Source organism: Alosa pseudoharengus, unplaced genomic scaffold (genome assembly GCF_046254945.1).
Source record: "Alosa pseudoharengus isolate Yale_2024_CS ecotype anadromous, Long Island Sound unplaced genomic scaffold, YU_APseudo_1.1 YU_APseudo_1.1_scf_9, whole genome shotgun sequence".
Taxonomy (NCBI): Eukaryota; Metazoa; Chordata; class Actinopteri; order Clupeiformes; family Clupeidae; genus Alosa; species Alosa pseudoharengus.
This window is the reverse complement of record NW_027468881.1, coordinates 32,999,546-33,071,634: the sequence shown is the minus strand read 5'-3', so window position 1 is coordinate 33,071,634 and position 72,089 is coordinate 32,999,546. Positions and strand designations below refer to the sequence as shown.

Here is a 72,089-nt window from a genome sequence, read left to right as displayed (position 1 = left end):
ATTCAGCAGGCAACATTTTGAGCAGTGCTGCTGGATATTGAGGTTCTGCCTGGCACATTGACATCACACAACATTTCTTTCCGGAGTACTTAAATCATCAACAGCCAATTTGTCATGACCATCCAATCAGAACACATGGAACCATTTGTGTGGTTGCCCAGCAACATTGCTCAAAGGTTGTCTCGTGTATCATCACCTTTACTAGTCTAGACATTTTCTGGTAATTAGAAATGTATTTTGGACTTTGCAAGTTTCACATAGAAACATAATGTTTACCGTATGCCTCTCTCTATCACAAATACAGATTTAAAGGTGAAGAGCATCAAACCACTTGAGTCTTTAATATAATAAATGATAGATGCTAACTGATCATTGGTAAACTGTGTTTTTGTGTTATTTTTTTCAGTAGATGTTGTCAGCACATGTGTTCTGTGTATCTGGAATGCATTTATTGACAGCCTACCCAACCCACTGAGGATTTGAGGGGGGGGGGGGGGGGGTGTCATTTTTCACATTTTTCTGACAAAAAATAAAGGGTACATACACTAAAACTTTTTCGTGATATTTCTGGCAGAGGAGACCCTCCAATTATTGGCTCTTGGGGTCAAAGTTAACAGAAAAAACACAAATAAAAAGTATGGCAGACTGAGTAAACGTGTCAGCAGATGTTAGATCAGCAGATTAATTTAGCCTATAGTTATTATTATGACCGCCGCGCAGCGAAGCGGCGGTCATATAGGTTTAGTCAGATTTTTTTTTTCTTTTTTTTTTTTCGCATGCCCAAATTTCCGTCAATGAGTCCCGGGACACTGAAAGACCGGGGTACACGAAACTTGGTGGGCATGTAACCCCACATGGATAGCATGGAACCGTCGTTTTTCGTTTTGATCTGTAGCCCCCCCGCTGGACTGGACCCCCCGAAAGGAGGGTAGGGCAGACACAGTTTTCTGGGAATATCTCGAAAACCGTAGGGTTTAGGAGGACCGTTTTTTTTTTGTATGTTGATCTCAAGGGGTCATGTTAACCCATTTCATGTGCACACATGTGCACAAACAGATACACACACACACACACACACAGTAATCATACGTATGACACATACTCACACAGTAGACATATGTACGCTTCCATGCACAGACACATACGCAGGCACACACACAAGCACGCACACACACACACACCCACACACATAACATAAACATAACACAAACAATCAAGAATTTCTCAGAACTATGAACAGGCAAGATGGAGGTGGGGTTGTATAAAATTAATTTTACATGTGAAAATCTATGAACTAATCATGTTTTGGTACTTGTTGTCTAGCAGATACCAGTGAGAATTGAGTGTGGATAATGCAATTTAGTGAGACAGTTAGAATCATATAGGCCTTTCAGCGTGATTTCTTTTTGTGGAAAAAATGTGCTGGACTGGGCGGCGGTCATATTTTGTACCGCTCTGCGGTACATCTATTTAAGTTAGTTTTAGTTAGACTTAAGACTCAGCCCATCATTTAAATTAGGGCCCATAGTGTTCAAATATTAATTGTTAATGTTTGGTGGAAAACATTTGACACTATTGTCTTCAAATCATACATAAGTTTCAAAACTTTTCTAAACTTTTCCTTTGACTTTCAATTTTCAATTTCAATTTAATATCACTTACAGAGAACCAAAACATTGCACATGTCTCATGGCGCTTTACAGAGTGTTAAACAATCAGAGAAGGCCCATGAGAAACAGGGGCGAGGAAAAACTCCCTAGAATTGGAGATACATGTAGGAAGAAACCTCGAGCAGATCCACAACTCAAGGGCCTGACCCATCTGCCTAGGGTCAGTACAGAACAGTAAGGTCTGTTTACTGTACATGATAAATGAATAAGTAGTTAGACTTTTGTGAGTCCACATTTACCAAATGGATGTTCTGGCAAAAAATCTTGTCCAACATGCCACCAAATCAAAAGGGACCCTGTTTAAATACACTCCACACTGTTTAAGTACACTGAAGTAATTTATGCAACTGGCAATTTATTCAACAGCTCCTTGGTGTCTGTCTATCTGTCCATAGGCTGTTTTCTCCCTCAAGACATTCTAGCCAATCAACAACATTGCTTCAGGAGTACAGAAGGGTGGGATGCATTTGATAGGCTGAAGCAAATAACAACCTTTTGCCAGGATCACAGACTGCACCTTTCATTCCTATAAAATCTCTCAGTTCATATTGGGGGGAATTCTCCCATCCCAGTGGGCATTTGATGTCAATTCAACATCAATATGACATCAAACATCGACGTCAAAATTACGTCTAGAAACAGGTCTAGAATGAAAGTTGTATCGACGTCAATGTACTGATGTCAAGTAGGTACAAGGAATACTGATGAAGGGCTAGACCCGAAACGTTTACCCCTTGTTTATGTGGCCTGTAACTGTTTTTTCGGCTTTTTAAATAATACACTGTTGAAACTACTCAGCCCCTGTGTGCGATCTCCCTTTTCTTCACTTGAGTATTACGTTTTTTGGAGACTATACGCACCGGGCGACACCTCAACACTAGACGAAAGGCGCAGACGCCACACTTCACCTTCGCCAATGTAGTAACAAGTAATGGAATGTTGGAGAACATTGAGAACATTGAGAGATCCAGTTGAATGGAGAGAGACAGAAAAGGTTTCTTTTAACAGGGTTCCTACACATTTTCTATTTTAAAATCCCATACTTTTTCCATCCTTTAATTTACAAACTTTTTGGTAGATTTTTCTGACCATTCTCGACAATGCTACTCCAAAACCAAACGTTTGTCTCAGCATCCAGGAATCGTTGAGCACCTACATTTGTGCTTTAACATTGATGGTGTGCCACTTTTTAAATCCTCCAACTTCCAAATGTGGCCCATACTCTGCAACTTTCACAACTTTGCTCCTTTCATTGTGGCCATCTACTGTGGAGTTGGTAAACCAAATTCAGAGGAAGAGTACTTAAGTGACTTTCTCCAGGAGTTGCAGCAGTTACATCAAGATGGCATTGCTCATGGAGGCAAAGCACTTCAACTGTCTGTGAAAGTATTCATATGTGATGCTCCTGCCAGGGCATTCTTTAAGTGCATTCTTGTTACCATTCTTGTGAGTGATGCACTATCAGAGGCACCTATGACGGGAAGGTTTGTTCTTGGGGCCAAAGAGCCAGGTGCGGTTCCAAAGGCTGAAGACTGTTTTGTTTAGGCCAGCTCTACCGCCACTCTGCCTCCACCGTACTGCTGCCACTCTGCCTCCACCGCACTGCTGCCACCTGTGGACAAGGAGGAGTGCGAGTTATACAACAAAATTAGTTATTAGTTGTTAGTGGCAGCACTAGTATAAAACCTCTAGAATCTCTAAAAACAATCACAAATAGGGCAGTTCATCACAGTTCAACAATTGTGGTTTGGAACTAGGCCTGCTGCAACTGGATTGATAAAAAGTAATGTAGTTGCAAACATCTCACCTGGCTACTTGTATTTGGGAAGAGCAAAAGCTATCAGCCATCAGCATGATCATGTTATTAGGTTGTTGTTGTAGAACAAGGAAAGGAATATCCAGTGTTTCCTCTACATTTATTTAAGCATGGCGGTCCGTCACAGTTTAAATCCTATCCCTCTCAAGCCCTCTGAAGTCACATTAAATCGGATAGGATTCAGGAACTAATTAATTTAAACCTCACTGACCAGAAAATGTAATGTCTCTGTTTCATAGCAGAGTTATTGCTAATCAGACATGATGTTGAGCAACTAGAATTGTTTTTAAAATCCCGGGAGTGACACCCCCAAGTTTTTTTTTCTTTTTCCGGGGGGCGGATGGCACACACCATACAATCGGCCTGACATTTTGAGTGAACTTAAATGAACTACCTAGCAACAATTCCAACACTCACAAGTTAAGGATGTCTTCAGAGAGTTACACTTGATAAGCATGATAGGTCTACTTTTGGCGCATCAACAATTGAAATGGAGGGGCAGCGTGACTATTTCGGTAAAGGCTACAATCTTTGATAGGTGTAATCTCAAAAGAAAGTTCACTTTCTCCATCATCGAACTCTTGAATACAGTGATGGTACAAACCAATATCTGTAATGCAGTGGGTAAATTAACATTACGTTAGCAGTAGTTTTTACGTTTTATGCAAAAAATATATGGTTTATGTAACAAACCCTTCAAATTTGAGAGAGACTGAACAAAAATATGAGTTTATTGTAAAGTTTTTGATGGGGAATTCAGAGGAACCCATGTAAAAAAAAAAAAAAAAACGAAAAACTGATGCATTTAGTCCAAATTAACTGTGCTAAAAAAGTAAAGTGAATGGGTGTTCAACTCTTGAAATAGCATGCATCTCCTTCCATGCAATCCCCGCCCCACCCCCACCTCCACCTCCACTTTTTCCCCACGCTTAACGGTAGTGTTATATGTAGATAAATTACAATACTTACAGTATTTGAAGTAGCTGCACAACCATGCTAAATAGTATAGTTTTGGCACACAGTACACAAAGACACTTCTGCCATCATACCGGAATGTAAACTATACTCTAACTAACTATACAAAATAACATTGTGTGTGTGTGTGTGTCTTTACCTGGTGAGTGAACTCTCTTGCGAGCTTGGACGTGGCACACATTTGGAATATTCCAGAATGCATTCAGTGTTCTTACTGCAGCAATCCTCACAACACACCACCTGCAAACAGAGGGAGACTAAAGGTGATGATACACGGGGCAACTTTTAAGGCAATGTTGACGAGAAATACTTTCTCATTGAGGTTGGGCAACTATTTTGTATCTGAACACTTTGGATACTTTTGAGATCATCCAAACAGAATGCTGGCAATGAGTCACATGAGCATCTGTGAGCGTCTGAAATTTCCAACAAAGATGGCGGCGTCTCAGCGACAGTGGAGCGACGAAAAAGAGAGGCAGCTGATATCTTTTTACAGCGGTAAGTTGACATGTTGAAACCAAAACTAGACATTTTACCTCATTAAAATACTTAACAAAGCAACTAACATCAATTTTTATGTGCCGAGGTTGTTAAGAAGACATCGTTTTTTCCCTAGTAAACTGCTAGCTAGTAGCTACCATTGCGCCATTGAGATTGAATGGGATTTGGCTAACTGGCTAGCCTTCGTTTTGCTAACAAAGTTATTGCAGGGATAACTTTATCTTCTAGCTGTTGTATGTTATTTTTATTTATTTAATGACTTGCAATCGATAGTCTGACTTATTGTATGAATTGATTCACACCAGAACATGAGTACTTGTGGAACCCAAGGGCGAAACAGTACAAGGACCGAGACGTTAAGAAAAACGCCTACAAGGAGCTCTGTCAGCAGCTCACTGATGAGCAGCAAGTGATAAATGGTGAGTCGACTTTTAACGTTATGCGTTTCAGTTGTATGTTTACGGCAACTCATGTAACGTTAACCTAACGTTATTGTAAGGTAGGCATCAGTATTTATTATTATGATTCTTATAACTAGTTTGGCCTACATTAACAGATTAACATCCAGCTTGACTCAACTTCACTGACCCCAACTAGATCGGCACGTAACTTGGGCGTTGTAATTGATGACCGACTTAACTTCTCTGAGCATGTAGCTTTTATTGCAAAATCTGCTGCCCTGTTTACCGGCAATGCTACAGCGGACTTAAACTGTCACCTCGTGGCGATAAGTTGTAATACATTTCACACAGCAAGCGCGAATGAATTGGCCATTTCTAAATGGGACCCACTGTAGGCTATGTGGCAACACAGCCAATATATTTTTTCAAATGTGCTTCATAAACATACAATACTGCACTAAAAAAAACGCAAACCCAAAAAATTATGCGTTTCCCCTTATTTTCATTGCTTATTTTATTAGGCTATTGATTGAATTGATATTGTTGTTTATTATTACTATTCTCCTTATTACTGCACTTTTTAACGCCTGATGGCCTACATTTGATAATAATCCTGGGTTTTTTTTTTCTTCTCAGAGGAAGATGTGAAGAAGAAGTTCAAGAATCTTAGGACTGTATTCATACGGGAGCACAGCTTGGTGCTTAAGAGCAACAAGTCTGGGGCTGGAGCTGACGATGTCTATGTCCCGAAGTGGAAATATTATCAGGTCTTGTCCTTTCTCCGTGATACCTGCAACCCTGATGAAAGTTCAGACAATTTAAATTCCTTTAGGTCGTCAGAGTTGATTGTTCCAACAACCTCCCAGACCCCAGAGAACACGGCAGAGAACACGGCACCTCTTACTCCAATGTCATCTCGCCCTGATGATCACAAGGCAGTGTCTGACTCTAAAAGCAAAAAAACAGATAAAAAACTAAAACTAGACAAGGCTTCTGAGGCCATGGACTATGCCATTGGTGTGCTCAAAAGGCCTCCTCATCACATGCAGGGTTTTTGCATTACTTAGAGAATGTGCTGGATGACATGCCAGAGAGCAAAGCAAAAAAGCTGAAAAGGCAAGTAATTGAATTGGCTCACACTGTATTGGATGAAGAGTAATTTTACAGTATTTTTTTGTGTTCAATTATATTTAACTGTGTCAATGTACATTTGCCAGACTGGCTGAGAATAAAATAAACAACATGTATTTGATTTGTATCGTTCAATTTATTATCAAGTAGTAACCATTCCTGAGTAGTGGCAGCATGGAAAAAGAATGCTAAACTAAGAAATTGCATTCTCTTGCCAGCTTACTGCTCCATTTGTGTTGAAGTAGCTGCAGAACTCTCTCACTTGTTTTGCTTGTAAAGATGGGTTTCTGTCTGAGGAGGCTGCAATAGGACTCAAACACTCTGGTTCCTGCCTCCACGCCCCACGAATTATCTGACCTGTTTCTGTGTCTTCTTGATCCACCAGACTGGGCGGGGTATAGGTGTAACGGGTAAGGGATCAAGTTCGCAGGTAATTGTGGAGAACACACGCCGCTTTAGTTATGGTTACAACTTTGGAAGGTTCCAGTGGAATTGATTGACGAAAAACTCTAAATCTATTGGCTAAAACTCCAAAAACATGCTCAACACACCGACGTGCACGAGAGAGCCTATAGTTGAAAATTTGCTTGCTGTTATCAAGTTGTGTTCTTGGGTATGGTCTCATTATCCATGGCTTCAAACCAAAGGCTTCATCTGCCACAACCGCATAAGGCACAGGGAGTTGACGCCCAGGCAGTCCTTTTGGTGGTGGTATGCTTAGTGTGTTGTCTTCCAGTGCCTGACTCAGCCCACACTTGGCCCAAACCCCCCCGTCACTAATCCGGCCATTTGTTCCCACATCTATGTAAATAAATTTCAGGTCTGCATCTGCTAGGGCCATCAATACTATGGAATTAAAGCCTTTGTAATTATAGTAGTGGGATCCTGAATTTGGAGGAGGCTGTATGCTGATATGTTTCCCATCTAAGGCACCGATGCAATGGGGGAAGTTCCATCTTTCCTCAAATCTTTTGGCGATCCGTTTCCATTCTTCCTCTGTGGATGGTATTCTGAGGTAATTGGGTTGCAATGCTTTATAAAGAGCTTCACAGGTCTCAATGACAATTTTGGAGATGCTGTGTCTACTAGCCCGGAATACGTACTCCAGTGAGGAGAAGTTATGCCCTGTGGCCAGGTATCACAGTGTTATAGCCAGTCTCTCCCCTGCTGGTATCGCCTCCCTCATTACTGTGTCTTCTCTACTTAATGATGGTTCCACTAGGCTGAGCAGGATGTTAAAGGTGTGCTGATCCATTCTTAACCAGTTTTTGTAACTAGGAGGATATTCATCTGCCAGCTCCCTTAGTAACTGGCTGTAACACCCTAGTTTCCTTCTCAGCATCCATCTCCTTGTCCATGTTCTTTTTTTGTTGTTGCTGAAATGGATAGAAATAATGTTGATGTTTTTGCCAGTCATCATTATTGGCCTATATAGCTGTCAACCCTCCCGTTTCACACATACATTTGCTTTTTTAAACGGTCTTCCCATTGTAATATATTCCCGTCAATATCCTATATTTTAATACTCTCATAACATTAGCCCTACCATTCAACCTATTACTACCGCTGGTATAGTCTGTGATACGCAGGACTATGCAGTATACCCACTTAAAAAGCATCACCATCTCAGTATACCCACTTAAAATAGGCAAGGATACATATTAACATTTGGGGTTGATAACAGTATACTCACTATAGCTAACTAATACATCACAGTATACCCACTACAGCTGACTAAAATACACCACTGATTACTACTACAATTATTATTATTATTACTAAAAAACGGTCTCTGGCTAAAATATAATGTGTATTTTTAGCTAAAAACATCTGCTAATACATTTTAACTTATACTTACTTGAGAGAAATAAATGCTGAAGCCAAGACAAGAGTGACAGCTGCAAATGTCTCAGTGTCCATGTCTGCTGTGTCTGTCTCCTTGGCGACAGATTTCTCTCATCTGATTGGTTGTTGCCAGTTGTGTGTTGCCTTGATTAGTTGCTGTGTGTCTCACCTGGTTGCCTGTGGCCGGCAACATTTCCCGGCAATATTGCCCTAAAAGTTGCCCCGTGTATCATCACCTTAAGATTAATATGTTGCAAAACACACAGAACATTAAAAAAGACCATCACTGAAGCACTACTACACTCACATGCATCTTAACACATGCCTCAGAGCAAGTCAGGTACATCAAACAAGGGGCAAATAAGGGCTATGAAATGAAGAACATGTAGCCTAACACTACCCTTCACAAACTAAAGATCCCTTTACTTGTAGGCATGATATTGAGGTGCCACCCACCCATCACATCCATTAAATGACAGGTCTGTTAATAAACATGGCTATATTAAACTGCAGTTCCTTAAATCAGTGGGTAGATAACTGATATATATATATATATATATATTACTTAATTCATACAGGACCTCTTTGCAGTTATAGCAACACTATATTATGTATCAACACTAGCACTACATGTATTAAGTTTAAATACAGTGACCTAACGTTACCTATGTCCCATGGAAGTTCGCAAGGTAGAGCTAACGTTAGCTGCTAACCGTTATTAATTCTAACGTAACGTTAACAACTTTCATCTGTGTCTGCTAGCCTGGGGTGCGTTTCCCGTACAACTACGGAGGTTAGCTTTTTACTAACGTGGTACGATCAGGGCCTGAAGTTAACTTTTTTGGCCACCAGCCACTGTGGCAGGTGAATTTTGAAATCCACCTGCCACAGTGGTTTTTTACCAGCCAAAATTATTTTGTGCCCAAAATAAAGGTGAACGGCTCAGAAAATGCATAAGAATCTTGAACTTGTACATAATACACATTACAGTATTCAAGTAAAAGTAAAAAAGTACTTTGTTAATAAATTACTCAAGTAGGCCTAACAAGTTACTTTTTTGTAGGCCTACATTTTTATATTTTTGATGGACCTTTAAAGGGATACAAAAGTATCCTTTATGCCTATTTGCTTTTCTCCTCCTCTGTAGGCTAATCATATAGTCAAACATAGCCCAATTCAAATATATTTTATTTAATATACTTTGTAACCTAAAAACAATGGCTATATTATGGGTAGACCTATATTTAGGCTATAATAGCCTAGGCATATCCACTCGGGTAGAGCGACAGAGCAGGCTATCTGTTTTCTCAGCCGACCGTCTCATGTCATGTCCTGCAACATTGAGGCTACATAAATGAATGCTAGGCTTTTTCTAACTTGTATGCTCGATTTGCAGTGCATTTGCTTTGCTTGTAAATTAAGTTGTAGGCCTACTTTCCTTGTCCAATGTGACTGTTGAACGATGTTGGCCAGAAATGAATATATGTGGAAGTTTCCGTGTCATGCCATACCTCTAGTCTCGTTGGCACTCTGGCAGCCTCACCAGAAGATGCAGCAACTGGCAGGACGTCATTGCGTTAACTGAGTTGTTAGCTATATAGAACATCTACTTCTGTGTAGTAGGCTACATAGGCCAGCCATCACTTTTATAATCGCGGGGAAACGTAGCAATGCTTTCTGAAGCCCTGTTTATTTTCTCCCACGCCGTTGTGTACCGGGGGAGAGGTGCTCTTTTCTCCCTTGAGATAGCCTACTTTCTCCAATAATAAACTTGTTCTCGTAACGAAAGGCAATTGAAAATGTAGCGGAGTAAAGAGTACATTTCCTACAGCAATCCAGACAGTGCATCTCCTTGCTCAGTGTTGTCTTATTGGCTACCCGCCAACGTGGCAGGTAGATTGACAGTTTTACCCGCCAAACACAAAAGTTACCCGCATTTGGCGTGCGGGCGGGTGCCAATTTCATGCCCTGGGTACGATGCATCGTTCAACTAACTAACATGTAAGTTACGACTGTTCCCCAAAGCCGCCGTACTTACATAGTACTTTGTTAGCTTGAACCATGTTGGTTTCAACCAACATAGTTCAGACTACAATGGTTGCAGATGTGTTCGGAGAATGTCGGGCTCTGTCGGTTAGAGCCGAACGCATGAAGTCACGCAAAATGAATGAAATTTGACATTGCATGACGTTTCCTGGGCCCAGCAGTTATAATATCATTAATAATAATAATAATGATAATACTTATTACAACAATAGGCAGTAATTTCAATAGGCCCTAGGCTATGTATGCTTTAAAAAATATATATATTAGGCTATTAAAAATAATAGGCATAATAATGATAATTTTAATAATAACGTCACAGTCTATTGAACGTAGCCTACTAATGAGCCTAATCAGTGAAGCATAAATCGCCAACCGAGCACATGTGAACAAATAAGTTACACATTTAATGAAACACACCGAATAGCCTATAGGCTACTGGCCAATATTTTTATTTGTTGTAGCGTGACAAGGTGGCGTGAAAGGATAGACCTCTGCATTTCGGATCTTGTTAGTCGTAGGTTCGAGCCTAGATAATGATAAATTAATAATGATGTTGGAATCTTGGATAGGCTCAGTCACTAAATATTCCTATGATCGTTTTGAACCTGTAGTCCTAGTTTTAACTACTGATTGGAGACCATATGCTTACTAGCCTAGGTTTAGGATAAATGTATATTATGTTCTATGCAAATTGGCATGGTTAGATTAGATTCAACTTTATTGTCATTGTGCAGAGCACAAGTACAAATACAACCAAATACAGTTTGCATCTAACCAGAAGTGCCAAAAAGGCAGAAAAGTGCAATGTGATATATAAAGTATAGACAGGTGGTGCATAGACAGGACAATAAATATAGTGCAGTGTAGACAGTAGTATACAGTTGGTTTGCAGAAGGTGGTTTAGAGTGATATAAATGAAATATAAATATGTGCAGTATCTTATCAGTTACCTTACAGTAAGAGCAGAATAAATATGGATATGTAATATGAACAATGTTGAACATGTTGTTATGTAAGTGCTTTGGGTTTCACTCTGTTCTAAAAGCGCTATATAAATGAATACTTTACTTTATGATTGCCCTTCATTTCACTGGAAGTTTTTCATGCCTTTATGCAGCATTTTTCCAATGTTGCCCTTGTTATGTGTTTTCACTGTGACACTGAAAATGGAATACTGTTACCACACACAAGTATTTCATGATATTTTAAATGCACAGATACAGTTTTTTTACCATTACTTTTCATCCATTGTAGTTATGAAGTTGTGTGTTGAATCACAACCACAAAATGACAGTTCACATAGCACAAATGTTTCAATGCTCAAATGGTTGAAGGATCTGCGCCAGCTGTACCAACACACACACACACACACACACACACACACACACACACACACACACACACACACACACATACACACTCACATACACACACACACACAGTGTTACTGTAGGTGCTGCTGAGACAGTAGCAAAGTATATACTGTTCAAATGCATGTCTATATTCCCTGAGTGCACTGACATTTCAAGACCTACTTTATTCCATCAACCCCCTATGATAATACAAGCATGTCAACTGCTCCATCTAGGAGCCCAACAGCGAGGCAGAGGCACGGTACAACAACGCCCATAGCCGGACCCACGTTGTTGTGGAGAGGGCCCTGGGCATGTGGAAAGGTGTGTGAGCAAATCCGCTGGTGGCCTGAAGCTCCATCCTGCAAAGGCGTGCAGTGTAGTTTTGGTGGCGGCGCTTCTGCAACATGGCCCTTCAGGATCACATCCCACTGCCGGCTGATGAGGAGCTGTTAGTGGAGGAGGTGGAAGAGGTCATTCCAGTGGCTGCTTCACACCTTCCTGCTGGCCTGGAAGCACACTGGGAATTAGTTGCACATATGTTTGGCCCCTAAACACCCAAACCCCACAATTCCCTGCCACATTACCTGTTTTTTCCCCTTTTGTTTATGTTTCTTTACATTTATTTTAGTTTGGTGGGGGTGAGGGGGTAAATGTACTTAACTTTCCCACCATCACTTTCTCCCCATGATCCCTCCCACACACACACACACACACACACACACACACACACATGTTCCCTATGAGCCATGACATCAAAATACATACACAGATTGAAAGGTCACAAAGCAAAGGCAACTTACCATTTTTCCGCCTCCCATGACAGGCCTACCCATACCTGGGCCATGAATGACAAGTTAAATCAGTGAAAATCATGTCACATTTTGACACTGACCACAGCACTCTGCATGCTCACTTAAGTCCCAGAGGTCTTAAAGTTCTCCAAGCGAGAGGCTACTCAACAGCAGCATTCTCCAATGTCATTGTACCAACATAATTCAGCTATGTGTTCAAATATCAAGATCATATAATAACTGAGAGTAGTCTAACGTATACACCCGCTAAACATAGCTTGTGATCAGACAAGATACAACACAAACCCCACTCCACAGGCATAGGCTACTCACCTCACACCCATCGACTCAGTCTTGAACCCCTGACCTCTCTCATGTAAAGCACACACGCTACAGTCTCTGCCACAGCACAGTCACTTCACCACATCATAATGGGCTGTAGAGTCCATATACCGTTAGCTATGTGTATGATTAGCAGATGCTTCATCCAAACACACTTAACATACGACTACAATGTAACGTTATCCTTTTATAACAATTACAATGCTAGCCTCACATAACAATACCGTTGGCATTCAAAAGCTTTATCACCAGATAACTTAACGGGTGTTCGAAAGAATCTGTGCTGACACATTAGCATTAGGCTACATGTAAATTCACGAATAATAACAACACAGATGATTGCGGTCATCATAGCACTTCACCACAGGCCGCTCTGTTGTAGGCTAACTCCACAACACTTCACTTTCCACTGTACCACATAACGTTGTCCAGTAATGTGTAATTGTAGCCTCCAGCAATGCTATGGTATGGTATCCCACAGCAATGTTATGGGATCGTTTAATGGCTACCTCTCATCCATCTGTCCTCTGCGTGTTCCGTCATCAGGGTTGGTTACGTCGTCTACTATGGTTCTTACTACTTACTACAGGTCGAGAGGTGTAGTTGTAACTACACAACTTTACGATAGTGGTTGCGAACGTTAGTTGCTACTATGGTTTTGGGAAACACTGACGCAGTGTCACGATGCATCGTACTATGTAAGTTCCATAGACATATACACTAGATGTCGCCTTGACTACTGCTGTTCATTGGAACGAATGCGTCAATCGAGACGCCATCTTGCTTCAGTGATCCACTCCTCTATAATGCATTAGCGTCAATCTGGGCAAAGATCTAGCGAAAATAAAATCACCATAAATCGTCAAAATCTCAAGCAATTATCTAGTTTTTTGGGTTGTTCCAACTGACAGGCATGTATTTATGGTTGAGGTAGAGAAAACTAAGCTTAAGACGATAATAAAGATACATTTTATCCGTCTAGCCCCATAGACTCCCATTCATTCTGCACTAGCTAGCGGCGGCCCCTAGAGGAACAATGAGTAAACTGCAACCAGGTTCGATACAATGAAAGTAAACAGGCTCTTCTAGACAGGCTCTGGTTGAGGCCACATACCCCTCGTCTCGTTTACTCATGTAAGTTGTAATCTCACCAGAAGTTGCTGTAGATCTGTAGAACATTTACCTCTGCTACTACATAGGCTACGCCAGTCGTTACTTTTATAATCATGGGTCAGTGCCATGGGCAAACGAGATGTAGCTGAATTCATAAATGACAAAGCCATGAGAAAGGTGATTTTCTTACGTTTCAACAACAAAGAAGCCGATCTGCCATCATTGTGAGAAGTTCCCAAATTTGTCGCTAATCGCTAAAAAGGTTTTCTATCGCTGGGGATGGCCAAACGTCGCTAAATAGGTAACGCTGACAATACAGGAGAACTAGTTTAGCGCTTCAGATCCCTGTACAAAGATGGCGGCGGTGTTGACGCATGCTGAGAAGCAGAAGGCGACATCTAGTGTATATATCTATGTGTAAGTTCCACCACTATAGTTCACACTATCATTTTGGGGAACAGTTGTGTCGTACTTACATAGTTGCAACCATGTTAGTTGCTACCGTAGTTAGCAACGATGCTTTTGGGAAACGCACTCCTGCATGGTAACAGCCATTTTAAATGTAGCTAACGTTACTTTAAATGTATAGCTAACTTACTTGCGCCTGATATTTCATTCTAAAACTAACAAACAGGCAAACAAACAGATATTCCACATAATAGTGAAGTTAGTCTGCTACTGGAAAAGTTAACATTAACAGCTAATATCGCTAGCGTTAGCTCACTAGCTAATTCTAAACATGGCTAACGGCTTTGATTAACATTCCATTATGAAAACAATATATTTCGAATAAATTCACGTTTTCAATTGGCATACAAAAGTACTGTAATTCTTACCTGGGATATGATGACGGCAGAGTTTGTACAGCTTTACACATTCAGTCAGAGGCATGACAGAAAAGTGACGGTTGTTTGTTGAAGTCACTGGTGACTGCAGTTGAAAAGGAGCAAACTCAGCGAAGTCATTCTAGCTTTGTCATTTCACCTTTCAGTTCTTCTATAGACCTCATAGTCTAGGTCAATTTTGAAAATAAATTAACCCTGAAGGCAAATCATGTTAATTTTTGGCATACAACATTTTTAGGGGTTTTGAAGGGTGCTGAATTCAAATCTTCTGTATGCCAGGCTCAAAAATGTCCCATAATGCCTCAAAACGGAGAAATCCAATATGGCCGCAGCCGCCAGGTCAAAATCTAATTAATCACTTATCTTTAGGACTGTACAAGGTAAAAACCTGAATGTAATGTGCTTTTATAGGTTTTCACATATAGAGAATTCAATGCCATGCTCAGATTTAAGATCAAGACTAGAGAAAATGCTTGAAATGAATGTACATGGTTAAAATTGTTGTCTCGGATAATTAATAATTCATGAAAAAAGAGGACCATGAAACAGGTTGATGGCTTTCTGAAGAATTTACTTGAAACATGTTTTTTATTTTTATATTTTTATATTTTAACTATCTATTTATAATATGTATCTGTATTTTAACTATTTATTTAGTATTTGAAGAAAATGCTTGAAACTCTTAAGCTATTACTACTAGATTTGCCTACTATTGAAATATTGTACCTGAGCCTATTGTTTTGATGTCAGTGTGCTATGATGACATGTTTGCCCATCCCACCCCTGCCCGTACCCCTACACACACAAATACCCATATGTAACCCTGAATGAGGCCACACCCTCTACCTATACACTGAGGAGGCACTTTTTAGCAATTATGTCGCTCCTCTCACATGATGCTCAGCAGTAACAGGTAAACTATAACATAATATCACAACAATTTGTTTAGGACCATGTAATACATCTATAATAGCATGTGAATATTGTTATGTGAGGATTATGTATAGGCTAACTGAATAATTAATATATCGTAAGAAACTAAAAAAACGTTAGCTAGTTAGCCTTTGTGAATAGGAAGAAGCTAACTAGAGCCTCGACTCTCCGGGATGTGGGCCCCCTCTTGACAAGATGTTGGCCGCAGCATACAAGGCCCCCGGCACATGAACTGCTCTGAGAGAGCTGAACAGGGGATGAGCCCAGAGCCACAGGTCTGTCGACAGGCTGCAAAGACCTGGAGACCCCAAGCCCCCCTGTCTGTTGATGTAGGCCGCAGTCACCATGCTGTCGGTCCTCACCATCACATCTTCGCCACGGCAGATAGTGTCGGAGGGCAAGGAGAGCAGCCCTCAGCTCCAGGACATTGATGTGCTGGGATAGCCAAGGGTCCGTCCAGAGACCATTGATAACCTGACCATCGAGAACGGCGCCCCAGCCTACTGGGGATGCGTCTGTAAATACGACCCAGTCACGAATCTCTGGTTCCATGGCACTCTCCTTCTCGGTATTGGCGGGATCTCTCCACCAGTGTAGGGCCCTGTGAAGCCTGCGGGACACAGTCACCTTGGCCTGGGAGGGCCTTTGGGGGCACAGACCAAGGCTCAACAGGCACCTCTGGACTGGGCGCATGTGAAGGGCCATAAAGCCCAAGAGGCGAAGGCAGAGTTTCCACTCCACCTGGGCGTGCAACGTGAAGCAACTGAGACATTGAGACGGTTGCCCTCCTGGAGTCCAGGACCATGCCCAGGAAGGTGGTGACCTGGGAAGGCTGGAGCCTGCTTTACTTGGGATTGGGGCGCAAGCCCAAGTCCTGAATGTGCTTCAACAACAAGGCCACGTGTAGGCGGCATTGCACTTCTGAGGTTGCACAGATGAGCCAGTCTTCTAGATAGTTTAATATCCTGAGCCCCCTCTGCCTCCATGCACCTGGTGAAGGTTCGGGGTGCCAGAGAGATTCCAAATGGGGGGACTTAGAACTCGAAGACCTGACCCTCGAACGCAAACCTCAGGAACTGCCAATGCCCTGGCCATGGGTATCTGAAAATAAGCATCCTGTAGGTCGATGGAAGCAAACCAGTCCCCTGCATTGATGGCCTGCCGCACCCTCGGAACTGTGATGAACCTGCACCTCAGAGACCGGTGTACGTTGAGAGCCCTGAGGTCTAAAATAGGACGAAGGTCCTCTGTGTGCTTGGGTACAGGAAAATAACGGGAGAAGAACCCCGCTTGGGGGTCTGAACTCCTCACTTCCCTTATCGCCCTTTTGTCCAGGAGGGTGGACAGCTCTGCACGTAAGGTCTGAGCGTGGGTCATGGCCTAGCGCCCCTGGTACGCCTGCCAAGAGACCCTCTCACCTCTTCTGCACAGGGCCAGCTGTCACGCGCCTGCTGTGGGCCGAACATGGACCCAGGCTCCACCGGCACTCTCAAAAGACGCTCTCTGTCTGCCTGCTGGAGCTGAGATTAAGACAGCCAGAGATGGCGTCTAGCTACTTAGAACTGAGCCAAGGAGCGGCCCGATGCCACTGCCTGCTCCTTAGACACTGCAGTGAGGTACACAGAGACACATTAGAACAGAATGGATTAATTACTAAATAAATAGGTAAATATGCATTATTAAATAAATAGTTAAAATACAGATAAATAGATAAATACAGATAAATAATATAAATATATAATTGAAATATGGTAATCAACCTTGCTTCTAAACATGTTTCAAGTAAATTCTTCAGAAAGCCATCAACCTGTTTCATGGTCCTCTTTTTTCATGAATTATTCATTATCCGAGCAGTGTTCGAATTACCATAGGGCCCGGTAGTGCCTAGCCCCCTTAGTTCTGGCCAGGGCACTACTAGTTCTGCTAGAAATCACTGTCAGAGGGGGCCCACTCATTCATTGTCAAGTTGCCAACCCGTAAATGATAATCTACATTTTCCCCGTTGGTTGCAATGTGTATTTCCCCCACAGACTGCAGGGGCACTGCTCCGCATAATAGCCCCCTGTCCTGTCCGATCTCACCCTCCTCTGAATCGAGTTGTTATTAATTTTGCTAGAGCATTGTTAGCGATTGAGCAATTAGCAGCAGTGGAAAAAGTTAAAAGGAATGTATGTCGAGGAGTATCGGGACTTTAAAATGCAAGGGGCAAGGGAAGGGTCCTGCCTGAAGAAACTCGTCATCGCAGGCAACACGTTTTTACCTAGCCTACTTCGGCAGAATGCGAGAGAGGATTCTCTGCGCTTAATGACATTGATGACAAAGCCAGAAATCGTTTAAGGGAGCGCAGCTTAAATGCGCTTCTTTTTCTGAGCATCAATGCGCCTCCCCTGGTCCAGTTCAACCCTAGCCATTCATGAAATCATGGCTCACTGGGCATCTTCCATCAACTGCGTGGAAAGCGGGGAAAAATGCCCAGAAAGACACCAATAGGCCACTTTGGGACTATCTCCAGTAGGCTTAGACGAGATGTGATAAAGACAGCTGTTTTGTGTTAACTTTCAGTTTTTTCAGTTGTGCGATGTTCAGTTGTGCACGTAAAATATTTGACAATTAGCTCTGCTCAGATTCATTTTTGGCAATAGCCTTTGTTATTAGGCTGAATTTCATAATGTCATATATTTCATTTTAATAAACTGGCTACCCTGCTTATTATAATCTATTGGATGTTGAATCGACAGTAGCCTTTGTTATTAGGCTGAATTACATAATGTCATAGATTTCTATGGGAAATAACATGGCGTTTTGAAAGATCGTACCTGTCAAACTCTGTAGGTGACAAAGTAGAAAAAGCTGCTGGGCAGATTGGCCTACACACTTCTGCTATCTAGTTTCCACTGGATTTTTTGATTTTCGGGGCCGTTTAAGTAGTATAGTCTATAGTATACTACTTAAACGGCACCGACAATCAAAAAATCCAGTGGAAACTATATGGCAGAAGTGTGTAGGCCAATCTGCCCACCAGCTTTTTCAACTTCGCTACCTACAGATGTTTTACCGGTATAATATTTCGAAACGCCATGTTATTTCTCATAGACAATCCACGCCCGGAAGTTGGATGGATACGGAAGTTACGGAGGCGGGACTTATTCTGGAGAGGTCAATAGGCCTTTATCACGGCAGCTGAAGCAGGGCTGTTAACTTTCCTGTTAGCAGGCAAACCACAGGTGTTCCTAAAGACATTAACGAGGCCTTTGGTTGAAGTAACTGTGGCCGAATCTGACACTTAATTAGAAACACCTGTGCTCAAACAGAAGCAGGGCTGTTCACTTCCTGCTTCGGCTGCTGTGATAAAGGCCTATTGATGTTTCCAGTTTCGTAAGGCATAATTTGGTCTGATTATGTCCTTCCCAGTTTTTGATTTAATTCCAAATTATCATTCTTCTCTTTCGAAGCATCTTGTTTAGTCGCAGGTCTATTTCTTGAAGATGTTGCCATTGTCAATTCGTGATGAAATGCCGAGTTTTAAGAAGTTTGTTAGGTTATTTAGTATTTGGTTGGACGGAGCTCAACTTTTAGGTTGCTGCTTAAAGCATGTCGTCACCGGAAGTCCCTTGTGCATTTGATTGATTGTAAAAACCAATTGATTTGAATCTGGATCCAGCAGAGTGGAATGCATTAATTCTATCAGAAAGACTCAGGAAAGGTACAATGAAAGATAACACACGTTTTAATTAGGGCTGTCAATCGATTAAAAAAATTAATCTAATTAATTACATACTCTGTGATTAATTAATCTAAATTAATCGCATATATGATTTTTGCTGTGAAAGTATTTTAAATATTTAAATTCAAATGAATCATTGAATAATCAGCATTAGTGACATTAAAGTTAGAAAACTCTTTTATTATTATTTTAATAATGGCCATAATAATCTATGATATGACCTAATATGCTGAGGAAATAAATTAAAAAGTGCTTCGGGAAGAAGTTTTTTTTATCACATACATTGCAGAGGACTTTATTTTAATCAACATTTTATTTTTATCAACACCATCAAGCCGTTTTTGAAAAGTAAATGTTCCAATCAATGATCTAAGCAGCACATTTTCTTCTCTCTCCTTCATGTTACAGTCTAATGGTTACTGACTACAATGGCTCGGGGTCAACGGTCATATGAATCGATTAATCTGCGTTATTTTTTTTAATCAGTTATTTTTCTCAAATTAATTAATCAAAATGAATCAGTTATTTTGACAGCCCTAGTTTTAATCCATCAAAGGATATACAAAAGGCATAAGCAACAATAAGACAGTCTTTGGCATAGGCCCCATCCTCGGTCCAGGTCACCGAGTGTGCAGACCCTTGCAGATCCTGCCGAAGGCCAAACTGGTGGTGGTTAGGGAGGGATGGTGGGAACATCGAAAATCGGCACCTGAAAGCAACAGGCAGGTGCAAAGTAAAGTGATTATAAAGGCTGATGCAGACTGGTGATTGGTCGGAAGTAATGAATGAATGAGTGACGTAGCATTGAGTCTTCCTGACAGAATTTAACGCTAACGCTTCCATTTCTGTTTATTCTGGTTATTTTCTACACTGTCAATTTGGTTTTGGATCATTATGATCATGTTCTCTCCCAGTTGTTTGGCTGTGGTGTGACTTGTTTTCCCCATTGAATCAAACACGTATAGCATGAGCATTTTGATCATTGGGATGATCTTTGATCCAGAGACTCTCTTCTCCTCAGTTCTACTCTGGTAGAAGGGGGCAAGCAATTTCACACATGCAGAGATGGTGTCATGGTCCTCTGAGGACAGAAGTCTCACCTCAGTCCTAATTGCAAGAGCTGCTCCCACTGATTGTCTCTCCTTAAAAAAGGCATTGAAGCATCTGAAAAGTGCCATTCCAACGTGTGTCCACCTCCTGAATAAGCTTCATGACTGGACGCTGCATTTGCTCCTGCACTTCTCTTAGCTTCTCCTTGGCTGTTGTGCTGGTCTTAAAATATGTCACCACCTTCCTTGTCCTTGATCGTATGTCTGCTAGGCCAGGTGTTGCATCCAGGCTCTTTTTAACCACTAAATTAAGAGCATGTGCAAAGCAAACAACGTGGTGAAGATTTAAATTTCTCACAGAGGCAACCATATTGGCTCCCGCATCAGTCACAGTGGAAGTGACTTTAGTTTCAATGCCCCATTCCTCCATGAGCGACCTCTGTGAAGTTGAGATGTTATCTGCTATATGAGCCACAGGGAAAGGCATCACTCCCAAAAGAACTGTGGTCAGCTTTGATGAGTCATCCACATAATGGCAGGTGACTGCTAGATATGCGTCCATATTAATGGAGGTCCACATATCAGTAGTCAGGCTAACAACTTCTACCTTATGCATGACAGCCCTCACCTTGATCTTCTCCTCCTCATACTTATGGACCACCATGTTCTTCAGAGCCTTTCTAGATGGCAGAGCCACAAGATCCTTGAAACCACTGTTGTCCATGATGGAAAAAGGCTGCAAGCCTTTCACAATCATATTCACAACAGCCTCATCCAGCTCTTGCTTTTGGTCAACTAAAACAAACAAATAACTAAAGGCATAAAAATAGAATTAACAAAATAAATGATAGATTTATGTAAAATTACAAGCTCTATAGGAGTCATGGAATAACATAATATCATATTGAGATAGAGTAATCAGCAGTGTGGCTAATAATAAAATATATATACAAATACTGTACCTTACATGACTTGTGTTCCCCTGATTCACAACAGCTCTATGCTTTGCGGTGAAGTGCCTATTCATGGATGAAGTATTCCCATGGTACTTCAGTTGAGCAGAACACACAAGCACCTCACTTTCAGAGATATTTTTATCATTATTGGTAAATAAATAATATTTACATATATTTATTTATTTAAATAATAAATAAACCCATACTTATTGACTTATTGTCATGATTTTCAAGAATCAGAATAACTAATTTTATTGCAGGTTTTTAAGGCTTCCCAAACTAATACAGTGTTTGTGGACGTGGATCGGATTTGATCCAAACATCCGTGCGAAACTTGCGATTCGGTGTAGTGTAGCTGTAGCCTTAGTTAAAAGGAATAGAATGTGGGGTCTCTCAAACAGTTAATTAACTATCAGGGGCGTTATTTTTATGATTTAATTTCCATTCATTCTCTCTTACGAAACCGGAATATGCAAAAATGCTAATCGGCTGCATACAAAAATGACTTACCTCCACACTCTATAGACCTCTGAAGTTTGCCTACAAAAAAATCTGCCATCTTGCTGCCATTCTGGTGGCTATAAGCCCATATTGGGGCCCACCAGTCTCAACATATATTATAGAGGAAGACACAAAAGTGCTATTAGCAGACTTGAAGGTGAAATGTCAAAAACAACAAAAGACCATGCCTCTTTAGTGAGTGGCACTGGACCCATTCTGCCATGCAGGGGTTGGTTAACAGCTTCAGCTGAACTGGACATTCATAGAGTGTAACAGGGGAAGGAAAGCTGACATTGGAGCAGGTGCTTGTGTGTCATGAGTACATATTTAAAGATGAGTTGGAAACCTTAAAGGGAGTTAAAACCATTAACATCACACCGGGCATGCACCCAGGTACTTCCGCCCAAGATAGATCGATCCCTTTTGCCATGTGCCCTAAAGTTAGCCTAGAAATCTAGACGCACCCTAGCGGCAGCAAATTACATTTGCTGCCAGGGCTAGTCTAGCAACTCTCCGTAGGCTTGTGAGCTCGAAAAATTAAACTTCTATCAGGCCAATCAAATCGTGTATAGTCGTTAGGCAGGCTTAACATAATGATTGATGGCAGAGTTGCAACGGTTTGGCTTGAATTCCCTGCTACTTGAAAACAAATAAGATGGATGTTGCTGTTGGCGAACAGTGTGACACGAGTTAAGCTTTTATTAAGTTGGCAAAAGTTTGAACTATAGCCAACTAGCTGGTGGGAAACGCATGGGACTCATAGCGCTGTCATATTGCGTGCAGAGGGAATTTGAAAGACGTGGCTGTATGAGCCACAGGGAAAGTCATCACTCCTAAAAGAACTGTGGTCAGCTTTGATGAGTCATCCACATAGATCCCTTTTGCCATGTGCCCTAAGGTGGAAGCAGAGATAAGAATAGGCTACAGGATTGCATACTCTTTGAAGATAACACACATCTCTCAATAATGTGTTTGGAATAACCATAATCGTAAGGGAGCCATTATCAACTAGATGTACCGCAAAACGGTACACAATATGGCTGCAGCTTAGTCCTGCACATTCTCTCCGCAAAAATAAATCATGCTTGACAATTTGTCTCCATCTCCTACTCTTGTGTACTCTCAACTTTTGTGTATGTAAATGAGTGTGTGCATGTGTGTGTTTGCTTTTGTGTACTGTATATATGTGCGCTTGTGAGTGTGTGTGGGGGTAATGGTGTGTGTGCGTGCGTGTGCCTGCTTGCCTGCATGTGTGTGTTTTTATGTGAGTGCATGTGTATGTGTGTGTGTGTGCATGTGTGTGTGTGTGTGCGTGCGTGAGAGTGTGCGTACATGCCTGTGAGTGTGCATGCATGTGTACTATGTGTGGGCATGTGTCTTTATTTGTGTGTGTGCATGTGTGTTTATGTGTGTGTGTGCAGGCGTGCGTGTTTGTGTGAGTGTGTGCGTACCTCTTAATGTGTGTGTGTGTGTGTGTGTGTGTGTGTTTATGTGTGTGTGTGTGCCTGCATGTATGTGCGTGTCTTTATGTGTGTGTGTGCATGTGTTTATGCGTGCGTGGTGTACAGTCACTAAATTTACACATACATTAATTTATTGTATGGCCCCCCCATAAACGGAATTCCACAAATCTTGGCATGCATTCAGAGGGTGTCATAATGATCCTACACTTCAAATTGCGTGCAGTTTTGAACATGTCAGCCAAAGATACATGTGATTACAACGCCTCGTTTTTGCTTTTTCGATTTTTAACTAAGTGGCGCTATATCTCAAATGAGTGGATATGGGATGGGTTGACATCGCCCTTGGAGGCCAACATACAAAAAAATTTGGTCATCCTAGGCCCTACGATTCGAAAATCAATGGTTCCGTGTCATCCTTGAGGGGCTACATACCCACCAAGTTTCGTGCACCCTGGTCTTTCAGTGTCCCAGGAATCGTTGACACAAAATTACTGAAGAAAAAAATAAAATAAAATAAAACAAATCCGGAAGAAAAAAAATCTGACTTAACCTATATGACCGCCGCTTTGCTAGCATGATGGTCATAATAAGCCAATAGTAATGTAGAGACTCCTGTTACTTTCAGGAGGAGAGATTGGATGTCTGTGAATCAGTCTTTAAAAATGGCAGTCATTGCAAAAGATTTGAGTGACTTCGCTCACTTCATCATCACAACTGTTTCTCTATTTCATTCCTGTAAAGAATGTACAATCAGAGATGGTTGATGTTATAAAGAATCTCACAGTCCACGTACAGTCACGCAGTCAGATTCACTTAGTATACGCTGCTGATTTAGCCTACTGAACACAGGGACTGTCACATGTCGGGCAAAATACTCAAAATAGGGCGTATGCATAAGAATTTAAAACCTGTTATGCAGCACATGTTCCAGTACCGGGTCATTTACCCCCCTCCCCCACCTCCCCCCAACATTCTAAATCAATTGTATGCACCATATTACTATGTAGCATAGTAATGTTATACACCATTTCAAAGCTTTGACTCTTGGGAATCCAAAAATGACAACTTTTTTTTATGTACAATCTGTATAGTGCTTTACATTCTCAGATTAATCTTATTATGTCTCAATTAAATTTGATCCAAAATGCCCCCACCCCCCCTCCGCTTTTGGTGCTACCCTGACCTCTGGCTGCAGTGTAGCTGCAGCACAATAAGTAGATGCAACATATTGGGTACTGAAATATTCACAAGAATCCATAGAAATTGAATCTTCATGTTGTATTATCCAATATTAGTTGTACAGATGTATAGTATATCTTATACACACTCATTGAACCAACCAATAAATGCAAAAATAGAGACTTTTTTGTAATTATTCCATATTTTGTGTAGTCAGTCTATATCAGAACACCTGACATACAATCTAAATAGTACACAAGAAACCTCAAAGTGTTACCTTTCATTTGAGACCAGGATTATGCTTCTACACAAAGGGGTTCATGTGATGTAAGCACTTGATTGTCAGTATGCATTTTGGATAACCAAAAGTCCCATGGGGAGTTTCCATAGGGCATTTTACAAAACGCATGAGCATACCTTGGCAAATAATGGTCTAATTTTCATTCTATATTTATCTACTTTTGCACTCAGCTTCACAAGACCTGATGCTGGAGTTGTGTTTCTAAGTCATCTCAAGTGACCTATTCCTAGAGGGCTGAAATGTGGTCAGTTCAGAGATGCTTGTTATTCCGGCAGAATGAGAAAATAATATTCTAATAATAATATTCCAAACAGGTCAGGCATTTGATTATAGGCCAAAGTATGTAGGAGCAATGATCTCCTAAGTAGATGATGTACAATGTCGGGCAAAATACTCAAAATAGGGCGTATGCATAAGAATTTAAATGTAATTATTGTTTAAAAGTAAAGTTTAATGACTGTTAATCTGACTGTTATTAACTTTTAATATAACGGCATGCTCATTCAACTTCACTTTCATGGCGTTAATGTTGGATGAAACCTATCAAATCATATTCTAACTTATGTTCAGTGTTCAGTGTTCACTGAAGAGGAACAATAATTACATTTAAAGACTAATGATGTTTGATCAAAAATAAAATATAATGGAATTTTGAATAAAATATTTCTTAAATAAAAACAACCACATTAAAACTAGCCTAGATCAGGTATGCTTTAAGTCATAGTCGATGGACTTGACTCAATTCCTGGCCATAGAGTTGTGAATACAAATTAATGTTTTTAATCTGTATTTGAAAACAGGAACACAAAGGTAGTTATGTTAATGTAGTCTATGTCTGTCTCAAATACATTCTACTTTCCTGCCTTATATCATATCATATCATATGTAACATCTTTCATTAAACGTTCTGTACACAGACAATACCTTTAACTTGTGCGCACAATATGACTTTCCCCCTCCAGATGGCACTACAGGTCCATTTAAACTTCTTTCCTTCTAAGATTACTCAACTCAACACCCCTGCTATAGCCTTGTGTGAAGGAAAAGGCATATGGACCTAATTGTGTTGTCTAGCTGTTACAGTGCCTGCATGTCTTTCCCCCCCCACTGGACTGAGCTATCTTCTACCAAAGAGATTGTTGTTGACTTCCCGAGAGGTCACACCCAACACCTGCCACTGACCATCGACGGTGCTGTGGTGGAGAGAGCGAGCAGCACCAAATTCCTGGGGGTGCACATCAGTGAAGACCTCTCCTGGACCACCAACACAGCATCACTGGCGAAGAGAGCTCAGCGCCGCCTGTACTTCCTGCGGAAACTCAGGCGAGCAAGTGCTCCACCAGCCATCATGACCACATTCTACCGAGGCACCATTGAGAGCATCCTCTCCAGCTGTATCGCTGTGTGGGGCGGAAGCTGCACTGAATACAACAGGAAAGCCCTGCAGCGCATAGTGAACACAGCTGGAAGGATTATTGGTGCTTCACTCCCCTCCCTGAAGGACATTTACACCACCCACCTCACCCGCAAGGCGACCAAAATTGTGAGTGATGCAAGTCACCCCGCTCACAATCTGTTTGATCTACTGCCCTCTGGGAAGAGGTACAGAAGCCTGCGCTCCCGCACTACCAGACTCACCAACAGCTTCATACACCAAGCTGTTAGGATGCTGAACTCTCTCCCTCCTCTCCCCCCTCCACCCTCAGCTACATAACATCCTGGACATTGGACCCACAAATGGCCGCCTGCACCACTCCACTTGCACACTTGTACACTTTGCAACTTGTTGTTGTTGTCCTGGAAACACAACACTTCTGCTGCTCTTACATAACTTGCACCACTATGCCACTTTATTTCTTACTTAGGTCAAACAGAACTACCTCAGCCTCTTATTGGCCTGACTTTGCACTAGTATTTTATTTTATTGACTGTCTATGCACAATTTCAACCAAATTTTGCTGCTCTTATTTTTTCATTATATGTGCCCTCTTATTTACTTATTTACTTACTTTTTTGTTTACTTGAATGTTATGTTTGTCTGTGGACTTAAAATTGTTAAAATATGTCTTGTCTCCACCGTGGGATAGTGAGAAACGTAATTTCGATCTCTTTGTATGTCTGGAACATGTGAAGAAATTGACAATAAAGCTGACTTTGACTTTGACTTTGACTTCTTGCCATACCAAACAATTACCATCAAGAATGTTTCCTGGTAATAAAAGTATCCTTCTTCTAACACAAAATGTTGTATATCAACATCAAAGTTGGAGTTAATTACATTAACAATAATAAGATGAGATTAATATTTACATGTTGTAGCTATTTAAACTATTTGTAGCCTACACAAACCGACTGTTGTGCCTACCACACTTTGTGACGTAGGTGGAAAACCGAAGAAGAACAGAAGAATGTCACAATCCGGCCCAGAATCTTTTGATCCTGGCCATATGTTCCGTTGTGTTTCTGTTCCACTGTTATCCACACCGTGTTTTGGCCTGGTCCTGCACTTCCTGGTTTTCTGCTGATCAAGTTTTGTCCTGCACACACCTATCCCCACTCACCCGATCATCCTCACTTTTTTAAACCCTGTCCTGTGTCTCTGTCCTTGCTTGATTCTCATCAGAGTATTTGTAGCCAACCCCTATGTGTTCATGTCCTTGTTTAAAGGGATCAAATTGTCCACTGTTCAAGTTCTGAGCTTTGATCAAGTGCTCATGCCTTGTGTATTTTCTGTTTTTGGATGGATGTTTTTGCCTGAACCTTGGCCTGCCTGAACTACATGTACTGTATGAGTTCAAGTTCCTGTGGCCCAACTATTTGTTTTTTTCTGACTACTGTCCCGTCCCTAGATTATGATATGTTGCCTGCTGTATTCCTATTTAGACTGATTCATTGTCGAATGACCCCTGGACTGGTTTTGACCACTGAGCCTTCCAAACAGGTGAGTTACTTATTCAACTTATTCACTCCTCTCCTGTGTCTGCCCACCGTGACAAAGAAATGCATAAAAGAGAATGTCCTTGGAAAAGAGTGTATGTCTGCATTTATCAACAACATTTATTCATTAAAGAATCTTGAACCAAACATGTATGGAATACAAACTATAGGACCTTAAGTTCAAAGGGAAGGCCAAGTGCAAAGTCTCAACCAGAAGAGTCCTTGTGCATGAATTATAGCAATTGTGTTGCATGTGGGAGAAACTGACCAGCTCCTTGGTCTCTTTGTCTGTCCGTCCATATTTCCTCCTTCACGGCATTCTAGTCAATCAACAATGTTGCTTCAGGAGTACGGGAGAGTGGGATGCATTTGATGATGCAACAGCTTTTTGCCATGGTCATGAGATCAATGACCTTTAATCTCACTATTCAGCTCTGTTCATATTGTCTTCGCCAAGTCTTTACTCCAAGAGAAAGTTGATCTGATGTCCTGCAGTTCATCTGCCCCACCCTCCTCCTTAGTCCGGGCTTGGGACCGGCTAGGCATTGTCTTACCAGGCGGAGTTAAGGGACAAAGTATGATGATTGATGGATGGATGGATGATGCCATTGCAAGCCACAAGCCTTAAAAAGTTACCACTTTTGTTATGTCCTGTCATATGGAGTAAGAAAATATTTGCCCCACCTATTAGGCTATGTTTTGGTTTTTGGTTCGTCATATATGCATTCCACCGAGTCTAATGGAATAGTGGAATTTAGGTGGTTTGATACTGAATTAAAATTCAGGTTACCAACTACAAAGTGTAAAGACAGAGTTAGGAAGGAGGCAGATTAGTGTTTGTCACACCCCGTCTCACCCGCACCTCATGAAGAAGTGGCTCCATGAGTTTATTCTAGAGTCCAGAATAAAGACCTCATTGAGTTCATTTGCTTGGTCCATCAACCAGTTCATCATCTTATGACACCGATGAAGGCATTCTTCTCTGTGGTGAAAGTCCTTCCATACTCCTATCTTCATCTTCTACTCTACAAAAGAGATTGAACATGTCTTGGGAAATATTTCAAGACTCAAAACAAGTATCGTCCACATTCTGAAAATGATTGAATTACTTAACACTCACTACTACATTTCACATTCACTACCCTATCTTCTTATGGGTGGTCTGTATCAAAAGTCTAAAAACATAATGTAGCACTTCAGGTTAATAGCATTGATATTTTGCTCACTGCATCAGGTAATGTGACATGCAAGGTCTATTTTCTAAGTCATTGTGAGCCAGAACATTTTCAAATTAACATCAGATAAATGTTCTTACGGTAGAGATTGGTCCCGGTTGAGCATGTCTGGACATTCACCCGTTTCCTGTACAGGTGGTGTCTGTGGCACAACAAAACAGCATATTAATATCCTTGAAATGCAGACATGCAGTCATTTGAAATACCCACAGAATTCAACCTTACCATCGCAGGTGTGCCACATGGTACTGATTAAAAACAACTTTCACTACATAAAAAATAATGTAAAATAAAATGTCTAGTTCATATGAATCTAAAGCAAACAGTTATTTGTATTTATCTGCCAGTAACTAAGTGTAAGTGTTCTATAAGTGTTCTATAAGTGTTCACTCACTGAAATATGATCGCTACCTTCTATAACTCCCACTCAGCATTGACACATGATGGCCCTCCTCCCTCGTCTGAATCTGTTATGCGGCTTCCTGCGCCTCCCCCTGTGACAACGACGGCTCAGTGGCACTGCACTTGTGGACGCTGATAGTTAATAGGCAAGCTCATAAGAGCGCACGTAAGAGCATGCATAGCCCATTTCCACAAAGGACACACAGTCTGTGTATGTCTTGAGACTGCTGGGTGTACTCGCCATGGCATCAGCAGCAGTGCCGCTTAACCTACTACGCATCTGCGAGCTCCATGTCCAACCTCTCAGGAAAGACAGGTAGACAGTCAGTGCTGGTCAGCACTGGCCTTCTGGCATTCCCCGAACTCATTGGTCACAGGCGTGTCCATGGCGAGGGTGAGCCACAGACAGGCAGTGGTGTGTGGACAAACGCACAGAAGCGTCTCCACATCAATGCCCTGAAACTGTATACAGTACTTTTCACATTGAAACACTTCTGCCAAAAAAGAAAACTATCCGGTTGTCATGTTGTAGTCAAGGCCGACAACATGGCGAAAGTGGCTTATGTCCTGCTAGGGTTGCCTATGCTCACAGCAGCTCGGCGAGGAACATACATCTTCTATCACTCTGTGCAACATATTTGCCTGGTGTTGACCTGCTCTCCAGGGGCCATCCACAGCCCTCAGAGTGGTGCCTACACCCCACAGTTGTGGCAAGCATATGGAAAAGATTCAATATTGCCAAGGTGAACCTCTTTACATCACAAAAGACAACACACTGCAAGCTGCAGTTCTCAGTTCACAACAACTCGCCGCTAGCCTGGGTTTTCCCATGCTGCCTTGCGCGCGATTTAATTCACGCTGCTAGGCAGCCTGGATACCATGGAGCAAATTTTCGCCTCAGTTAGGGGATCAATCACAGAACTGAGGGAGGGCAGCAAGACAATGACGACACACCGAAGGTGTTATGAGCTACGTACAGACGCATTTGATAGACATTCGTAGCGCCCAATAAACGGCTCTGGGCATTCGTAAACCACGTTCCAAATACGAGAAAATGAATGCCTAGTTCACAGACCCCGTCTTATTTGAGATGAGGGTATGACGTCAGCCAGGCTAACTCGCCGCTGGGAATAGATACGATTGCACACACATGGCCGGAAGCTCTGCTACATACATTCCCCCCTCCAGTGCTCATCCAGGCAATCGTCTTTGTTAAGCCTGTGTAACATTGTTGGCTACATAAGTTCGAACCAAGTGCCAGCAACCTACCACTTTTCATTGTCCCTGAATCCTGAGTTGGATGTATGTGCTCGTCAGTATTCTTGTGCAACCTTTCAATCCCGCAGTAAACCACTGGTGTATCACTCAGTGATGATCTCTCTTCTTGTCATCTCACACTTTCCAGAAATGACCAGTTCAGTCAGGAAACTCTGAGTTACTGACACTGAGTGACACTGTTTCTGACACTGACACTGTTAATTAGTATAAGTATAGTATAAATATATATACTCTTTTGATCCCGTGAGGGAAATTTGGAAATTTGGAAATTTATCCCAATCTGTGAATTAGTGAAACACACAGTGAGGTGAAGCACACACTAATCTCGGCGCAGTGAGCTGCCTGCACAGTGAGGGGTTGGGTGCCTTGCTCAAGAGCACTTCAGCCGTTCCTACTAGTCGGGGTTCGAACCGGCAACTCTCCGGTTACATGTCCGAAGCGCTAACCAGTAGGCCATGGCTGGAATAAGTTTACATCAATAAAATGTTCAACTTATTCTGACAGTTTCCTGTCTGATCTCTGCTTATGTTGTGTCATTGACTTCGCTCACTGCCAAAGCGGACGTATTAGAGGACCCAGCTATTGGCTTCATTGCATGTGGACGTGACATTCTCACCCCACTGTTAGCATCCCTACATCACTACGCACTCACTAAGCTCTGCTTTTGCTGTGTTTAATTGCCACAGCGGCATGTTAGAGGACCCCACACACAAGTCCAATTTCATGAGTTTTTGCCCATGGGAACCACATCTAAAAAGGAAGTCTGCAGGAAAATAAACTACTAAAAATAACAATAATCCTTACAGATACAATAGGGCTTTGCAACTCTGGTGCTCGGCCCCTAAATATTGTTTCTGTTATGAGACACATTGTTTTACATCAAAAATTACATTACATATTGAATTTTTAATACTACTTGAAATGTACAGTATGTGTGTTTATATGTTAATATTGAACAAGCATTAAGCTACACATCAAAAAAGTTAATGCAGTTACTCATCAATACTTTATTGCAGTACTAATTTGAGTACTGAAACAAAAGATAAAATTTAACTCACCGTTGACAATCTGGAGCAGACTTGTTGCTGTTCAACTGTTGTTGATCCTACTTTTTGAAATTCCCCCAAAGAAATGTCAGAAAAAATACATCATTTAGAAAAGACATACCCATAATTTCCCATCTATTAAGAGAGGTTTATATATTGATTTTTCAAAATGTCTTCCGCAATAAGGTTAATACACAGGGAAGGGCTATACATGGGAATACATTTCTTTTCTTCATACTTCTTTCACTGATCTGATTCATTGTATTTTTAATTTGATAAATTTTAATGCATAAAACATATACTGTATATTTTATTGAGAAACAAACATACCTGCTGCGTTCCTTGTTTTATCAACTTTCCAAATCCACACTAGAAAAAGGAAAACTGAAAAAACTGTAGGCACAATCAGCCCAACTCTGCTTCTTGGGGGCTTCCTACACTTATTGTCTTTGGTAAGGCTTCCTTTTTCCTCTAGCTCTTCACCATGAACAGCACAGCTACAAGAAAAATAATCACAATCCACAATCTCACACAATATTCCTGACAAGATTAGGAATGACAATAACCTTGGTGAACCCAGATGAACCTTCTAGCAAATTTGCATTTGCTCTGCAGGTCCGTCTGGAAAAGATCCCATTGACGCCCATTTCAAAACCAGCAGTAAAAATTAAACTTAAATTAAATCATTTCAAAATTGCAGCAAACATATTCTGTTTAAATTAAGGTTTTATTCAATTCCAAAGAAAATACATGCCCATATCTGTTTAATAGCCACCAGTGCAGTGTTGAATGCACTACTCTATCAGTTATCATGTAACCCGTCTCATGCTGGGTAAGCAATTGTGAATGGAATCCTTTCCAGACTGAACTGCAGAGCAAATTCAAATTTGCTTCATCATGACGATGGAATTAGTGGAAACTTTGGTGAGTTTATGAAACCACATTTTCCTCCTTCATTCTAAGGGCTCCATAGGAAATGTCCAATTGCCCATACAAATATCTCTCGTAATTTCACATTTCATGACTACTGTAGGTGTAACCCTCATCAAGATTATTTGCCACCATGACTTTTGTTTACACATAAAGTTCCTAGACTTTTTGTGCAGAGGTTTTAAATATTTAAAACCTATAAATATTTGAAATAAAAAAGAAACCATTGTTTAAAATGGTTCTTAAAACATTGCTTTTCGTGCAGAGTAGGTGGAAGTTTTACCAGTCATGCATTGGAGTAAAACATTTATTAACTAGTGACACATATCCACATTTATAAAAATCATTCTCTAAACTGGAAATACTTTTACCTACTTGGTATGTTCTGTGCAGTTTATTCCATATATGGAAAAGTAGCCTTCTCTGCAGCCCTCACACACAGTATCTGTGCTGTCTGTTCCTAGAGGAGACAAACATTTCAGGCAAAATAAGTATTTCCTGGTGCATGTTTGGCTTGGTGTGTCCAGAGACAGTGGGTGTGTCCCAGCATGTAGGCTACAGCCCATTATTACCCAGAGAGAAGAAATACTCTATTCTGATTGAATGGTGGGGTGGCTATTCATTCTGAATATTGGGACACCTATGAAATAGATCTGGTAAAAAAAAGTTTAATCACCGTTCCATATCAATGCTTATGAATGGTAACTATAACCAGTAGGACGACGGTTGAGCCTGGAAGCAAGCTTCGCAACAACTGTAAACAAGCTAATTGTCCAACGAAAGTTGTACAACAAACTGAACTAGTTGGCTTCTTTTTAAACAGAACCACTTGTTTCCTTTGCGTGCTATCCGCTGCACGTTGGGGAGTTCTAAGCCTCTTGCCCTCGTCCATTAATTCCGTATAACAAGACCGGGAGGCGCTTTATCTTGTTAAGGATCTTTGATAATGCTATTTGAACACCTATGAAGTAGATCCATTTTTTGGCCGCATCCCACTTGCATATTAATTCGCCACACATGAAGAAAAAAAAATATTTTTGCCATGACAGGATTTCTGAGACAAAATCCAGGGACATTTTCAGTTGAGATGCGTAAACTTAAACACTGTCTCAGGGGAGTCACTAGATCTAGCTGCACTGGGGCACAATTTTCACACAGTTTACAGTTTAAAAATGGTCCAAAATAGTGTTGGCTACATTTCAGCACTCCATGAAATTATATAGTAGCCTAGTGGTCACCTGAGTTGTTCAGCTAGTTAATCTAAGATAAACTAGTTATCTTGGTCAAAATGGCCATCTAGGCATATATTCCTTTTTCAGGACAGTCTGGGCTATAGCCATATCTGAGAAAGTATGATGTGATAATATTTGTCTTATGTCAGTCTTTATATCAAGACAAAATCATTTGCGTCTCATGATTTTTTCCTTTATATTAATGTCTCGAGGACGCATGCCAGTAGAAATACAGTATATATTCATATTTGTAGGTGGGATTGTCGGGAATCTGGCAGGGGCAGCCGTGGCCTACTGGTTACTGCTTCGGACTTGTAACCGGAGGGTTGCCGGTTCGAACCCCAACCAGTAGGCACAGCTGAATTGCCCTTGAGCAAGGCACCTAACCCCTCACTGCTCCCCGAGGGCCGCTGTTGTTGCAGGCAGCTCACTGCGCCGGGATTAGTGTGTGTTTCACTAATTCACAGATTGGGATAAATGCAGAGACCAAATTTCCCTCACAGGATCAAAGAAGTATATATACGTATATATACTTATACTAATATAAGAACCATGATTGTGGGATAGTCTGGTTAAGCAATTTACAAAAATGTTTGTACTGACATAAATAATTGACATGAGAAAAGGCCTATGTTATAATTTTGGTTCAAAGTTGGAGACCATGAAGAAATTTGTTGCAATTTCAAAACCGGACTACTCAGGAACCGCTTGTTGTAGGCTACCGATGCATGTATTGTGAACAGTTTGTGAGGTATTTCACCGAGAGCAATGGGTGTGCAGAGACGAGTGTAGAATATGAATACATTTTATGTAGGCTAAGTTCATTGTTCATTTTCTCGCGAATCATTTATCACAGCAACTTGGCGAAATTTCATTGTAAATATCATTGGAAAGCTTAGATTCCGGCTGTTCACGTGACATCTGTGTATGATATGTATGCTATCTGTGTGACGAGTACTCCGTGATGGTAGTTTAACCTGGACTTGAGTAGCTGGCACAAGTTTGTGATGAATAGTTTAATAAGTCTGCACTCTATTAAGTATTTTCATTTGCTGCTATTCCAATTAAAATACCAGAAATATGGGCATTCAGAACATCTCTGAGGTCTGAGCTGAGCGCTTGCTTTGGCTGGCTTGAGTATGTGCGTGAAGGGTGCGCAACTACGTTTGGTCAGTGCTCCAATCCAATTTTGGGTCTGCAGTGTTTCCCATACATTGACTAATCTGTGGCGGGGCGCCACAAAATAAAAATCGGCCGCCACAGATGAATATTCTATGTTTAATTTAATTTAAATTAAATATAAGGTCAAATCCATTGCCATTGAGCTGCGCTTTTTACGCACGCAGCCTTTCCTTGCCCCGCCCCGCTCTCTCTCTAGCCCACTGCCCCTCCTCCGCATGTGCATTTAACAAAATATTCACGATTGTTGAAGGATTGTTGTTGCCACATAGAAGCATTGCATAGAAGACGTCTGGCTAAATTGCTATTAAATCCGCTTAGCATCGTGACCATGCTGCGCAAATTTGTTCAAAACTGCTGCATTGAAGTGAACTCTGCTAAGGTCTTATCACAACATACAGTAGTAGGCTACATTGAAGAGACTAAACTAAGTTAAGTTATGAAATCAAGCAGTATCTCAAAGCTAACGTTAGAATACTGTTTGAATGTCGAATTTAGAATGCTTAGCCTACTACAGCTGCTTGTCAATTTCGTTGAAGGGCTCATTTTATTGACTCTGACACTGAATGTTTGCAAAATACCGATGTAAATGGAAAAGTGTTTTCCAAAATTCAAAAGTGCTTGTCCCAAGGAGAAGTACGAACCTTTATTTTAACTATGTAGAAAACGTTATGAATCGCATCCACACATCAGCAGCCTTTCAACTGTGTTACAATTGCAAGGGTTCCCTCAAACGTCTTAAAGTGACAGACACTCAATTAGACCTATACACTACCAAGACGATCTTAATCCCCCCCCCAAAGTCAGCTACCGCCACAAATTGAATCCAATTCTGTGGGAAACACTGGTCTGTCAGTCACCTTTCCGGGGGACGTTTCTGGGGGACATGCTCCAGACATTTCGAGAATAAAGTTGAAATATCATGTTGACTTTAAGCTCGACATTTCATCTTGACATGTCCAGCAGAACTAGTTTGGACAGAGAACGACCTCTCCACATGCAGAAGTTTTCTGATGATACTGCAATTGTGGGGTGTATCAGGGACGAGCAAGAGGAGGAGTACAGGAGCCTGGTGGAGGACTTTGTGCATTGGTGCAAACTCAATCACCTTCAACTCAACACTTCAAAGACTAAGGAGATGGTGGTGGATTTCCGCAGGTCTAAGCCTGCTCTGCTACCAGTCTCCATTGATGGGGTCAATGTGGAGGTGGTAAGCACCTACAAGTATCTGGGTCTCCACCTGGACAATAAACTGGACTAGTCAGCCAACACTGATGCACTCTACAAGAAGGGACAGAGCAGGCTGTACTTCCTGAGGAGGCTGCGGTCCTTCAATGTGTGCAGCAAGCTCCTCAGGATGTTCTACCAGTCTGTTGTGGCCAGCGCCCTCTTCTATGCAGCGGTATGCTGGGGAGGAAGCACAAAGAAGAAGGATGCTGGGCGACTTGACAGGCTGGTAAGGAAGGCTGGCTCTGTAGTGAGCTGAACTGGAGTGCATCACTTCAATATCTGACAAAAGGACCCTAAACAAACTGATCAACATCTTGGACAATGAATGTCATCCACTCTACAGCACTATCAAAAAGCAAAAAAGCTTGATCAGCTGGAGACTTCGCTCACTGCCATGCACAACTGAAAGGCTGAGGAAGTCATTTGTTCCTAGGGCCATTGAACTGTTCAATGCCTCACTAAAGGGAAGAGGAGAGAAAGACTTCTCTGCTTAGTCTGTCTGCCTCTCCACCCTCTTCATGTTTGAGTACTGACTGCCCACTATTGCTTTACTACTGTTTTACTACTGTTTTACTAATGTACACAGCCTAATGTTTTCAGTACTGTTTTACTGCTACACTGTTTTTCATGCTATATTAGCACACATGATCAATGGCTGCGGTCAGGCTTCTGCTACAATACTGAATGAATGAATTGCTATAACCCTATTACCTCAACCTGTTCTTGCACTGACATAGTTTTTTATTTTACCTTGTCTACATTATACTTTACTCTTCTATTTGTCCATATTATTTATGCTGGTCTCTAGACCTTACTCTTGCACTGTTGCACTGTTGGACTAATGTTGGACTACTTTTTGCACCTTCACCATGACACTCACTCTCTTGAGCACCTTGCCATGCACACATAACTAAAGGACTATGGTTGGACTACTTTTTGCACCTTCACCATGACACTCACTCCCTTTAGCACCTTACCAGTCCCGGCCCTGTCACTACAAGCGTCTTATGCTTGATCACCCTCAAGCACATTGGACTTTATAAATTTAATTTATATAGTGTATTTAGTATTTAGTTTTCTTATCTTTCTTATCTTCTACTGTCTTTATTGTACAGTGGAGTTCAGTTATATGTTTATACTTATGTTTACCATTTCTGCTGTAAGTGCATGTTGTGTGTGATGTCTGTATGCTACTGACACCGTTGAATTTCCCCTTGGGGATCAATAAAGTATCTATCTATCTATCTATCTATCAAAGTAGGCTAGGGTAGGCTACAACCAGGATGACAGGACGAGTGCTTCAACAAAGGACAGACATCATTTGAACAAAAACAACCTCTGTTGTTTAGCCAAATACTTTCCTGTTACATTTATTTCATTATTAAAAAGTGTTTTTCATCTAAAGGTTCGACTTCATGCTTATTCAGTAGCCTAGACTATTAAGTGCTCTTCCCTATCCCAGACTTTCACATTGCATGTTTGTTTGTAATGGATACAAAACAGCCTAGGCTATTGCTAAATGTCTATGGAGGAATGAATGAAGCTGTCGTCTTGACCAGGCAACCCCATGAATTCTAAGTAAATGCACACATATCTGGGTTTATTCTATATTTTATGCAGGTGAGACATGGAAAAGCAGTTTTAGGAAGAGTTTTGCCATGTTAAAGCTGCAGTTGGCAAGTCTGACAGATTGAGGGGACTTAGCCAACATTTTTAATGTTTACAACTCTCATGCCCCTCCCCCACTACTACCGAGCATCGAGTTTGTGCTCGTCAGTGCGCACCAGTCTGTGATTGACAGTCAGATCTCACACAGCCCTGCTCTGATTGGACCAGAAGAACCGGGAGCTGTGGATTTTTGCAAAACAAATAACAGGCTCTAGGTGGAGGTAGAAGTGCAGGTTTTTTTTTCTAAAACTGGCTGATGTTGTTCTGTCTTATGTTGTTCTGTCCATTGCTGTCCATTGCTGTTCTATTCTACTGCAGCAATATTGTAGCTTTAACTTACACTCTTATTTAATTACTTCAGGCCAAAAGTATTTAAAGGGGAGATTTCTTGTTAATATGCAATTCAACACCAAGTAAAATCTATAAAATCAAGTTTGCAAGACTTCACATTTCCTCATCAAAGTAACGAATCAGAACAGTCTAGATATTGTTCATATTTCCATTTGTTGCCTCATCCGCATTTAATGAAAACATGGTCATTTTGAGTTTTACAGACAACTCAGTTTTCCAATGAGCAGCAATACTGTGTGTGCTCATGCAGGAGGTCTGCGCATCTGATAACGACAATCTGGAGAGGGCGCTTTTGTCTTCAGCAACAGATTGTATAAGGTTGACAAGAAGTTGCGATATGGTGAGGGACAGGTCGTGTTGCGCTATGAAAGAACATGCGTAGCCTACTTAGCGCAAAAACGATCAGCCATAGATAAACGTACACAAATCATGACGCTAATATGCGAGGTTCTGGTAGGCCTACTGGTTATGGTTTTGTGCTATACATTAATAATAGCAAAGTTTTAAGTTGACTATTTTAATTGCATGGTTATTTTTTGTCAACATACGCTCCTACTGTCGTTAAAAGTGAGGCCTAAGCAGGCTACAAGGCTGTCTGTGCGTCATAAACACGACTGACCCCCTTACTCAACATAAAAAAATTAATGTTGCGAACTGTTAACACGCTCAGTCAAAACCTTCCGTCGCAAATTGTGAAAAACATTGTTGTACATGTCATAACAGACGGGAGGCATAGGCTACGGTTTATATTGCGTCGCTTTACACATAATGTTAGTTGCATTGATTAAAAACTGTAACAATAATAGTACATCGGGTGGCATAGCACGCCAACTGTTCAAGTCATAGGTGACACCCAAAATGAATGACCTCCCCTGACAAGAGTTTGCGATAGTAAGAAATTGTCTACATTGATGCATGGAAAGAACACAGCCTCCGAATTCACACATAGAGCTCACAATAGCATAGGCCTATCCAAAAAAAAAAAAACGGATTGGGCAACCTCATCAGCTGTCTCAATTGTGTCACTATAATCCAACTTTTAGACCGTCCTCCAGCCGTGTTCTTTTTTTTTTAAGCAACCGCCCCAGGCCAATTAAATGAGACAAGCGTGTACAACATAAACAAAGCGAAACTCATGGCTGACGTATCTTCTTGAAAGTTCTCAAGAACACTATTAGGTCTTTAAACATTTACCATCACACACATTCATTCATCGGACCTAATATTTGTAGTTGCCTTAAAAAAAGTAAAAGAAAAGGTGATAGACCCCCCCCCCCCCCTATTTTTTTTCTCGCCGGATCTGCATCGATCTCAAATATGACATTTCTAAAATCAAATTGACGGAAATCCGTCGTACGACGGAGAACTTTAATCCTTGTGATTTACGCTACGTGAGGATATTAGACTAAATCTACTGATCATTTGAAAAATTAAGACCTCCGTGAAAAAATTCCAGACTTTGAGGTGAAATTCAATACTTTTTAAGGCCTTAATTTAGGAAAATTAATTTAATACTTTTTAATACTTTTAAGACTCCGCGGGTACCCTGCTAGAGGCATTTTTAGTGAAAGTTGGGAACAGGACTTTTTAACATAATTAAGGTGTGTGAATCCAACTAGCCCTGTTCCCAAGCTGAATTTTGAGTTTATGACCATCTAATTAGCATAAACAAAATGGTTGCCAAAATGGCGATTTTGGGCACTTTCATTGGGCGGATGTCATTATACCATGTAAATTAATTCATATTGTTCACAGAAATCTCCCTTGGCCAATAGATCAAGGATACAGGCTGTGAAAAAAAAAAATCTAGTATTATGCCTATGTTAATTACCTGAAAAAACATTTGAAAAATTTAATTGTTAAAATGTTATAACTGAGCAGGTATACGGTATTTGACGAATGAGACATGTTTTTTGAGGGTCAAGAAAGATGTGTAGTGATGAAATGTAAAGTTTAAAATTGTGGCCTACTGGTTAGGTCTTCGGGCTTGAAACCAAAGGGTTGCCGGTTCGATCCCCGACCAGTAGGAAATATGTGGGTGGTGGAAAGGTTGAGCACTAGTCTTCCATGCCCACATCCACGGCTGAAGTGCCCTTGAGCAAGGCACCTAACCCCTCACTGCTTTCCGGGCATCACTGTAGCAAGGCAGCTCACTGCTCCAGGTTAATGTGTGCTTCAATGTGTGACCTGTGTGTTCACTAATTCACGGATGGGATACATGCAGAGACAAATTCCTTGTATACTGTGAAAAAGGAGTCCTCTCCTTTTCCCCTAGTACAAACATTTGAAAAACTGCCTTGTGCCACACCTGCATGGACTGCAGCCAAACACACTCACCTGCACTCAGTTTGTTTTATTGCTGTTTATGTCTTGTGTATGTAGGTGTATGTATGTCTTTATACTGGGAGATTTTAACTGTGATTGGGTTAATGGTACAGACCACCACCACCCCCGCATTCCCTATAATGGTTTAGCCCAGACCTAATTGGGTAATTGCCTAGCCTATTTAAAGGAGAATTTCGGTGTGATATTGACCTAAAGTGTATTGAAACATGATACCGAGTGTGAACGTATGTCTCATAGCCCATCTCGGCTTGTCCCCTGCACTCCAAAATCTGGCGCTAGTTAGCCGATGCTACCAACAGCTTTTTCAATAGTGGTGCTTCGGCATCGGGCTAGCCATGCAAATAAATCACTGTTTTACACCCATTTACGAGGCTCAATGTATCCACTGTATCCTTCCAGTAGCAGCAACTGGAATCCATGCATTTCCACTGAATTATTTTTGGAATCTGATCCCTTATCATACCTGTTCATTCTTACTCGTCGCTCGACTAAATTCAAGATGGCTGCAAACGCTAAACTTCGTGAAGATACTGTCTGTATAAATCGTCTTGTAAGTAAACTACCAGTGCTTTTTCAAAGTTCTCAATGTCTCGTTTTAAATGTCAGGGCCCTCGGATGTCTACCAATGAAGTGTGGAGATACATTGAGCCTCGTAAATGGGTGTAAAACAGTGATTTATTTGCATGGCTAGCCCGATGCCGAAGCACCACTATTGAAAAAGCTGTTGGTAGCATCGGCTAACTAGCGCCAGATTTTGGAGTGCAGGGGACAAGCCGAGATGGGCTATGAGACATACGTTCACACTCGGTATCATGTTTCAATACACTAGGTCAATAACACACCGGAATTCTCCTTTAAAGGCAGGCTTATTTCACATGGGAGAGAGACCTAATAGACTGGAGACGCAGGAGAAACAGGAGGACACATGGGAGTGCCAGAGATCCAGGGCCAGGGAAGTTAAATGTTTGTTTGTTTTCATGTAAAGTTAACCCTTGCTTGTTGTGAGGCAAGGGGAGAGTAGGTCCAAAGTTGCAAGGTCGCCTTGCTTGGACAGGGAGCCTAGAAAAGTTAGGTTCCTGGTGCCTAGTTTAATGGCACGGTACATGTTTGTTTGTCTACTGAAGATCCCCGGATTTCATGTTTGGACTCTAAATTGTGCTTCCTGGATCTGCCTGCTTGTCTATGGACTAAATAAATTATATTTTTGTATGGAACTGCTGTCTCCTGCCTTCCCTCGACACCACCTAATCCAGTGGCGCACCTCCCTAAACGTGGGGTGGTCGCCTCGGTCCCTCACATATACCCAAGTATTCTTGGCCATAAAACCTGATTTACATTACATTTTACATAATTGAAGCGAATTAGGTTGGTAATGTATGTAGTCTCGGATTAAGTTACACAGGCCTTTACCAATTTCCCAACACTTTACGGTAAGGGTACATGAAGTAATTCATGATTTATGTATTACTTCATTCATTAATATCTAATTAATCATCAGGAATTTACTGAGTCCATAGTTTGTCATTTGTGACCTCATACATGAACACATTACTAAAGTATTAGGTACGATGGGCACATCATTATGAATTATGATGTATTAAGTATGATCATGACTTTATTTTTCTGCCAAAAATGAGGTCATCACTGCTCAAATGCTCATAACTTTGGAGTTCTCTAAAAACATGTCATTATTCACTACTTTAGTTGAGGGGCCACAGACATGATGAATGCATGAGCAATTATCCTAAAATTCATGTAATCATGATGATCATGCTTAAGAAATCTTAAATCACAAATATAGCTGCAAGCAGCAATGAGGGGGCCAAGCAGCCAGTTCAGCAGGCCAGATTTGCCATGTAAGTCAATGCCGTTGCATCAGACATATAGTCTTAAGCAGTCACAGCATGTTCCATGCCATTACAACCCAAGATTGGCTGAGTTACAAGGTCAAGTTTCACATCAAAACATAACTGATTTTATGGGGCTGAACCAGGGCTGAGTGTCGTCGCCCCTCACCCAGCCAACCCACCGCCGCAATCGCCCCTGCCCGTCCCACCCTGCCCCACCCTTGCACCCACGCATTAGAATGAACTGGATGGAACTTGCTGTCATCAGTTTCACATCAAAAATAAAAGATCGACTGAGATATGATCACTCTTGCTGTGATTTAAACATAGAGGTCAAAATTGACGTCATAGGGTGTGTTGAACTCTGCTTGGCCCAAGGATTCCAATGATGCCTCATTTTGACATTCGGGTCAACAGGTCAAAAGTTTCGTCCGTGAACACACGCCAACTTTGGCCTGTTGGTGGCGCTAGAGTGCTTGAGGTGCCGTCATGAAACTTGGTGAAATAAATTATTGGACTGTCCCCAAACAGTGTGCAAAATTGTATAACTTTTTACCAGACTGTTCTATGGGCTGCCATTGACTTCCATTGTAGAATAATGCACATCAGGAACTACTGGCCAAAATGCATTTTTGCCAATTACAGAGCCCCCTGGAGGTCAAAGGTCACCAAATTTCTTGAGCGTCCTCCCGATGGGGTCTGAGGTACATGTACTAAGTTTGGTTTTGATACATGAAAACGTTGCTGAGATATAAGCTCACTTCCTGTTTGGCGGCTTCGCCGCGAATTTCGATAGGCTGTTACAGACCAATGCTTTTGTCAATTGTTCCAGAAAGCAATGCACTCATCAGGCATGGTCTGAAGATGGTCTCTGACAATTTTGGTGAGGATACGCTGAAATTTGTGACCTGCGAAAACTTGTACGTGTTTTTGATTAAATCCAATATGGCGGCCGAATCAATTACGATTACATCACAAATTGGCTTGGGTCGGCCTAAGAACCTCCAACAGTACTACCAGACACCACTAGTGTGTTTTAATTCTAAGCACAACTGCTGCTACAGGCCAAAAGGCATGTTTCTTAATTACAGCGCCCCCTAGAGGTCAAAGGTCACCAGATTTCTTGAGCGTCCCCCTGATTGGGTCCTGAGTCCATGGACTAAGTTTGGTTATGATAGATCAATGGGTTGCTGAAATATGAGCTCACTTCCTGTTTGGCGGCTTCGCCGCAAATTTCGATTGGCTGTTACGCGCGAACGGTTATATTTCTGAAGACAAAAAGCAATGCCTTAATGAGGCATGGTCTGTAGATGATATCTGTGAAGTTTGGTGTCGATCGGACAAAATTTGTGACCTCTGATACGTTTTAAGTGATTTTGATGAAATCCAAAATGGCGGAAAATCCATCATGGCGGAAAATGACGTCATAGGGTGCGTTGAACTCGGCTTAGTCCAAGGATTCCAAGAATAACTCATTTTTCAAAATCGAGCCAACGGGTCAGAAGTTACGTGCGTGAATGCATGTCCAACTTTGGCCTGTTGGTGGCGCTAGAGCGCTCGGGGTGCGGACATGAAACTTGGTGAAATTAATCATGGGGCACTGCCTAATTAGTGTGCCAAATTTCACAACTTTTCACCAGACGGTTCTATGGGCTGCCATAGACTTCAATGGCAGAGGAAAGAGTGTGTAATAATAATAATAGGAAAAGCTAGAAACACAATGGGTGCCTTCGCAGCTTCGCTGCTTGGCCCCCAATGATATACCCATCACACCTAATGCTTTAGTTGATGTGTTGTTCATACATGAGTTCATCATGAATGAGAGTATATGAATTCATGTCAATTCCTGATGATTAATAGGATATAAAGGAAGTAATGCATAAATCATGAATTAATTCATGCATGAATTCATGATAATTCATGTACCTTTACTATAAAGTGTTACCCATATTTCTTCATAACCTTTGTGTTAGTAAAATGATTGAATGTCCTATGAATTAATAGCTAGATTAATAACTTTATAACTAGTGCAAGTTCAAGTTCAAGTTACTTTATTTGTACCCAGAGGTAGATTTTGTTTGCAGTATACAGTGCTTCAAGAGAATTTGCCAGAACAGGAGCACAGAGGATGCCATCTTTACGGCAATTCACTCTGCCCATTCCCTCCTTGACAATAGCAACACCTATGTGAGAATGCTGTTCATTGACTTCAGTTCAGCATTCAACACCATTATCCCCTCCAAACTGATCACCAAACTCAGTGAACTGGACATCAATACCTCCCTCTGAAACTAGATTCTGGGCTTCCTAACCAACAGACCGCAGTCTGTTAGATCAGATAACCTCACCCACTCAACCCTTACCCTGAACACCGGCGTGTGCTGAGCCCTTCTCTACTCCCTCTTCACCTACGACTGCATACCTGTACATGGCTCTAACACCATTGTCAAGTTTGCAGACAACACTACGGTGATTGCGCTCATCAGCAACAATAATGAGACAGCCTGCAGGGAGGAGGTCCAGCACCTAACATCGCGGAGCACCGACAACAACCTGGCTCTCAACACCAAGAGGACCAAAGACCTCACTGTGGACTTCAGGAAGTCAAAAGCTAGCACACAAAGCCCCATCCTCATCAACAGGACTGAGGTGGAGCATGTCACCAGTTAATGTTTCTGGGTGTCCACATCTCTGTGGACCTCTCTTGGACCCTCAACACCTCTACCTTGATCAAGAAGGCTCACCAGCATCTCTTCTTCCTGAAGAGACTAAAGAACACAACCTCTCTCCTCAGATCCTGGTGAACTTCTAAACCTCTACCGCTGCACCATTGAGAGCATCCTCACCAACTGTCACAGTATGGTGGCAACTGCTCTGCCTCCGACTGGAAAGCACGGCAGAGGATGGTGAAAACTGCTCAACGCATCACTGGTTCCTCACACCCCTCCATCAACGCCACCCCCCCGCCGGGGCCTCCTTGCCTGTGCCTGTTGAGGTGTCCATGTCGATGGCAACCTTCACAGGGACAACAAGGAGGCGAACATTTTGCCCCTATCCCACCCATAGTATTCTATTTATATTTATAAATGTACACACTTTATTACACTTAAACATAGCGATATTCTACTGATATTTATACTGTTCATACTGAACATACACTTATATATTTTCAGTACTCTGCACAATGACAATGAAGTTGAATCTAAGATAATCTAATCAAATGAAACATGTGACTGCTGGCCATCTTTCCCATTTGGAATCAAGGATATGATGCTAGCTTGTTAGTTAACGGTTGTTCGTGATTAGTTCAAAGGAACTCCAATGATTTTAAACTCCAAACATGTGTCTCCCCACCACATAGAAGATGTTTACCAATGAAGTCAGGCCACACTCTTTGCCAAAGAGGACCGTAAACATAGTCAAGAGTATAATAAGGTGATAATAAGGTTAATTAGCATAATAATAGTTTTTTTGCATTTTTATATTTTTCATAGCCTTTACTTTTTATTTATTGCCCACGGGAGATTTCTGAGATGCACAGATGTGAACAATATTAATTTATTTACATGGTATAATGATGCCCGTCCGAAGAAAGTGCCCAAAATCGCCATTTTGGCAGCCATTTTGTTTATGCTAATTAGATGGTCAAAAACTCAAAATTCTGCTTGGGAACAGGGCTAGTTGGATTCAGCACATGTTAATTATGATAAAAAGTCCTGTTCCCAACTTTTACTAAGAAATGCCTCTAGACCCATATACAAGGACTTTTTCTTGGAATAGCACTTGTCTATTCCCATGCATTGAGTGCCAAAAACGTAATATTACGTTTTTAGCTTTTTTTTAAAAAATTACGAAACTAGACACTCTAACACACCTTATATGTGATTTTGGGAACTCTGTGATGAATGGAAATGAAATATATGACGATCGAAAACTCATGAAAATGCACAATCTGGACATTTTATCATAACTCGGTTGCCGCTTTGGGTCAAATCAGTGACGCATGCACGTCAGGTCAGAACCAGGCCATTTTCGTGGGTCTATCACTAGGTGGCAGTCTCGCCAGGTCTCGCTGATCACTTCCCGGAAAGTTTACACAAGTAAGTAACAGGCAACACTTCATATTTCATGAAAGACGTTATACAGGGCTCCAGACTAACTTTTTGCACTGGTTGCACTGGTGCGCCTAACTTTTTTTCTTAGGTGCACCAGCACAAAAGTTAGGTGCACCCAAATTTTCAACCACATCGCATTTAACACCGCAGCAGGTTCACTTTTTTTCCCTTAATTACTGTCCTATATAGGTTGTCCTATGACTTATGATTTACAATTCTACAAGAAAAGTAACTTAATGAAGTGTTGGTGCTTTAAGTGCTTCACTGAGCTGAAATTTAAACTTAAAACATCTCAAGATGTATTAAATAAAAATAACAGTGAGTAAATTAACAGTGCACGTCTTTTAAGGGCTTCAAACTGCACATATCATGGCTCAATGTTTTACATACTATCCTTCATGATCTTTAGGCCTTGGCTAAACCAGCTCGCCATGCTAGCATCTTCCATAGAAATGTATTTGAGCACAATTTAAAGAGATGTTCCAAGTAGCCTGGGGGATTTTTATGTGATTTTGCAATGATGATTGCAATAATCATTTGTCAGCCCCACAATGCAATTTACTTTTTAATTTTAGTATTTTTAAATTTTCAATAAGAACATGGTTAATGCAGTAACGAAATGGTAGGCCTATTATTATAGGCTATTGCAATGACTTACCATGCTCGATCTAAATGTGTCCATTCAATTCACCGTACACAATGACCACTGTATACATGCAGGGAATATTCGGGCTTTAAATGTAGCAGCGATATTCGGTTTGCGCCAAATACCGGATTAAATTGATTGATGCCATCAGAATGAGTTTACACAACTCGCGCGCAAAACGAATATTGCTGTTGAAAACCGGGTTACTCCCTGCATGTAACTGCGGTCAATGACGCACTCCTTTTCGGCGATATCTGTATCTCTGTCATTCGGTCGTTGTATGCATTGTTCGCAATTTTAAGACGTCTTTTCATCTGTAATGACTCTTATAAATTTGGCGCAAGTGGCATTCCTGTACGTCGGGTTTAGCCTACGTTCAAACTATTTTATGGTGAATAATTATTTCGGACTGAACTTGGTGAAGGGAAGTTTCACTAGGCCTATTGTAGGCAACGATAAACTTGATCATCATCTCGGGCTCGTCCGATCGGTTTGCTGCTGCCAGCCGCTGAAAGGCAGTGGGGAGAGGGGACATTTATCTCGGCCTATGTGACCACACTGTAATGCAACTACATCCACTCTGTTTATCTGACGGGTCTCCGACCTCCCTCGCTCTCTCTCTCTCTGCAGCACACGCATTTTCAAATTTACTCACAGGCACTGGGCCACGGCCAATCAGAGGGGAGGTCCCGCCCTTCACTATCTGTGATTTGTTTAAACCACGATATTGGCCAAATATGTGTCTGTTATTGAACTAAAGTTTCAATGCGGACACTTTTTCCTCTCTCGAATAGAGCGCACCGGTGCGACCTCCGGTTTTTTTTAGTCGCACTTTTGAAAAATTAGGTCGTATATGCGACCAAATTGGTCGCACTCTGGAGCCCTGTTATATCTCCATTTCTAGAAAAAAACAGCGATTTTGATGAAACTTAGCCACTGTTTAGCTTAGGATTTCTCAGGAACAGAGGCGTGTAGAAATACACGGTTTGCACCCACCGAGAGCTTAAAGTCTCACCTTTTAAACGAGCCATTGTATGTGTTCATAGCTATAACACAGAATATGCTGTGGCTGTACAAAAATCATCAACAATGGTCTAGATTGCTGGCACTCTAGGACAAAGCTCCCAAAAACAGCTTGGCATTCAATGAGTCTACATGTTGACTTTAATATCGTCATGGCAAAAATATATTTTTTTTCCTTTGCCTCAGATGAGCACAAAGGTCATAGTGCAATGTGGTGCTGAAAAGGGTTCTGCTCACAGTTAAAAATGTGATCCCTAGTCCTTCAAGTTAACAGCCTACTCATAAAGAATACCTGCTAATGCCATGTACTTGGTAATATATAAGTATAAATAATATGGTCATGTATAGAATAATGTGATTTAATCTGGCATCAATACGGCATTGCATGCGAGAAAAATGCACACATTTTAAATGAGATCCACACGTTCAGAATCTATCTTTTGTATTCCCCATTTGCCACTTCAGTCATCAATGGTAAGACAAATATTATGTGTATTATTATGTGTAATATGTTATTGTTAAAAATGTTTTAAAAAGTTTACTATCAGAATATGTTTCCAATAACCATTCAAACCCTGTAGTGTCACAATTGACTTCATTACCTGGACTTTTAACACCTTGACCTGGAGAACACACTGAATGTTTCACTCCAAATGTGCACTCATTGTCCTCTGTGTAACTCTCACAGTAATATCCATAACGCACGGCACACACAGCATCAGTAAATGTTGTGCACTTCTGCAGTATATACAAACCTTGATCTGAAAATAACCAGAAAATACTTCATTAAAATATCCAACACAAACATTACTTACCACACATTGAACATATGTTAAATATGCTATTAAGTAGGCTACTTACTCATGTCACAGGTTTTGCACTTAAAGCATTTATTTAAGCCATTAGGCTCACTCATGTATGTGTCTCCAACACAAGGTATGCATGTGGTACTGGACATCTCTGTGCAATCTCTATGAACCACATATCCTTAAAGAATCAAAACAAAGGGTTGTTGCAGGCTATCATTAGTTCCTACAAACATGTGTGGCAGAGAGTTGTGGCACAACTTTTGACAGATGAGTCACGTATAAGAAATTATGTTGCCTAGCATTTTCAATTCTACACAACTCCAGAAAAGCCATATTTAGACATAGTTTATTGTTATTTTACATTTTACAGTTAAACTCAAAATGATTAATTGATGGACAATTGGGATTATTATCCATCTTATTTGGCCAATATGCGTCCTCTTGCAGGAAATGACAGGCACGCCCATGTAAAGAGAGAGGGGAAAAAGATGCACTGTACTGACAGAAGTGTAGGGTCGTACTGATAAGGCTTAACTGCGCCAGTTTGCTTTTCATGGACCGGATGAGGAGAGTGGTCAGACTACACCCACACACACTGCATGAGAGTGCTGTGGTTTATAAAAGAGAGACAAAGTCATACAAAGGTATTTGGTAAGTAAGGATCCGAAAAAACATACTAGCCTACAAACCTTTTCCACACATTGGGCAACATTCACCGTCTTTATTCTTGTACTCCGCATGTCCACATTTACTCTCAGCGGCACAAACTCCTAAAATGGCTGAAAGAGGATATCAGAAAACGAGCAGCACGGGCAACCATATTTGTTCTCTGTTGTTACTGAGATCCAGACAGTAGGTTAAGTTGTAGGCTAGCCTAGCCTTGTCTACAGTGTTTCAAGTTAACTTCCCATAGGCTGTAGCCTACATGATCGTATTACATAGGTTAGACTATTCAATAACAGGAAAGAAGACAGAGTGAACAAAACTATTTCGTTTACTAAACAGAGCCCATGGCGGACGTCTGTCTCTCCATTTTCGGTATTTGACGCGCATTTATTTTCGACTATCACGTCATTTGGGCCACTTACCTATCAGAAACCCAATTATCAGGAGGTCCATATCATTTTGCTTGGATAACCCCCATACGGTCAGAATTTCTGGACGGTAAAATTACTCGGTACGTGGCAACTTCCAAATACATTTCGTTCCACCTTAAAAAACAGCCTTAACAGAGTGGCACTGACTGAACTCTCTGAACATTCACTTCCGGTGTTGCACCAAATTCTGTGACCTGTCGAATTTTGTGACTCTAGAGGGCGCTGTTTTATTGGAGTCTATGAATGTACTGAGCTGTACTGACACACTGACATTTCTGGCACATAACTGGCAATTCTGTTATGTGTATAATTCTTCTAATAAACTTTGTACATTTTTGAAACATGGAACATTGACTGGGTGTGGGTGTATTATTCTAGAGTAGAGCTAAAGCCTACCCGTCACCACTCCTGTGAACAGATGGACTTCAGCAGGACAGGTCACATATTTTGATAGGCTACTGTCAAATTATGTCACTGTAACTGCAGAAAAAATGCTGTGGAGGTCACTAACTGCCTCCTTAAGTTTGTATATCAGTTTGAGGTGCCAAAAAGTATATTAACAGACAATGACCATAGATATATACACTAGATGTCGCCTTGACTACTGCTGTTCATTGGAACGAATGCGTCAATCGAGACGCCATCTTGCTTCAGTGATCCACTCCTCTATAATGCATTAGCGTCAATCTGGGCAAAGATCTAGCGAAAATAAAATCACTATAAATCGTCGAAATCTCAAGCAATTATCTAGTTTTTTGGGTTGTTCCAACTGACAGGCATGTTTTTATGGTTGAGTCTAGAGAAAACTAAGCTTAAGACGATAATAAAGATACATTTTACCCGTCTAGCCCCATAGACTCCTATTCATTCTGCACTAGCTAGCGGCGGCCCCTAGAGGAACAATGAGTAAACTGCAACCAGGTTCGATACAATGAAAGTAAACAGGCTCTGCTCTGGTTGAGGCCACATACCCCTCGTCTCGTTTACTCATGTAAGTTGTAATCTCACCAGAAGTTGCTGTAGATCTGTAGAACATTTACCTCTGCTACTACATAGGCTACGCCAGTCGTTAACTTTTATAATCATGGGTCAGTGCCATGGGCAAACGAGATGTAGCTGAATTCATAAATGACAAAGCCATGAGAAAGGTGATTTTCTTACGTTTCAACAACAAAGAAGCCGATCTGCCATCATTGTGAGAAGTTCCCAAATGTGTCGCTAATCGCTAAAAAGGTTTTCTATCGCTGGGGATGGCCAAACGTCGCTAAATAGGTAACGCTGACAATACAGGAGAACTAGTTTAGCGCTTCAGATCCCTGTACAAAGATGGCGGCGGTGTTGACGCATGCTGAGAAGCAGAAGGCGACATCTAGTGTATATATCTATGGACAATGACAAGGAGTTTGTCAATAATGTAAAATAAAGTGTTTGCTGATGTCAATGACAATGTACAATATCAGTCTATTTCTGCAGAGTTATAGTGGGGTAACATAATTTGACAGTAGGCCTATCAACATATGTGACCTGTCCTGCTGAAGTCCACCTCTTCGCTGGAGTTAGCTCTACTCTATAGAGATAGTATAGAGAGGTAGATACACAGGCAGGCCTGTGGAGTAATACACCCACACCCAGACAATGTTCCATGTTTCAAAAATGTACAAAGTTTATTAGATGAATTATACACATAACAGAATTGCCTCATCAGTGTGTCAGTACAGCTCAGTACATTCATAGACTCCAATAAAACAGCGCCCTCTAGAGTCACAAAATTCGACAGGTCACAGAATTTGGTGCAACACCGGTGTTGTCACTACTGCAGCCCAGTAGACTGGTACTGCCCAGTAGGCTACTACTCACAGCACCAAAACAGCCCGTCTACATTCTCTGACCAAAGTCCTTTTAGGCAAGTCGAAAGTCTCTCGGCGGTCATATTTTGGGTACTTATACATATATTTCGGGTAGAACCAGAGAATGTCTAATAAGAAGTTATGAAGTCCGTAGACGGGCTCTGGTAGAACTGCGCGTGTGCAATGCTTCACGAATCACTACACCATCTAGCTGCGAGATCACAAGTTCAACACATGATTGGCACGATGTAGGCTATTCACAACATAGACCTACCACTAATGATGGCAGTCTGACGCTGAAGCTTCGATACGTGCTTCAAACCATTAACTACAATTCCATTTGAACCACTGCTCCGAAGTTTGCTTTGGTACGGAAAAATCACGTGACATGACGTCCGAAGCACCAACTGCTTCATTCTCTGGAATGAATCACCTGTGGTTCGCAGCGCCACCTCCACACGTGAACCAGTTAGGTGCTGCCACTGCAACTGGCACCGCCTCGTTTCGAGTGCGCTCAAAGCATAAAAACTTTAAGGTCTGTGGCTAAAGCAGCCATAATGAAAGCGTTTTCATTGTTTGGACATTTCACACACACATGTTTTTTAATCGCATAGACTACAACCAAGCTGGAATCAAAGTAGCCTAAGCCTACATTTCACGGTGTACAGTCTCAGGGTATAGCCATTAGTCCAAGAGCATTAGCTCAAACCCGGAACAAATTAGTAACAAGCTGAATTTTTCAGGATATGTTCAGAATACCTTTAGGAATAACATAGGCCTACTAAAAGTCCCCGTGAATCCCCCTGCTTTCTGAGATATTCAAGATGGCGTCCAAAATTGCCACTATTTGGATATTTTTCCATATCTCAGGCTTAAAACATAATACAAATGCAATAAAAATGTTAAAATATATGTTTTCTCATACAAGGAATCCAAATTCACCATTGACACACTGCTAATTAAAGTTAACCAAGATTACACGAGGCTGAACTTGGCACCACTTTCGTTTCCGCGGGGAAGACCACTTTCAGATCGCGGGGGAGTTAAGTTTCCGTTCCACCTTAAATAATGCAATTTTCTACCTCGTCCACAAGGGGCCAGTGTTGACCGCAAATCCGCGATAACACAGGCATGTGCCTGTTGCAGATGAACAGGCATTGTTCACAGACGTTCAAAAGCCTGTATATCTTTTTTCTGTTGACTCCACTGCCGAATGTTTTGAGAAATGTTGCCTTTTGTGTTCTATTAAATAATTTGGTAATTTAGAGGGGGGGGGGGGGGGTGGTATGTAGTTGGTAGCAGATTTTGAAGTTTTTCTACAGTAAATGTATTCCCTACGGCCTACATGTCATTTTGCATCGGACTTTTCAACACATTCTGAAACTACACTCTCCTCTTTCCAATGACACCCCACTTGTGAAATTCTATGGTTGAAAATGCCCTTTTTTGCCCCTCTGAAAATATATGTATTTGTGAAATTGCAGAATTTCAACACTTGAACAGGGACAGATATCCCATGTAGGATTTTGCAAGGGATCTTTCACCACATTCTGAAACTACACTTCCTCCCCTTTCCAATGACACCCCACTTGTGAAATTCTATGGTGGAAAATTTGATATTTAGCCCCTCTAAAAACAGTATATATTTTGTGAAATTGCAGAATTTCAACACTAGAACAGCGACTGATGTCCCATGAAGGATTTTGCAAGGGATCTTTCACCACATTCTGAAACTACACCTCCTCCCCTTTCCAATGACACCCCACTTGTGAAATTCTATGGTTGAAAATGCCCTTTTTTGCCCCTCTGAAAATATATGTATTTGTGAAATTGCAGAATTTCAACACTTGAACAGGGACAGATATCCCATGTAGGATTTTGCAAGGGATCTTTCACCACATTCTGAAACTACACTTCCTCCCCTTTCCAATGACATCCCACTTGTGAAATTCTATGGTGGAAAATTTGATATTTAGCCCCTCTAAAAACAGTATATATTTTGTGAAATTGCAGAATTTCAACACTAGAACAGCGACTGATGTCCCATGAAGGATTTTGCAAGGGATCTTTCACCACATTCTGAAACTACACCTCCTCCCCTTTCCAATGACACCCCACTTGTGAAATTCTATGGTAGAAAATGCCCTTTTTTGCCCCTCTGAAAATACAGTATATATTTGTGAAATTGCAGAATTTCAGCACTAGAACCGCGACAGATAGCCCATGAAGGATTTTGCAAGGGATGTTTCTGAAACTACACCTCCTCCCCTTTCCAATGACACCCCACTTGTGAAATTCTATTTTCCCAGCTACACATTACGGAAACAGTGAAAACAGAAAATACCTCTCTAACCAACGTAACATATTTAGCTGAAGTTAGCGATGCAGATGAAGTTTAGCCTAGGCTACCTGTTGTGGAGAAATTGACCTCTCCAGAATAAGTCCCGCCTCCGTAACTTCCGTATCCATCCAACTTCCGGGCGTGGATTGTCTATGAGAAATAACATGGCGTTTCGAAATATCATACAGGTAAAACATCTGTAGGTAGCGAAGTTGAAAAAGCTGGTGGGCAGATTGGCCTATACACTTCTGCCATATAGTTTCCACTGGATTTTTTGATTGTCGGTGCCGTTTAAGTAGTATACTATAGACTATACTACTTAAACGGCACCGAAAATCAAAAAATCCAGTGGAAACTAGATCGCAGAAGTGTGTAGGCCAATCTGCCCAGCAGCTTTTTCTACTTTGTCACCTACAGAGTTTGACAGGTACGATCTTTCAAAACGCCATGTTATTTCCCATAGACAATCCACGCCCGGAAGTTGGATGGATACGGAAGTTAGGAGGCGGGATATATTCTGGAGAGGTCTATATGGCCAGCTCTGCGTCAGACTTGATGTTCTTCGTTTGACGAAGACGTCACCATCTCAGGAAGCTCCTCCGATGTCCACTTAATTTGTTTCTTGTTTTAATTTTGGAAATTTTCCTGCCACTCGTAGGCGTTCATGACTAGGCTACAACTGACAGCTGTTGACAGTTGGCCTTTGCTAATTTGGCAACCCAAATAGGAGGACGCGCTAGCCCATTACACTATTCTAGAATTAATCGTTCAAAACATAAACGAAAATTCCAAGATATTCCGCCCCATAACACATTTTTTTCATGGGTTTTACGGGTTAGAGTAATGTTGTCAAATAAGCCATCTATCTATAAAGCAAGAAGTGTCTGTGTGTCCGTGTGTGTGTGTGTGTGTGTCTGTGGCACGCATATCTCGCTGACCGTTTGTCAGACTGATTACAAACTTGGCAGGTGTCTTCCTACAGGCATGAGTAAGTGCACTGACGTTGTTTGGATAAGAAAAGCAAAAGATATCGTTAAATAGCCTATATCGGTAAAAGAAGCACGCATTGGCTTTCGCCGCTAGCCACTCCCCCTCCCACACAGCACTGTAGGACTGTAAGCTAAAGCTACCAGTGAGGATAGAAGCAGGGCTTTGGCAGAATTGGATCAGTGTAGGTTACACGGGTAAAAACTTAAGCAAGTGCAAGATAACTCCACGGATTTTGCAACAACACGCCAACATGCCAACACACACAGGTAGGCTATATGCAGTGGCTCTTCAAAATTACGTAAAAAATGATGTGCAATAAGCGGACACTTCGAATAGCCCAGGCTACTTTGGACTGTCTTTAGACTTTGAATAAGCACATGACAATTCAAACTGCAAGGTCCTAAATTGAAACAAGCGATAATGGTCCCGAATCAAAGAACGTCCCAGAATGCCACACATGCAAAGCATAACCAGCGACAAGCAACGAGTAGCAGACAGTGTGATGTCACTTATGAATAGCCCAGGTTACTTTGGACTGTCTTTAGACTTTGACTAAACAAACGACAATTCCGACTGCAAGGTCCCAAATTGAAACGAGCGATAGGCTAATGCCACATAGCTAGACAACAACAAGTGGCAGACTGAGCGACGTCACTTATGCTAAAGACTGTTTTTGAGTCACATCGTTGCAAATTTCAAACAATGATGCATCATTCCACAAAATGGTTTGTCTTCAGTATTAGGAAGTTATTCAGTAAGCTTAATAGCCTTAACTCAAAACAATTGTTAGGCTTATGTCATTCTGATCTGTGGAAATGTCACATGCAGCCATGCGTAAATTGATTAGCTGCTACACATGTATTAGAGGCCACATTAATTATAGGCTATATTATAATATTCAGTATTCATTATTGAATGCTTAGCTGGAATGATGTTTCCCTATCATCCTATTTTTAAAGCAGGCATACCTGTGGGCATGTAATTGGGCTACGGGTTTTCTTCAGGAATGGCATGTTTGAACGGGCACTGCACTAGTTACTTCAATTCATCGTGTTTCCTTACTCTCTGACAACATATGGTGATCATTTTTGGAATGGTTACAGTTTATTTTCCATTATTTCCTACATACTGGACCTTTAAGCCCAGGCACCATTTAAGCCCATGTGTAACTTTGAAGTCATTTTTTAGAAAAAGAGGGGCCTCTCTAATGCTATTCATTATTTTGTCTAATCACACAATGTCTTTAATTTGTCAATATTGAATAAGGCTCGCTTACATCTGTGCAGTCTCAAGGAGGCTCAGAAGTTGCTTCAAAACTTTGGTGTTTTTGAACCCCTCAGATAGAGCCTCTTTTCAATTATTTTCAGCCACTGACTTAGTATGTAGATTCATATTATGTAAATTGTGAGATTATTGTTTATTGTTTTTTGTGTATAAACAGGTAGTTCATTGTCATTTTTTACCATTTGGCTTTATGTAGAAAGATGAGTTATGCTAGTTAGCGTAGTGAGCAAACCATTAGTCAATACATGTAGCCCTACTGATAGATACACTGCTTAAGGATTAAAAATGTTGAGTATACAAACTAAATGTTTTCTAAATGTGAAATATGTGCAAAAATGCCTTTTTCCAAGGGGGGCTTACATGGTACAGTGACCCAAAAAACAGCTAGCGTAAGCTAACTTTGAATAAGAATACCTTGTTAATTCAGAAAGTTTGGCAAAAGAGGAATAACTTTGATGGCAAGTTTTAAAGCATATTTAGGCTACATTTCTGTATACATTTGATCATGTTTATAAACCATCTTAGTGTCTATGAAAAATATGTGAACTTAGAAGGTTCAAATCTCTCATGTCGTGAGCGACTTGAGCGACAAAAACGACAGAATTATTGTTTAGCAGCTGCATTTTACCAGTGACAAAAGTGATTTTGCAACTTTGGGAGCTCTTGGTCTGAACGCACAGTTAGACAACAATCAGACAGCAATTTTCCCTCTATAACCGTTGTAATGTAATAGCACATAATATTATATATAATGCTGACTTCATATAGCATATATTATACTTGTACATATAAAGTCCTAAACATCAAGTAATAAAGCCATTTCATAAACATATACGAGATACAAGGGAGCATTGGTAACACCAGTAAATATCTGATGGTGTTACATGCTATAACTGGATGTGACACTGTATCTGCTCTGTATCGCCAAGGGAAGCGTAAGGCATTCAATCTGGTGCATAAGAAAAAAAGAGTATGATCTACTTGACACATTCATCAATGCTGCAAGTACTCATCAGCAAGTACAACAAGCAGGTGAAAGCTTCCTCCTGAAGCTTTATGGAGCTTCCAGTTGTGAATCACTGGATCAGTTCCGATACATTGCTTACAATAAGGCAATCAGCAGAACTTCACTTTCCTCGTCCTTCCAGTTGGCAACTTTGCCTTCAACAAGTGCTGTAGCCAAGCAACATTCATTCAGAATCAGAACATATCTCATTGTTCAGGAATGGATGGGAAGGCCATTGCAGCCAACAGATTGGGGATGGAAAATGGGGGATATCTTGACTCCAGTTGAAACTGACCACCCCATTGCTCCAGACACTCTGCTCAACATGATCTCTTGTGGCTGCAGAGCAGATGGCTGTGGAGTATCATGTGGCTGCAGGAAGATGGGGGTACACTGCTCTGCCTTGCATACAAAGTGCAGTGGTCAAACATGCAACAATGCAGCACCAATGCCAACATACCAACACCAATTTCTGATGATGAGGATTATGACTGAAGTGATTTATTATTATGAATTGTCTCCATTCAAGAAACTAATAATGAAATTGACTCACTTACCCTAAAAAAACATATATTTTGACCTTTTAATTGCATTTGTATCAGGTTTTAAGCCTGATATACGGAAAAATCTCCAAATGGCGGCCATTTTGGACGCCATCTTGAATATCTCAGAGAGCACAAGGGGGATTCACAGGGACTTTTAGTATGTCATTCCTAAAGGTATTCTGAACATATCCTGAAAAATTCAGCTTGTTACTAATTTGTTCCAGGTGTAACCAGAGGCGCAACTGCTTGGAGCCCCGAGCCGCTAGGGGGCCCCCGACCTGTTCTCAGCGCGTTTGCCTGTGGGTCAAGCGAGAATTCGTCCATAGAGCTTGAATGATGTATTTTGCGTGCTCCTGCCCTGTTGTAGCCTACAAACAGTACGTGCATATGTAGGCCCTATGCTATGGCCTTATGAACAGCGGATCTGTGTTCAAAAAAGTTCAAAGAATCCGCACATATTTAGGCAAATGTGGTAAACGTCAATCGAGGGTGCAGTGATGACGGATCAACATCGGATTTTGGCATTTAGCCTACTCAATGAAGTTATAGTAGGCTAATGTTAATTGCCAGAAAGATTGAACATGGTTTGCTACATCTATACGACAGTAAACTTCAGCTAGCTAGCGGCAGTTACAACTAGTTAAGCAAGGAGATGGTTAACGTTATGTTTGTATTAGGGCTGTCAGCCATAACATGTTAATCGCGATGCAGTAAGGACCAAACGCGTTAATTTGTTAGAACCCGATTGACGCAAAGTGCGTCAAAAAATAGACCCTTTCTTCTTTGTTACATTGCTCGGAACAGCGGATATTTGCAGCGAGATAAACTTTTATTGCGTGACAGAGCAGAAGTGGGGCTTTCCAACGAGACTACGCACTTTGTCTGTACGATTAAGTATGAAAATAAAAGAAAATCATGAAATTAAATTAAATTGCATCATATTACAGTCTATACTTCTCTGCGTCCACCTGCTCACCCATTACTCTCGTTTGAATTACTCGCAAACCCGTGATCGCATAGATATGGCAAGCATATCAGATGAAAGAGGAGACACAGGGCTATCCATTGGTACCATGAATATCGGCTTATAAAAACAGACGAAGTAACTGCAAAATAATAACGTCATGTACACAAACCAACGCTGCACACCCATTATTCTCGTTTGAATTACTCGCGGACCCGTGATCGGATAGATATGCCAGGCATGTCAGATGAAAGAGGACTCACAGAGCTATCATTTGATATCAAGTACATCCTTCTGGGTTATAAAACACACAAAGTGACCGCAAAATAATAACTTCATATAGCTGGACTTACCCCACGTTTACAAATTTTTGTCTGTTTTTGTGGCAAAGCATGTTCATAATCCGGTTTTGAAATCCTAGCAAATTCCTGCATGGCATCCAATTCAAGGCTCACATTGCATCCCAATTTGTTCAACAAAGAAACCCCTTTTTTGCTTCTACTTTGTTCATGGCAATGCAGTAAAAAGATGTAGAGAATCATTATGAGTGCATACACCATGCACTCAAAATTATATTTTGTGAGATACATTTCAAAATATAAGAATTTTTATAATACGTTTTTTGTATTTTTATTATTTAACATAAAAACCTAATGGTGATATAACATAATGGTTATAAAACTTGTCGGTAGGGCCCCCTTGGAATTTTTGCTTGGGGCCCCCACAGACTCTAGAATCGCCTCTGGGTGTAACCCTATTACTACTGGACTACCTAGCCAAAACTGTATCGGACCGGTGTAACGTTGGTACTAAATCATCCATCCCAAAGCAGGGACGTGCACAGGAATTTTGAGGGGCAGTTGCTCTGACCTGAAAAAAGGGCACCCCCCCCAAAAAAAAAAAAAAATTCACAGGCTATATGAAGGACTGAGAATAACAGGGTCTTTATTAAAATATATATACACTTCTATATATATAGAAGTAAAACACTGAAATACAGCACTCAATCACCTTAACTAATAACACAGAAAAACATGACTTGAGTCATGAAAATCACCAACATCAATATCCCTATCAATATCCTATCAAGTCACTGATAGGTTTCTCCAAATGTGGGCTCATCATCTGACCAATTACATATTATTGTTATTGCCATTATCATTATTATTTTAATGCCCACTAGTGGTATTTATGTTCTGCTCAGGCAAGATCTTTGAAATGATAGCCTATGTTTTTTTAGATTACAAATATTTAGCATGCAGCTCTTTAAAGGGACACCAGGCAACGTTTTCGTGTTAATTAATCATCTTCGTAAGTCTGTATATGGGTAACCCTGTACTTTCTAGCATGGTCCTCTCATCTCATATTTGGTGATCATCACTTAGGCCTACCTGCCCTAGGCTATGTGCCTCCTCCTGGTCCACATTTTCCTCACATGTTCTGGAGGCTTGTGACTGCTCCTCATCTTAAATGTAATGTAATTATGAAACATTGCCATTAGTAGGCTAAAATATGAGTCTGATTAATTAATCAATTCGCTTACACAGTGTCATGTCATCTTTATCACAGAAAGTTTCTGTCTCACCTGCTGGTTGGCTTTTTCACAGCCAACCCTGCAGTGATGTGCTGCCCTTTGCTGCCTCCCTGAATTGTCTCTCCCTCTCCTGAATCCGCCTCTTTTCAGTGGGCATCTTGGCTTCAAACAATACCCAAAATAGTGAATAGGATTTAAGCATTTAACCATTTTGAATAAAATAATTAATGTGATGCATTACTTCTATCATTCATTCTACTTGCTAAAACAAAATGTGAGAAAGTAACTATCAGCATACATGTAGCTTAGTTTGCCTAATGCAGGGGTGGGCAAACATTTTGGCTTTGGCCACATTGGGTTTTGAAAATTGGCCGGCGGGCCGCACAGTAGGCTAGCATAATGTTCAAGTTAGTTCTGCTGCAAAGGAGATAACTAAGAGTAGGCCTATCATCTCTATTTAACATGATGTTTTGACATTGTAAACGTTCTCTAAGAGTGAAAAGCAGTTAGCTAACCAATGTCGTCTGTCACAGGGAAAAAATAGCGAGCACTGAGCAGCCTGATAACCAAATTAAATGCTCGGCGGGCCGGATGAAAGTGCTTGGTGCGCGGGCCGCAGTTTGCCTATACCCCTGGCCTAATGCCTACCAAAACTGGCTATGTGGTAACGGGCTGCTTGTCTGCGAGCTATCTGTCTGATTATTTAGGCTAAATGTGGCAAACTCAGCCTCTCCTTCTAATATAAGGCCGCTCATGCAGGCTCAGCTCAGGTGCCGGTCGTGTGCAGCGCTTCAGCCACGTAAACAGAGTTTGCCCTTCCCCTACTGACTTTCACTTTCGGTGCCCGAATGGAAGTGAATGAGGCTTTGCGATTTTTTTTATCTAGGCCTATACGTGAAATTCTGCATCCATTGTACGATTTATTTATTTATTTATTTTCCCCTCGGAAGGGCAACGTGAGTCGAGAAGGCCATATGGGCAGTTGCCCGGGCAACCTGAGCAACCCCCCTGTGCACGTCCCTGGAAGTAGCCTATATGGGTGTTTGGGAATGAACGTTGACTCTGATGCTTTTTGAGACTTTGAGCAGAAATGTCCCAGCCCGGTGTTTAGGATGCATCATAGACAGGTTATCTTTCAGGTAGCCTATATATTTTCCATTAAAAAATCATCACGTAGCGTACGTGTTGTGGCTAACTCACTTAGCTCCTGTTAGTAGCCTGTTATGGTCATAAGCAAATGAGATGACAGTCGAAAGATACAATTAGTGATGCTTATAACCGCATTTATAGTATTCTACAAATGCAATCAAATTGGCCTCCATCACTCAACCAATGCTAACGGTAACATTATTGTACCTAGGTCCTATAGCTATTGATATTATAAGATTAACGTACCTGCAGTAAAAACCAAGCATGTCCGATAAACATTCTCAGATTTATTTCGGCTTCAAGAAGAAATGGGAATTACATTTCATGTGAAAATCGTCCAATCCTTATTAGACGTTCTCTGCGGTAAACTACAGTCCTTGTAGGAAGCATCCATTGTTTTTCCAACCCACTTTAGATTCACTTCCAACAAAATTACGTCTCACTGTAACGATGCGCCATCTGGTGGACAAACGACTACGTATCGCCAATACTGGAAATGCAGCCATGATGATGATGAATATTTGGTTGTCCTTTAATCCTACTGAATTTGTAATTATGTATCGGCCGTTCTAATTGCCTATACCGAAAGTATGTGTGTGCGTGTGTATATGTGTGCACCGCCATCTACAGGCCAATGAGTGTACAGTCACTAAATTTACACATAACTTTTTTAATTTTTTTAGACCCCCCCATGGATGAAATTCTACGAAACTTGACATACCCCCAAAGAATGCCAGGTTAATCATACACATAAAATCTGGTGCAGTTCTGAACATCTTAACTGAAGAGAGGGGCGATTAAAGCAGAATGATATTGCATTTTCATTTTTTACCGGGGGGTGCAAATCACAAATTAGTGATTATGGGCTAGGTTGATGTGGGCCCTTGAGACCAAAATACCATAAAAATGTCATCCTCGGTGCCACGGTTCAGGTAGTTATTTAGGAAAAACTGCGAAACTGCGTTTCGGGGGACCCAGCACGGAGGGGGAGTGGCCCCCGGGGACTAAACAATTTTTTTCCGTAAAAGTCTAGTGGGGCTACATACCCACCAAATTTCATGTGCCCTGGTGTTTCGGTGTCCTGGGTATCGTTGACCAAAAATTCAGGAAATAGATGATGAAAAAAATAAATAAAACTTTGACAATCACTATATGACCGCTTCGCTAGCGCCGGTCATAAAAATTAGGTTTGGATTATTTTCTGGGCTCTTATGAGTGGTTTAACAAAAAAAAGCCAGAGGTCAACTTTGAAAAATCAGAGGTCAACTTTGAAGGCCTGTACAGCTAAGCTACAAGATCCAACTTGCTATCATACCATTTTATACTCCAGATAAAAATACTGCAGGAATCATGAGTTGTAGTTTTGTGTATTTAAATAATTATTCTCCTCTAAATGAAGTGCATACAAATCTTACCCTAGCCTAGAAATCTAGACGCACCCTAGCGGCAGCAAATTAATTTGCTCAGCCTGTACGTCTAGTATCAAACCATAGGGATTTCTATTGGCTGACGCCGTGGACGTCATCCAATCACAGCGCTCTATTTTGTTAGAGAGTCTTAAGGCGGGCTTAACAGGATAACGACAGTCCTGCGACCAGGGGGTCAAGAGCGTGCAGATTAGCTTCGGCATGTTAGCATACGCCATTTTCAAATATGGCGCTGCATGGAGCATTTGGAACCAGCTCCATGCACGAAAATCCTTGTTGGGCACGAGCTCTCATGCGCGTACATGTTGATGGGCGGGTACCTATCCGGCGGCTACAGCCAAACGTTATTCAGTGCATATTTCTTGAGGATCCTATGAGAAGACGTGCATATTATGGTTGTTTATCCATCATATGACAAATAAACAAATAAAGAAAATTGTATTGATCTTGTTTCGTTGTTGTTTGTCCCGAACAAACATAGCCTAAACATGATTAAAGACAATAAATTACACAACAGCGGCATAAAGACCTTGTCTCGTTACACCATGGGTCTCCAACACGTTGCTCTCAACCTATAGCCGCCCCCTTTGGAGCTTGCCAGAGACTGAAGCACTAGGCTACTACATTTAAACACAATTATTGCCGCGAGGCATTCCAACCTACGAATTTAATAAAAAGTAAACCATGCATAATTAAAAAAAAAACTCAATTTAGGCTACTTCGCTATGCAATAAGGATTCCATTAGAGCACAGCGCACGTTCAATGAATGAAAAAGGCCTTGTCTCGCAATAAATAGCTGGAAATTCCAACACTTTTTCAACTACACGAAACTTTACAGTGATCATCAAATACCCTCTAGTTTTAAATGCCCATCAGCCTCAACATTTAACTATATAATAAAAGTCAAAAAGTAAATCCCATACCAAAACCGAAAATCGTCTGCGTTTGATAGCCTGGTATGCCGCTCCAAACAAAACGCATGTCTCACAATAACGTACAATGTAAGAAATAAAGGTCTGCCTCGAATAAGCATACCTCAAATAAATACCTGTGCTTTGCAGCCTAAGTAAATAGCAGACCCTGGACATAATTTAGGATTTACGGGAAATGCAATCATACGATGTTGGACGCCTGGCGATGCTCTGGCCGTCTACTGTGCCTCTGACACCGCTGCCTCATTTGGATGGTAACTCCACAGGTGAGCGCGAAGATTGGACGTCGTGGATGCGTAAGTAAACTGTTTTTTGCTGAGTCCGCAGACAACATTCTCTTTAACCGTTACTTTACCATCTGCGGTGTACAACTCAAAGTAAAGACACCACATTTTAGATGAGTTGGGAACGTAATTGTCCGCTCAGGCTGACCGTTCTGTGCGTTATCTTCAATACTATCTTCAATAATATTGAATATCTTCAATATAATTTTCAAAACAGGGTGGCTATTGAGGGCTCTGGCTCCAGTCATTATTGTGGCTACTGGCTATTATTGGCTTGATTTGGTCATGGGCCAACGCTAGAATATGTTTAGAGCACCCGCTATGAGATGGCAAACAATAAAATAAAAAACAAACTAATCATAGACTGTAAAAATGCGCTACACTTGGCACTAAAAACCGAATAGTTTATTTATAGTTCGACTACGGATATTTTACGTCAAGTTCGAATGCATATTTGCAGCAGGACAGCAAGCAGACCGCTCTTAGTTAGAGCCGCTGTGTTATCCAATGAAATTAAGTTGCGCTTCAGGGCGACTCCACTCGGACTCCATGCGCGTTCCCGAGCAACTTTTTCTTCTTCTTGTTACGTGGCAAGCAAAGTATGTGCATTATCGCCACCCTCTTACTGGAGGACGACTCTCTTTTTACAGAATATCCAATAAAAATCGACGTGGTTCATGCGTCATTTCCAGCTTTAGAACTTGGCGCATGGTCAGAGCCGACTGGCGCTGGATCCGAGCCCCAGTGTTCAACATGGCGTTGACTATGAATTGGCCGGATTTACTAGCCTAGCCTCCACCATTCATTTGTATGGAGGGCGGGACTTAGTCACTCTCTCCAGTTATATATAATACCTCCATGCCTGCGACGGTGAACAACAAGGAAGGTGGCTATGGCGAATGAAGAGCGGTTGTTTGAATCGGCGTTGGCGTCAACTTTGGAGGAGTTGGACTTGTGCTTTTCTTTGAAAGTTGAGCAACACAATGCACTTAAGTCATTCCTTTCGAAGAAGGATGTATTTGCCGTTTTGCCGACCGGATACGGATATGGTCGTAGCGCTGGCCTATTGCATACCTAGGCAGTTTGAAAGACAATTCTCTGCCCGCCCCTTGGATTAAGCGAGGTGAATGGTTCGATTCCAGACTATACATTTCAATGATATAGGATGGCCCGCCAGGCTAACAGGACCTATACACGAGTTCTACCAGAGACTTTCTAATGAGGAGACAGCACAAAACTACAGGAATTGTCTTTCTGCTGGCTACAGGCTGCCAGAAACTTAAAAGCCTCCTAAAGAGTTTTCTTTTTACCTTAAGATAATTCTACCCACCACCCACCCATATCCGAGTTATGTTTATAGTTTGTTGCAATAACTTGATTCAGTATTTTTCCTTCCAACTTGCTGAGGCCCCCTCGCGGCCCCCACTTTGAAAACCACTGGCCTAGAGAACTGCATGCTATTGTAAAAAAAGAACCAGATTATACAATTAAAGTGTTAAACCTATTTAGGCTATGTCTTCATACAACACATGACAGTTATGTCACAGCATAAGGAGCCTGGATAGTTTGGAAACTGTAAATCAAGTAGATTACACACATTAGAAATATATTTTGCCGACCCCTGAACTCACCATTTTCTAACGTGAAATCATTTTCAAATAATGTGAAAATTATCCTGTCAGCATTCATGACCTTGATGGATGTTCTATTTTAAAACCTTTTTTCCAACGCAGTGTACAGTACAGTGTACAGTGTGGACAGTAAAGAAATGTCCCACAAAAATAGTCCCCAGGAGTCAAGACAAGGAGGGTGTGCACTGTGCAGTGCACTGCATTTGAACAGCAGTAAGAAATATGATATTGATACCTGTACGAAACAATGAAATGAAAACAATAACAATGTACAGATGGTATTCATAACAGCAAGTTAAATAGTGCATTTCGCTTCACTCATTCAGCACAGAGAAGTCAACTACATTTATATGTGAAAGTCAGATTGAAAAGAAAGGAAGGTCTGCACTAAGGCCTCACAAACTAGTTCATTCATTTTATCTTAAAAGGACAACATTTTGATCCTCAGGATAATCTACAGGCCTGAGAAGAAGACCCTTGGGATCAGCCACTTCGTCAGGCACCTGACAAATTTCAGATCTGTTTCAGATATGTTTATAAAGTCAGGTAAAGTGAACAGATGCTCTGTTTTATGATTCAATGCTTAGTAGGTATTCAGAGTTTCAGACTTAAAATCTATAAATATGTGAAATAAAAAGAACCCATTGTTTAAAATGGTTCTTAAGACATTGCTAAACTTTATCTTCATAGATGGAGACATTCCACATGGATTTCTCTGTAGCCAGGAGGATTAAAGATTTTAAAAGCACACATGTACATTTCTTCCCTGTCTCCCTTTCCCTACATTGTCTTAACAGCCCACCTGCTAGCCTGAAAAAATACGGTGTGTGCAACATACGGTGTGTGCAAAGTATCTCAAGATATTTTGACCATTATGTTTGTCTACATTTCCCCAAGAGCTCAAGGTTAGACAACTGAAGATACACTAAGAAACTTAAATACATCATTGCTGTTGTTGTACCTCTTGTTGGAAGAAGATTTAATCCTGTAAAGGAAATATAACATGATGCCTATATATTCTGCTAGAATCCCCAGAACTATGAAAATGACACCGATGTAATTTTGCAATATTACACATTCAGCATCAGAAGATGATGTTCCCTCTCGAATAGCATCCATTTCCAACGATTCACACACTTATTGCAGTCCTTAATTACATGGAGAAACATGGAATGTTTCTTGTATTATTTGTATGTTTATGTATTTAAATGGGACAGTGCACATCAACTAACACCTTCTCTTATGCTAGCCACATAAATGTACCAGATTCAGCCATACAAGCTAGTTTTCACCTGCACTGGCAGGTTGGTGTTAAAAAAAAGGAGAAAAAAAGAGAAATATCACTATACTAGTGCATTTCTTAGCCACTAGATGGCAGTGTTGACAGCAATTTCTAGTAGCATTTCAGAAGCATTCATCGGGCATCCTCTTCGGCAGAAATGCGCGTGCGCAAGGCTTCAAGACACCAATCTTGCTCCAGCGGCGAGTTCACAACACATGATTGGCACGATGTATTCACATGTCGACGTTTTGCCGAGGAAGGGGTGTGATATGTGTAGACAATGGCCATATTGGCGTTACAAACTAGCCCCATGCATTTCTATGGAGGATTTTTTGAGTGCTGTGTCTCCTCATTAGAAAGTCTCTGGTAGAACTTGTGTATAGTCTAAGTCCTGGGTAAGATTTGTATGCACTTCATTTAGAGGAGAATAATTATTTAAATACACAAAACTACAACTCATGATAATGACACATGAAGACACATGCCAACACAAAGAATAAAGAGTAGATTTCCTTACTTTTTTTGATCTCACAAGTCATATTGCTTTACAGCCATGTGCTTTGCTATGACCTTAGGTCACTATGGCTGCCAAGTAAACTTGTTGGAGAAAAAAAAATGTGTAGGTGATGGTAGCAATATTTAGAACAGGTAGGAAATGTAAGCTTCTAAAGTTTAGGTTAATAAATAACTGGCAATTCATACCAATCCGTAACAGAAAAAATGATCGATATCTCAATGAACCACCATGACATCAATATTGGTCCAAATAATGTGTTAGCACATGATGATATCAAATATCTCCAGAGCTGTTTGAAAGATCTTCATTCAAACTTGTTATACTTACTCACAAGGGCCTGATGAACTGATTAGTTACTCAAGGCTGTGGGGTCATGGGCAGAAATGGAAATGCAGTGTTTGCATATCTCTGAAGCAGTTTAAAGGATCTTCATCAATTTAGAACAGTTAATCCCTAAAACAGGCCATGGACCAGAAGCGACTAGTACCATGAATTTGCCTTCTTTTAATGGTCAAGGCCAAAATGTATCAGCCATATATTTGGTTTACCTATATACAATAGAGAACTTTGTGCATCGTATGGAGGTAGGTGGGGCATATATTTTAACTCACATCTAGAGGGTGTAGACTTTAAGAAAATATGTAATTTAGAGTGTTTAATTAGTTTTCCCTTAATATTACAGGCCAAAATATATCAGCTGTATACTTGGCTCACCTATACAATATAGGACTATGTATTGTGCATGGTAGCCTATGGAGGAAGGGACGTAGTCAACTATTGTTAATGCGCATACAGAGTATAGGCTTTTAAAGAATATAGTCGGTGGTTGATTGACCTTTCCCAGAGGACAAAATGTAAATAGGAAGTGAATAACTGACTGTTGTTATTTGAGATAGTTCTTTTTGTTGCATTTTTGGGCTCGAAATTACCATCACCTTGACTAATATGAATTTGACCCCCAACCTCTTTGTTCACTCCAGAAATAGACTCATAGACATTTCATAGCAAACCCTTCAAAATTGACCCATTAGGTGTGAAGATATGGCCCTATGGCCTTAACACACACCACAGAGTTGATGACACGAATGAGTGGTAAATAACAATAGACTATTGTTTCAGTAGCACATAAATGACACATGTTTAAAAGTCAATTCAAAGCAGTCGTTCATTTACAAGGTAAGCCTATATTAACCAATGAATTAACTCTGACCCTGAATTAAAAAAAAATAAAAAACAGAGATGATTCACGGATGAAACTAAGGTAGTCCATCATTAAATCATCTGTTGTGCCAGTCCACATGTTACTATTCGTCATTAACCACCTTAGTTCAGACACTATCATGGTCCAAAATTACACTTTAAAGGTGCCATGTGTAATGTCCGGCAAAAAATCAACCGGGCTGTGGCTAGTAATTTAGCATGCTAATTCAGGTTGAAATCTCTGCAGCACTATACCTTGTCATTTTTTTAATGACATCATCGCCCTTATTTCTTCTCATTCTTTTGATGCGTGTAGCTCATTTTTGGGATATTTTTACCTCAATTCTTACACATGGCACCTTTAAATAGGACTAAAGTGCTATAAATACACAAAAGAGGAAAAACAGACAGAAAATGTTAAATTGAGTTCATTAACAAAGCACTTCTGCACAAAACAAAATGACACATGATATATGTTATATCCATACAACAAATCCATTATGACTAAACATGTAAAATATTAAATAAAATGCATATAATACATTGATAATGAGCACTAACCCCCTGCCTCGATGTAAAATAATAAAATAAACACAGTGTTAACACAAAATATGTCCCGTATCCATACAACAAATCCATTATGACTAAACATCATGTAAAATATTAAATAAAATGCATATAATACATTGATAATGAGCACTAAACCCCTGCTTCAATGTAAAATAATAAAATAAACAGTTAACACAAAATATGTCCCATTCACCATATGTATTTGTGTGATACAAGCCCCTTGGGACTTGATCTAGATTCAACCTAAACCAGTGCCTAAAATGAACATTTAGATTAGAATTTACAAGAAGAGGTGGTTGGTATTCATGAAAGCTTTTGTGGTGACCAGCATCTATTTGACTTAGGCTATGTTTCCACCCTCTCTGATAACCAATGGCTAAAGAGGGATAAGTCATGGATATGCGCTATGCTTCCCTTATTCTGTGGCAGGCCCGTGATTTTCCACAGGCCGTGGTGACGAGGGAGAGAGTGTGAGTGAGATATTATTATGGCTGGTCACACAGCACAGTGGCATGCAGCATGATTAAGATTTTAAGCCATGGGGGTAGATTTAATGCTTTAATAACAACGGGGAACGAGAAATCCCCCACGTCGTCTCTTCAGTGATTCTATGTCCATTACACAAATCTGTGATGTACGAGGCCAACGGAGCGGAGCTCTGCTACTGCACTCTACTTATTTCTCCAAGTCACCAGGCTCAAAACAAATACCGTGTTTACGCTATTTTCTTTTTTTTGGTATGTTTATTCTCGCCTCTATGCAGTATATTCAGAAGGGAATTGTCACGGATTAGGATACAGAGATCGCATTGAAAGAGACAAAGCAAACAGAAAAAAGAATGAATGAGCTACATCATGTAGCGAGGCTGATCCTCAAGTTCACAAGTGTAATAATGTCTCTGTTGGACCTTGATAGGAAGAACCCCCCTGTGGCACTTCATAGTGTGAAGACACAAATAGTGCTCTTTGATTTGCACAATTCACACAACCAGTTCACAAACCACAGCATGATGATGAAATAAAATGGCTCATGGCTTCTGGTGTGTTGCTCATAAACAATGAAAAATTAAACACGCAGGGGTGTTAGACAACAATGAGAAATCAGCCAGGCCATTCAGAATGCCCATGCTCAACACATAAACTTGACATGACAACTGAGTTATGATTCTATGCCTATTTATGATGACTGATTTGTATGAATATAAACCAGTGTTATTTACTGTTAAATTGGAAAGGAAAATAGTATTTCTTAAAAAATAATAATACTGTAAGGAAGTAGGAACATTTGATATGTACAAGGAATGACAGTAAAGTAGGCATGCATTTACTTTTAACATGTTAAAACAGGACGACTAAGTTTTAAATCACCTTGAACTTAATTGTGGAAATATGTTGACTCTCAGCTTGAGCCCTATGTAGGGCTAAGAGACCAAGACTAGATTTGTGTGGAAAAGAGAATGGGGGAAAGGGACAAAGAGACACACACACACACACACACAGGTGACAAGTCATTTTTCTGTTTTGTTCAGGTGGTTATGAATGCTCCCTGATTCATGTTCACCATGTCGGGATCTACACAGCGGCCTCGCTTCTGTTTGACTCGTTGGCTTTGATGAAATTTGGTATAGCAGCGAAATCCTGCAGAGACTCGTAACATGTTAGATTAAAAGCATTAATCCCCCCCCCCCCCATGCAATGCATTAGCTATTCCATTTCAATTACATTTGGAAAAGAGTAGTAATCACTGCCTTTGCAGTTTTATTAACATATAGAAACCGTCGGCGCTGATGACTTCATTGGGTTTAACCAGGACGGGTAACTCACCTTCCTCACACATGCAGTCCGCATAGCACTTGTTGTTGAGGCTGCGGTTGTGGACCTCACAGAAATGCTTTCTCAGATCACAACAGGAGCCTGAGGAGAACGAGAGAGATATCATCAGCACTGCAAATATCAGCCAAACAACTCCCCTAACGCCCCATGAGATCATTCATATTTATACATTTATTCATATTTGTATTGTGTTCTCTCTGTTCTCTTTGCTCTAGCAGATGAGCTACAGCAACTTGAGAAGATGAGAAGAAAAAAATGGACTGACCTAGAGGGCAGTCAACGTGGTGGTCACATGTCACAGTGTTCTTCCCATGCGTATCTGTCATATTTCCACTTCTCCATTCCCAAGCATTTCCTTTGTCTAAAACCAATTAGAAAAGTGCTGATGAGACATTAATTGTGCCAGGCTCATGGTCCGTAAAGGGCTTATTCATCTATATGCTGC

At 41.0% G+C, this 72,089-nt stretch overlaps 1 protein-coding gene and 1 long non-coding RNA gene across 7 annotated transcripts in view; both read right to left on the bottom strand.

The window, feature by feature from the left end:
- Positions 1-27,968: 27,968 nt before the first annotated feature.
- Positions 27,969-50,549, bottom strand: LOC143115450 (tumor necrosis factor receptor superfamily member 14-like). Of its 6 annotated transcripts, none has more exons than XR_012985098.1 (10): positions 50,300-50,546; positions 49,901-49,990; positions 49,264-49,389; positions 49,005-49,163; positions 33,141-33,225; positions 32,166-32,332; positions 31,848-31,897; positions 29,190-29,251; positions 28,737-28,899; positions 27,969-28,525 (listed from the first exon to the last, which is right to left on the bottom strand). XR_012985098.1 is itself a non-coding variant. In XM_076277505.1 (9 exons), exons 1-9 carry the CDS (start codon positions 50,328-50,330, stop codon positions 28,888-28,890), a joined length of 777 nt encoding a protein of 258 aa, XP_076133620.1. In that variant the 5' UTR covers positions 50,331-50,547; the 3' UTR covers positions 27,969-28,887. The 6 variants fall into 6 exon arrangements, 4 of the variants coding, with proteins under 4 accessions (XP_076133620.1, XP_076133618.1, XP_076133619.1 ...); XR_012985099.1 differs by having other exon boundaries at positions 27,969-28,497; XM_076277505.1 differs by having other exon boundaries at positions 27,969-28,894; positions 50,300-50,547.
- Positions 50,550-71,355: 20,806 nt separating this feature from the next.
- LOC143115011 (uncharacterized) overlaps positions 71,356-72,089 on the bottom strand; it is a 907-nt gene continuing 173 nt past the window's right edge. The window contains exons 2-4 of the long non-coding RNA XR_012985023.1: positions 71,910-72,005; positions 71,636-71,725; positions 71,356-71,449 (exon numbers count right to left, since the gene is read on the bottom strand). This is a non-coding gene — a long non-coding RNA (uncharacterized LOC143115011). The remainder of the gene's footprint in view (positions 71,450-71,635; positions 71,726-71,909; positions 72,006-72,089) is intronic.

What these genes read in the sequence shown, in the direction of transcription:
- LOC143115450 (XM_076277503.1), bottom strand. Translation starts at nt 50,330, where the DNA reads ATGGACCTCCTGATAATTGGGTTTCTGATAG. An exon ending in TTGCCCAATGTGTGGAAAAG is followed by an intron (nt 49,390 to 49,900) that starts GTTTGTAGGCTA and finishes TGATTCTTTAAG; the next exon opens with GATATGTGGTTCATAGAGAT. An exon ending in TCTGCTCCAGATTGTCAACG is followed by an intron (nt 29,252 to 31,847) that starts GTGAGTTAAATT and finishes GTTGTGCCACAG; the next exon opens with ACACCACCTGTACAGGAAAC.